The sequence below is a fragment of the Dasypus novemcinctus genome, chromosome X, assembly GCF_030445035.2.
Source record: "Dasypus novemcinctus isolate mDasNov1 chromosome X, mDasNov1.1.hap2, whole genome shotgun sequence".
Classification (NCBI taxonomy): Eukaryota; Metazoa; Chordata; class Mammalia; order Cingulata; family Dasypodidae; genus Dasypus; species Dasypus novemcinctus.
In genome coordinates, this window is record NC_080704.1 from 71,700,602 (window position 1) to 71,772,690 (window position 72,089).

Genomic DNA, 72,089 nt, shown 5'->3' on the forward strand with positions numbered 1-72,089 from the left:
AAACAAAATAGTGCGGAATATATAGACTGAATTAAAATGCCGGAATGATGACAAAAGAGGAAAAAGAAGAGAAAAGAAAAACAAAAAAATAAAAGTGAAAAAGAAAGAAAACTGGAAAAGGAGAGAGAAAAAAGAAAACAAAAGAAATTGAAGTCCAAACAAAAGGAGATGGAATGAAATAAAAACAGCAGAAAACAGAAAATAAGGAAATGAAGGAAAGAAAAGAAATAACATGGGTTAAAATTAATAAAGAGGGAAAGAAGGGAAACAAAGAAAAGGGAAATACAATGAACAGGAAACAACTAAAAATAAAAACATGGTAAAACAGCCTTCTCTCTTACAAGCCTTCTCTCTTACAGCCCTAAGGAGCTTCTCAGTCTGCCCCACTCTTTCCAGTGTTCCTCAATCAATTACCTTGCAGACTGCTTGCTACAGATATTGCACCAGATTTTTGAAAGTAAGACGGAGGAAAAAAAGGGACCTTTACATTAAAAAATATGTGAGAGTCCCATATACTCCACACCCCACCATCTCCACTCCTCTCACATCAACAATCTCTTTCATCATTGTGGCACATTCATTGCAATTGGTGAATACATTTTGGAGCACTACTACTCAGCATGAATTATTGGTTACATTGTAGTTTACACTTTCCCCCATTCCATTCAGTGGGTTATGGCAGGATATATAATGTCCTGCATCTGAACCAGCAATATTATTCAGGACAACTCCAAGTCCTAAAAATGCCCCCATATCACATCTATTCTTCCCTCTCCCTGTCCTCAGCAACACCTGGGGCCACTGTTTCCAAATCAATGATAAAGTTTCTTCCATTGCTAGAGTCACAATAGTTCTATAGTAGAACACCTGTAAATCCAGTTTAATCCATATTATATTCCTCCATCCTGTGGACCCCGGGATGGTGATATCCATTCCACTTCTCCCTTGGGAGGGGGCTTAGATCCCACATGGCTGATGGATGTGATTCTCCTGCTTGTAGTTGTAGACACTCTCAGTTCCCTGGTGTGGTGGTTGATCATCCTCACCTCCCTGTTAGCTGGCCTGGGTAGGTCCAGTCAACCAGAGAGTAGGTGGTACAACTGTGCTTAGCCTCAGGTCCTAGCTGGCACATGGACAGTAGAGAGATTCATGTCTCCTGAGCATACACCAACCCCAGCTCCAACCACAGGTTCAGTAATAGTGACAGAAGAGGCATGCATAGAGAGGTCACATCTGAGTCCTACTCCATCACTCTCAGGAGCACAAATTGCAAAGTAGGGTCCACTGGAAAGGCACTGAACTCCAGAGCCATCTGCCCTAATCGTAGAACCTATGTGTCTCCATAGCCCTCAGGAACACCAGTACCTGGGGTTATATCTATTTTGGCTGTCTCTGGGATCCTGCTGAGATATGCATAAGTGCAACCCTTCTGATGACCTCCCAACTCATTTTGAAGTCTCTTAGCCATATAAACTCATTTGTCTTTACCGTTTACCCCTTTTATTCAAGGTATTTTAACAGTTGAGTCATGAGCTGGTGATTGGTAGCAATCCCTTGGTGCCGAGAGATCATCCCCAGGAGTCATGTTTCCTGCTGGGGTGAAGTTAATGTATTTTCCTGCACATTTTTTAATGATTTATGCATCTTTAAAAAAAGACAATTATAGAAAAAATGCTATAAAAAAAGAAAACAATTGTATAAAAGTAGTGCAACAAAAGGAAATTGTGATTAAAAAATGTTTATTTGAGGGACGCGCCGGCTCCTCCCCGCGCGCGCGCACGGGTCTCTCCTGCCCGGAGCGGCCCCGGGAGGCCCTGCCCGCGCCCCCGTCGTCCTGTCCGTCCCCTGTACGGGCCGGGGGCCTCGGCAGGCGGAAATGTCTCATCCTCCTGCACACATGTGGGATATTTTAGGACTCAGTGACCTTTGAGGATGTGGCTGTGAATTTCACCCTGGAAGAGTGGGCTTTGCTGGATTCATCTCAGAGGAACCTCTACAGAGAGGTGATGCTTGAAACCTTCAGGAACCTTTCCTCAGTAGATGGTGAGACTCACTTTAAAGACAATGAATCATTTTCCCAGGAGAGTAATTTTGGGCAAAACATGTCCAAGGAACAGATAACAGCAAAGTTCTCAAGAAATGATTTCTGGGTATGCACTTTAGGAAGAAGTTGGAACGACAGTAACAATGGATATCAGCACAAAAACCAAGGGAAACACCTAAGAAATCAGATGGTGCAGAGAGTCCTTGAAAGCAATAAAAGTAATAAGTGTAGAGAAACCTTCAGCCAGATTCCAAACCTTAATCTGTACAAGAAAACCCCTGGAGTATATCTGTATGAATGCAGTGAGTGTGGAAAAGTCTTCATGCATCATGCATTACTTAAGTGGCATATCAGATCTCATACCGGACACAGATCACATGAATACCAGAAATGTGGGCAGACTTGCACTTCACCTTCCTACCTGAGAATGCGTATGAAAACTCACAGCAGAAAGAAATCCCATTTCTGTAAATTTTGTGGAAAAATCTTTACTCATTGCTATTGGTTCACTTGACCTATAAGGACTCACACTGTATATAAAACCTATGAATGCAAGCAGTATGCAAAAATCTTCAATGAGTTCTCCTGTCTTACATGATGTGGGAGAAACCACAGTGGAGAGAAGCCATATAAATGTAAGAAATGTGGTAAAGACTGTATTTATCCCTCATCCTTAGGAAGACACATGATGACACACACTGGAGAGAAACCATATGAATGTAAACAATGTACTAAAGCCTTTATTTGTTCCACTTCCTTTCGAAGACATGAAAGGATTCACACTGGTGCGAAACGATATGAATGTAAGCAACGTGGGAAAGCCTTCAGCTATTCCCATTCCTTTCGACGACATGAAAGAACCCACACTGGAGAGAAACCTTATGAATGTAAGTATTGTGGGAAAGCCTTCCGTTGGCTCGAATCTTTTCAAGGACATGTGAGAATGCACAGTGGAGAGAAACGCTATGAATGTAAGTACTATGGGGAAGCCTTCAGTTGTCCCACTTCCATTCAAAGGCATGAAAGGACTCACACTGCAGAGAAACCCCATGAATGTAAAAAATGTGGGAAAGCCTTCAGTCGTCCCAGTTTATTACAAAGACATGAAAGGACTCACACAGGAGAGAAACCCTATGAATGTAAGTGTTGTGGGAAGACTTTCAGTTGGCTTGAATCTTTTCAAGGACATGTGAGAATGCACAATGGAGAGAAACCCTATGAATGTAAACAGTGTGGTAAAGCCTTCAGTTGTCCCACCTCCATTCGAAGGCATGAGAGGACTCACACTGGAGAGAAACTTCACACATGTGAAAAATGTGGGAAAGCCTTCCTTTATCCTAGTTCATTACAAACACATGAGAGGACTCACACAGGAGAGAAACCCTATGAATGTAAGTGTTGTGGGAAAACTTTTAGTTGCCTTAAATCTTTTCAAGGACATGTGAGAATGCACAGTGGAGAGAAACCCTATGAATGTAAACAGTGTGGTAAAGCCTTCAGTTGTCCCTCTTCCATTCGAAGGCATGAAAGGACTCACACTGGAGAGAAACCTTATGAATGTAAAAAATGTGGGAAAGCCTTCAGTTATCCTCAGTCCTTTCGAATACATGAGAGAATTCACACTGGAGAAAAACCATATGAATGTAAGCAATGTGGGAAAGCCTTCAGCTATTCCCAGTCCTTTCGGCAACATGAAAGAACCCACACTGGAGAGAAACGCTATGAATGTAAGTACTGTGGTAAAGCCTTCAGTTGTCCCACTTCCATTCAAAGGCATGAAAGGACTCACACTGGAGAGAAACCCTATGAATGTAAGTGTTGTGGGAAAACTTTTAGTTGGTTTAAATCTTTTCAAGGACATATGAGAATGCACAATGGAGAGAAACCCTATGAATGTAAACAGTGTGGTAAAGCCTTCAGTTGTCTCACTTATATTCGAAGGCATGAAAGGACTCACACTGGAGAGAAACCCTATGAATGTAAAAAATGTGGGAAAGCCTTCAGTTGTCTCAGTTCATTACAAAGACATGAAAGGACTCACACAGGAGAGAAACCCTATGAATGTAAGTCTTGTGGGAAAACTTTTAGTTGGCTTGAATCTTTTCAAGGACATGTGAGAATGCACAATGGAGAGAAACCCTATGAATGTAAACAGTGTGGTAAAGTCTTCAGTTGTCCCACTTCCCTTCGAAGGCATGAAAGGACTCACACTGGAGAGAAACTTCACATATGTAAAAAATGTGGGAAAACCTTCCTTTATCCCAGTTCATTACAGAGACATGAGAGGACTCACACAGGAGAGAAACCCTATGAATGTAACTGTTGTAGGAAAACTTTTAGTTGCCTTGAGTCTTTTCAGGGACATGTGAGAATGCACAATGGAGAGAAACCCTATGAATGTAAACAGTGTGGTAAAGCCTTCAGTTGTCCCTCTTCCATTCGAAGGCATGAAAGGACTCACACTGGAGAGAAACCCTATGAATGTAAAAAATGTGGGAAGGCCTTCATTTATCCTCAGTCCTTTCGAAGACATGAGAGAATTCACAATGGAGAAAAACCATATAAATGTAAGCAATGTGGGAAAGCCTTCAGCTATTCCCAGTCCTTTCAGCAACATGAAAGAAACCACACTGGAGAGAAACACTATGAATGTAAGTACTGTGGGGAAGCCTTCAGTTGTTCCACTTCCATTCAAAGGCATGAAAGGACTCACACTGCAGAGAAACCCCATGAATGTAAAAAATGTGGGAAAGCCTTCAGTCGTCCCAGTTTATTACAAAGACATGAAAGGACTCACACAGGAGAGAAACCCTATGAATGTAAGTGTTGTGGGAAGACTTTCAGTTGGCTTGAATCTTTTCAAGGACATGTGAGAATGCACAATGGAGAGAAACCTTATGAATGTAAACAGTGTGGTAAAGCCTTCAGTTGTCCCACCTCCATTCGAAGGCATGAGAGGACTCACACTGGAGAGAAACTTCACGAATGTAAAAAATGTGGGAAAGCCTTCCTTTGTCCCAGTTCATTACAAAGACATGAAAGAACTCACACAGGAGAGAAACCCTATGAATGTAAGTGTTGAGGGAAAACTTTTAGTTGCCTTGAATCTTTTCAGGGACATGTGAGAATGCACAGTGGAGAGAAACCCTATGTATGTAAACAGTGTGGGAAGGCCTTCAGTTATCCTTAGTCTTTTCAAATACATGAGAGAATTCACACTGGAGAAAAACCCTATGAATGTAAGGAATGTGGGAAATACTTTATTTGCCTGTCAGCCTTTAGGAGACACATGATAACGCACACTGGAGAAAAACCCTATAATTGTAAACAATGTGGTAAAGCCTTCAGTTGTCCCAGTTCTGTTTGAAGACATGAAAGGACTCACAGTGGAGAGAAGCCTTAAGAATGTAAGTACTGTGGGAAGGCTTTCCGTTGGCTTGCATACTTTCAAGGACACTTGAGAATGCACACTGGAGAGAAACCTTAAGAATGTAAACAATGTGGGAAAGCCTTAAGTTGTCCTAGTTCATTTAGAAATCATGAAAGGACTCACACGGGAGAGAAACCATATGTATGTAAGTATTGTGGGAAAGCCTTTTGTTGGCTTGCATCCTTTCGGGGACATGTGAGAATACACACTGGAGAGAAACTGTATAAATGTGAAAAATGTGGGAAAGCCTTCAGTTGGTCCTCATCCTTGTTAAAACATGTGAGAACACACAGTGGAGAGAAACCCTATGAATGCAACCAATGTGGGAAAACCTTCAAGTGGCCTTCATCTTTACAGAAGCATCTGAGGATGCATTCCTGATAGAAACTCTATAAATGTTCAAAAGGAAGAAAACCTTTAATTCTCATTCTGAGAACATCAAGGAACTCCCTCCAAGGAAAGCTCTGTAAATAAAAGTGATGTGGGAGTACTTGATGGTGATGAATTAGTATTGGTTCAGAAAGTTCAAACCATGACAGAAATCTTATGAAATTCATAAATGACATTGTCTTGACATAGTATCTCATTTTTAAAATGGATTCCTGGGCTAGGAATTTCCAGTTCTTAGTTTTGGACATAGAACGTTGAGGTGACAAATAATTTTCTAAGTAATCTTTTACCAATGCCAGAAATGTTTTAATGGGTAGAGTTTATTTTTATAACTTAAGTAATCAAAAATTGAAATTAAGAAATGTTATAATTTAAGTAATCTATTGGGTCCATTGGTAAATTTGAAGTGTATTTTTAATATGCAAAATAGATTTAATTTCTAAATCGTTTTTAACTGCTCTGTAAATAAGGGGCCATTGGAAAATTTACATTAATTTGTTGAGATTTTCTTACCAGCCTCGTGTGGCAGGTACTAGATATCATTTACCAATTGTATAGTCCATTCTTCTTCTTTACTTGATTAAAGCAATTTTTTTCCTTTTTTTTCCCTAGAAGAGCCTTATTCTACTTTCCGTGCTAATAAATAATCAACATGGAAGTGTTAAGTGTGAAAAGTTTATCCAAGTATAATCTCATGTGAATTGTTTCCACCTTTTGCCCTTTTGCCTTTGTCCTTGCTTCTGGGTGGGATTTGAATGATACTGTTTGATTAAGTGAGAACTGTGATATGACAATAAAATCTATAGAGTTGAAAAAAAAAATGTTTATTTGAAAAGAAATCCAATATTATATTCCTACTTAGAACCTCTTATATTTTTAATGTAACTTTTTTTGATCTATGTATCTTTTTTAAAAAGCAATTAAGTAAAGAATTTTTTAAGAAGTAAAAGAATGAAAACATTTCCCCATAACAAAAGTAAATTAGGGTTTTACTGAAGATAAAGGGGGACCTTTTAAAAAATTCAAGGAAACCTAAAAGAAAATGAATATCTATATATTTTCTGTAATAATGTATCAGCTGCATGCCTGATAACCTGGTGAATCAGTTCTCCAGTTCTCTAAAGAGAATGGGTAATGAAAACTGGTGCCTTTTATATGCAAGGCAGGGATTTCTCCACTTGTCTAAACTGTCTCCTTAGTTTAATCAGCCTTCAGAAAGTTATCTGCTTTCTTTCCTCCAGGTGTTTTAGACTACAGTTTGCTAGAGTCCTGCTTATTAGGCACCTGTCCTGATCCCTCTCTTAGCTAGTTCCCTTCTTTCCATGGGCTGCTGGACATAGCCTGCCTGAGCAGATACCCCTCCCCTCTCTCCCTTGGCTTGGGGTACCTTCCGAGATTCAAAGGGCCTTCAGCTGGCCAAACTCACTGCAAATAAACCACTGTCCACCCATTGTTAGACCTCTCTTCCTCCCAGGGAATGCCCCTTCTTGGTCCACGGGCAGCAACCAGCCAGGTACTCCTTTGAGGCTTCTTGCCCTGAGGGCAGCATATATTTGCCATTTCCAGCCTCAGGTGTGAGCAACTCATGGTTTTCCTTTGGCTTCTTTATCTTTCCATTACCCTCCTAGATGACTCAGAGCACCTTCCCATTCTATATATATATTCAAAGCAGCTCCTTTTGATAGGGCCATGCCTTCTCTCTCTCTCTCTCTCTCTCTCTCTCTCTCTCTCTCTCTCTCTCTCTCTCTCTCTCTGTGAGAGTGTTAAACTCTGACTACCTACTTCAGTGTTATTTTCCCAGAAGTCCTCTCTAACCTCTTTAAGACAATTGATTCTGCAATATCCCTGGGGGTCAATAGCTCTCTGGAATGGGAGTCTCTGGATTTGGGGCTCATTTAATCAATGTAAATGAAACTAAGCTTCCCTCTCCAACATCAGGAGTTCCTTCTTAGGGTGGTTGGAAGAGTTAATGGCTATTTTCACAAGTTTTGGTGTTTGAACACAGAGTTGTTCATGGAGGAAGCTGACGTTTTCACTGAGTCTGGGTTCTGTTTTATAGAAATGTAAGCACAGTGGGGAAGATGAAGTTGCCCTTTTCCTCTGGGTCTGAGGAAATTGCTGCAGTTTTGAGCATGGACTTGATATATTGGGTGGTATTGAAGTGAAGGTCTCCTCCCTGTTCTTTTTCATGCACTATTTTTTTTTCGGTATGCAGCTGTTGATTTATTTATTTTTATTTATTTGTTTACTTATTTATTTATACTTTTGTCTTTATTTTTTTAATATTACATTCAAAAAATATGAGGTCTTCATATACCCCCCACCCCCCTCACCCCAATCCTCCCCCATAACAACAATCTCCTCCATCGTCATGAGACACCCATTGCATTTGGTGAATAAATCTCTGAGCACTGCTGCATGCTCTGATTTGACTCCTGTAATCATCACAAAAAGGATCATTTCCTGGTGAAACCTGAATTGATATTTTGGCAAATTTGGCACCAGAAATGGCTACATGGAGCTTCCATGAAGAGTGAGCAAGTTGGTTTGGAATGAATTATGTAGAAGGAAAGAAAGAGTATATACCTGTCCTAGAATAAGTCCTCACTAAGGAGATTGATTTAAAGGTACACACACACATACTTGCACACACACACTCCCAGGCCCCATTTTTACTTCAGGAGAAAGATTTTTTTGCTCTGCCTCTCACTTCACATGGTCAGAAGAGTAGAGAACTAGAGAAGAGGACCTATGAAGAATGTTACCACCCCAAAGATTTTAGGGTTCCAGGAGGTGAACATCCTTGGGGGTGATACATCCATACTTTGGGAAGAAGGGAAGCCCTCTATCTCTGTACCTGAATTTCCCTGAGACAAAGAAGGGCTCCTTTTTCAAGCCTCCAATCAACCTGGGAAGCACCATTGGGATGGAGCTGGCAGAGTAATGGGGAATGGAATGGAAGCCAATAGAGTACTGTTTGACCAAAGAGTCATTGTGTTCCAGCTGGGCTGATTTGTGTAGTGAGGTAGGGCGTGTCATGGGTAGGGAGAGAAAGATGAAAAAAAAGTGTAATCTATACACGGGGTCCCCAACCAACTCAGGTAGCATCACTTCAAACCCTCTTTGAAGGAACTACTCTACCTTGAGAGAAGACCAACACAACTGAAGTTGCTATCATGATTAGATATTTATTGGCACCAAAAGAATACCAGGGCACTAGATCCACAGTACAAGAGCAGAAATGACTTCTGGCCTGTGACCTGACAATTTCAATTAATAGGTGTTTGACCCTGGAGAAAGGGAAGTGTTCCTGGATACAGTGGATCCACTGATTTAGCAGAGCTGAGCCTCCCTCCGGTCTTTGGGTGTCAATATGCCAAAGTTGAGTGTTGGCTGGAGCATGATGACTATGTCCTAGTGATACAGGAATTACCCTCTGCTACCTTGAGAAAAGCCATGGGAAGGAGGAGAATAACAAGCCATGGAGCCTCCAGGCAAGGGGTATTTGAAGAACCCAAGGCCAGATCCAGCAGCTAGCTTGCTGGAGGTGTATATGGAAACTTCTTGGGCAAAGCCAGTCACTTATAAGGGTCTTCATATTGGCAGGGTAGAGGCTTTGGGCTAGCCAGGAAAGGAGGTAAAGGGGAAGGGTATAATGTAGAAGACAGGGACTTGACAGGCAATTATGTCAGTAGATCCTGGCCTAGTGGAGCATTTTTAGCAGGCATTTTCCCCTCAGTGGCCAGAAGTTCATAATCTGGGGACATTGTGTGCAGAAGTCGGGCATAGTCACCATTGATCTGAGTGATGATCTGGTACTCCTAGCCCAGGAAAGGCTCGTTGAATTAGTCGTTGCTCAGAGCCTGGGCAGCTGTCTCTTCACTGGAGCAGCCACTTCTGAAGATGGCCACTCTCATGGTTTCTCCACAGTTGCTGACCTCCCCGGTATGTGCCCTGTGGTCCAAAAATCAATCTCCCATGAGAAAGGGCTTGTGGCCAGGGCCCTGGTTTCCTTCCTATCTGCCACAATACTTGTCAGCTGACCCTCTCTTGCCATGTCGGAATTTTGGCTGCTTGGGGACTTGTGGGCTGAGTTATCATGTTGTTCACTGAGCCAAGACAGAACTTCAGGAGGTGTCTCAGAGAGGGAAGAAAGCTATTCCCTCACCCTGAAAGACTGTGACCCAGGATTGGTTCTTCTCCACACCCCCTTCCTCCATGTTTCCTACTTGTCATCAACAGAATTGAAGTTAAAAAAAGAATCAGAATATGGAATAAGAAAGGCATCTTACCTGGCCACTTCATAGACACGCTCTAGAAAAGAAGGAGAAATCAGGTCAGAAGTCTCCATGGGGAGTGGACAGGGCTAAGTATGAACCATTGTGTAGGAAAGGAAGTTGGCAAGAGGGGACTTAAGATGTCTCAATTTTCCAAAAGCTGGGAGGTATTGTAGGGCGATTGAAACACAGGGATGCAGTTTTCTCCAGGGAAGCGCTCTTGATCACTATCATCTTTGGCACACTCTGACTCAGGACACTGGGCTGGAGAGGTGGCATGTTGGGTATTTGGGAGTGTAATCACAGGAAATGGAACCACTCCCCACCCAGGAATCTCACCAAAGATCCCTAGGGAGCTATTTTTGGGAACTTGTCATTCAGGGAACTTCGTAGGTATGGAACGTGACAGAACCCAAGCAGAAGAGCTGGGTTAGTCCAATGTTGGTGCTAATGGCCCAAGCCATTCCCAAATACACTCACCTCTACCCTGCATCCAGGAAAAGACATGGGAGAGGTCACCATTACCCCTTAGTGTGTATTAAGGAGAAATACTTGACATTCTATCAGGTCCGAAGGCTTAGCCTGGCGCAGAGATTAGAGGCTTACAGTATTTGAAGGATGTAACTGGGAATGCATGCACTAAGTCAGAATAAATAAATATGGAATGCCTTGGGCTTTCTGCTGCGTGGTAGAGCCTTTTGTTTCTGTCTTACCACCCCAACTAGCCTGGAGGCTCTTATTCTGCAGAGGCCATGTCTTTTTCATCTTTATATGCCTAGCGTCTGCCACACAGTAAGTGCTCAGTAAATATATGTTAAATTGAATTTATGCCTTGAAGATGTACCCTTCACACAGTGTTAGAAAGCAACAGGAATTCTGGAAAAGAGAAAACATAGAGGTGAGATGTAAAGTCTGTTTGACTCAATTGACTGGAGATGAGAATATGAATAAAGTAATGGTGAGTTTGAGAAGATAAGCTAGAGTCCCTTCACAGTGCCTTGAATGGAATGCTACATTTTAACTTTTATCCCCTGGGACATGAGGATCCATTGAAGGTTTTTGAAAGTGAAATGATCTGATATGATTACTGATTTTTGTTATACACAGCTTCATTACCCCTATACTCAAAGCTTTCCTGTTGGTATCCCCAGATATTTGTTGCCACTTGAGGTATCTCCAGCCCTAAGAATAGCCACAATGGACTCAACCATGCTAAATGGCCAATCCAAGAGTTTAGACTTGAGAACCTGGGGAAAAAGATATTCAAGGCTTTCCTCTCGTCTTTGGTTGGAGATACCCAAGGTGAAAACCAGATTATGTGGGAGTAAGGGGTGCCACAGGGAAAGAGATGAAGTAATACTAGGCTAAATTGCTAATGCAAGGGGGCATTGAGTTGTGGCTGGATTTTTCTTTAAAAAATAAAGAACCTAAAGAACCTAATTCCATTTTTTCTCCTTTGAGATCTCAGTTGTTAAATGGCTGACAACTGTGCCTTCATCTTCTTACTCCCCTGTTCAAAGGTTTTTCTGTGATTTCAGTGCCTTTGTAAGGACTAGAGAAGAAATTTCAAATTCCTTAGTTTGGCATTCATGGCTTTCTATGAGCAAGAATGAACTTTCCTTTTCTCCTGTATTTCCCCATTTCTCAACTGCCTGAATTTTCTTTATAACTCCACTCACAGACATCTTTTAGGTCTTTACATCTTTACTCATGAAGTTCCTCCTCCTGGAACATTGTCCTCTTCCAAAATGCTCTTATCTTTTAAGGTCTGTTTTAAGTCCCACCTCCTTCCAAAAGCCTTTTTATTTTTAACTCAAACCTTAACTGACTCTCCTTCCCTCTGTAACCCTTAGCATTAATTTTCTTCTCTAGGCCTTGAGTCCATAGACTTCAGTTTTCATTTCTATGCATTGTTACCAATAAAGTCCATGCTTCTATCTTGAATCCCCTAAATAATTTATCAATTTGAGGGCAGGGATTGTGTCTTCTCCTTCTCTTGCATCCTTATAAGACAATCCATTATAAGGATGGCCATACTAGGTTGGGTACCAAGGACTTGTAAATTAGCTTCCATTAGTTGTATTGTCATTGTTAGCTTGCATTTCTGATTCCATGCATCCCCATTTTCACTCCCAAACTAGGCTGGGAAAACTTCAAGTACCTAATCCAGTTTCTGATACAGAGAATATACTCAAATATGCAGTTAGAATGAGTGAACAAGAGCCATCCAGTTTTATTCATTACTCACCCTGTTGGGGCATCTTCCGGCAGAGCATGATATAAGCCATGGTGAAAACCACCATACAGCACAGGGAGATGATGAGGATGATGGCAAAAATAGGCAGGCCATTTCCTAAAAGGCAAAATAAGACCAGGTGGTATGTGGTTGAAAATGAGGTCAGAAACAGAGCCTCAAGAAACAGGCCAGCCCAAACCAGGCCTCTTTCTTCTCCATCTTTCATCTTCTCCTAAACTCAGCCACCAGAGAGACAAAACCCCAGGTCCAGAAGAAAGACTTGAGATAGGTAAAGAGGCCATGCCTAACCAATTCTTCCAGAACCACTGGCTACTGCTAGGCATTTGAGCTAGTCCTTTGTTCTCTCAATGGGGCCAAGACAGGGGATCTTTACCTTCCTTTTAGAGGGGAGAAAGTAGCACCCTGACCTCCCAGACTTACCAAAATGTTTTCTTATTGAATTTTGACCAGTTACTTCTAGTTGCAAAGATTCTTTCCTGCACAACCTCTGGCCAAATCCCCAGATTCTTTCTTACTTATCAAGTATTTTCCCTGGTAATCCTGGGCTGCTTAGTGCTTACCCAAACAGCCATGTCTACCAGCTGAAGGAACCTACTGGACTGGACTTCCAGGCCTGGGCCTTTTATTTATTTGCTGTGTGACTATGATAGGCAGAATAATGGTCCTCCAAAGATGTCTACATCCTAATCCCCAGAATGAGTATGTTAGTATGCAAGGAAAGGAAGAATTAATATGCAAATAAAATTAATGTTGCTAATTGGTTAACGTTGAGAGGGATATTATCCTGAATTATTCAGGTGGGCACAATCTAGTCCCAAAGGTCTTTAAAGTAGAAGGAGGCAACAGAAAAAGTCAGAGTTAGACATTTGAAGATTTTATGTTGTTGACTTTGAAGATGGAGAAAAGGTCCATGAGCCAAGGTATATAGGCAGCCTGTAGAAGCTGGAAAGGGTGGGGAAATAGATTTTTCACCAGAGCCTCCAAAAGGAATGCAGCTCTGACAATGCTATGAGTTTAGCCTAGCAATATCTGTATTGGATTTCTGACATCCAGGAATGTTAAGATAATAAATTTGTATTCTTTTGTATTGAATTTTGTGGTAATTTGGTGCAGCAATCAAATCCTTAACTACTACTAGGTCTCTGTTTCTCCATCATTCAATGAAAAAGTTTGGGGGAACTCTAAGGCACTTTTAAATGTAATATTCTAAATCTAGAGGGCTGGGTCAAGAGGTAGAGAGGGACCAGAGGTGGGGCAAGATGGCGTCTGAGTGAGTGCACCTTATAATCTCTCCTGCAAAGAAGCAGCTGAGTTTTAGGGTTGGAATCCTGCTGGACCGGGCTATTTCGGGTGTTTGCAGGGCAGGAGGTGTCTGCACGTCGATTTAGTGGGACGGTGATAGAGAAGATTCTTGTAAGAGGTAGAATTTTGGGTCTATTTCACGGAGATTGGGGCTGCATGTGGGACGCTTTCCCCTGGGGCTGGCGGCCCAGTGGTGGCAATTCCTGGAGGCTTTACTGCACCGGGGAGTTGCCAAGCCCTGAGCGGGCTATTTGGGGGCTTGCAGGGTGGGAGGTGTCTGGAAGTCGATTTGGTGAGACAGCGATGGAGGAGATGCTTGTGAGATGTGGAATTTCGGGTTTCTGACATGGAGATCAGAGCTTCCAGCTAGAGCCCCTCCCCCTAGGGCTGGTGGCACATCTGCGGCAGTCTCTGAACTGCTTGTAGTACAGTGGCACCCCCAGCAGGCTCTTTCAGGGGGCTTGCAGGGTGGGAGGTATCTGGTAGTTGATTTGGTGAGACAGTGATGGAGGAGATTCTTGCGAGATGTGGAATTTTGGGTTTCTGAAATGGAGGTCAGAGCTTCTGGCTAGAACCCTTCCCCCTAGGGCTGATAGCCCAGCTGTGGTGGTCCATGAATTGTTTGTAGTACAGTGGCACCCCAGCAGGCTGTTTTGGGTCTATTTCACGGAGGTTGGGGCTGCATGCGGGACGCTTCCCCCTGGGGCTGGTGGCCCAGCAGTGGCAATTCCTGGAGGCTTTGCTGCACTGGGGAGTTCCCAAGCCCTGAGCGGGTTGAATGGGACCTCATATTTTTTGAATGTAATTTAAAAAAAAAAAAGAATAAAAAAATAAAAATAAAAGTGTTAAAAAGTTAAAAAAAAAATGATACAAAACAAAAAAAACCTCCCAAGTAAGAAGAGGCCAGGGCCAGAAGCCTTCACGGGTGAATTCTACAAAACATTCCGGAAATAACTAAAACCAATCCTGCTGAAAATCTTCCAAAAATTGAAACAGAAGGAACATTACCGAGCTCATTCTATGATGCCAAAATTACCCTAGTACCAAAGCCTAATAAAGACACCCCAAGAAAGGAAAATTACAGACGAATTTCTCTAATGAACCTAGACATAAAAATCCTCAACAACATACTTGCTAACTATATTCAACAACACATTAAATGAATTATACACCATGACCAGGTCAGATTCATTCCAGGTATGCAAGGATGGTTCACCATAAGAAAATCAATCAATGTAATACACCATTTAAACGGAATGAAGAAAAAAAATCACATGATTATATCTATAGATGCAGAAAAAGCATTTGACAAAATACAACACCCTTTTTTTGATAAAAACACTCCAAAATATTGGAATACAAGGAAATTTATTGAACATAATAAAGAGTATATATGAAAAACCCACAGGTAACATCGTTTACAATGGTGAAATCCTAAAATTCTTCCCTCTAAGATCAGGAACAAGACGAAGATGCCTGCTCTCTCCCCTTATATTTAACATTGTCTTAGAAGTACTTGCTCGGGAACTGAGGCAAATAACATATACAAAAGGCATTCAAATTGGAAAGGAAGAAGTCAGAATTTCATTATTTGCAGATGACATGATCCTATACATAGAAAACCCTGAGAGGTCTACCACAAAGCTGCCTGAACTCATAAATGAGTTTAGTAAAGTTGCAGGTTATAAGATCAATGTGCAAAATTCAATAGCATTTCTGTATACCAATAATGAGGAAGCTCAGGAGGAAATCAAGAAACAAATACCATTTACAATAGTCAATAAAAAAATCAAATACCTAGGAATAAATTTAACTAAAGATGTAAAAAACTTATACACAGAGAACTACACAATATTGTTCAAGGAAATCAAAGAAGACCTAAATAAATGGAAGAATATTTCCTGTTCATGGATAGGAAGACTAAATATTATTAAGATGTCTATCCTACAATAACTGATCTACACATTCGATGAAATCACGATAAAAATGAACACAGCATTCTTTAAGGAAGTAGAAAAACTATGATATTTATTTGGAAAGGAAAGAGGCCCTGAATAGCCAAAGACATATTGAAAAAGAAAAATGAAATTGGAGGAATCACAATTCATGACTTCAAAACATACTACAAAGCTCCAGTAGTGAAAACAGCATGGTATTGGCATAAGGAGAGGCACACAGACCAATGGAAACGAATTGAGAGTTCTGTTATAGATCCTCATATATATAGCCATATAATATTCAATAAAGCCACCAAACCCTCTCAACTGAGAGAGAATGGTGTATTCAACAAATGGTGCCTGGAGAACTGGATATCCATATGTAAAAGAATGGAAGAGGATTACCATTTCACACCTTGTACAAAAATCAACTCAAGATGGATCAAAGACCTAAATATAAGAGCCAAGACCATAAAGACTTTGGAAAGCAGAGTAGTGCAGCATCTATAGGACCTTGTAATAGGATATGTCTTCATGAACTTCACACTAAAAGCACGAGCAGCTAAAGAACAAATAGATAAATGGGACTTCCTCAAAATTAAAGCCTTCTGCACCGCAGAGGAGTTTGTGAAGAAAGTGAAAAGAGAGCCTACACAATGGGAGAAAATATTTGGTAAAAATATATCGGATAGGAGACTTATAACTTGCATTTAAAAAAACTCCTATATCTTGAAAATAAAAAGATAAACAACCCATTTAACAAATAGAAAAAAAGATTAAAAAGGACACTTCTCCAAAGAAGAAATACAAATGGCTAAAAAGCACCTGAAAAATTAGTCCAAATCTCTAGCTATCAGGGTAGTGCAAATCAAAACTACAATGAGATACCATCTTACTCCCATAAGATTGGCAGCTATGAAAAAACAGAAGATTACAAATTCTGGAGAGGATGTGGAGGAATGGGAACACTCATCCACTGCTGGTGGAAATGCAGAAGGATCCAACCATTCTGGAGGACAGTGGCAGTTTCTCAAAAAACTAGCTATAGATTTGCCATATGATTCAGCAATTCCACTGCTGGGTATATAACCACCAGAACTGAAAACAAGGACACAAACCGATATATGCACACCAATGTTCATAGCAGCATTGTTCACTATTGCCAAAAGTTGGAATCAACCCCATTGCCCATCATCAGATGAATGGATAAATAAAATGTGGTACATTCATACAATGGAATACTACTCGGCTTTAAGAATCAATACACTACAAACACATGTGATAACATGGATGAATCTTGATAACCTTATTTTGAGTGAAGCAACCCAGGCATTGAAGGACAAACACTACATGACCTCAATGATATGAAATAAGTAAACCAAGTTGCCTCAGAGAGCTAGAGACTGGAAGATAGGCTTAAAGGAAATCGGGGGGTAGAGGAAGGATGTAAGGTGACATCTACATGGGTGAAATCTATGATAAGGTGGAGGTAAGTATGTGTACAAGGAAGGGATAAAATGGGGGCATAGGGTTACCTTTGGGTGGGGCTTTGTGGGCTTGAGGGGGGCTAGGGATGGTCAGATGGGTAATATTGCCCAAGAAGATGGGGGGAGGGTGGGGCAACATACGAACATAGGAGATTGTCAGGTGTTTGTTGAGAGTATAATGCTGAGAAAACCTTTCCAAAATATAATAAGGAAAGTGACCTGTTTAAGATACTTAAAGGGGACAATCTGATGTAGGACACACTCCTAGGGAATATGTGAATGCTCACTTTGCCAGAGTGGGTTATATCATTGGGTAGAGACCCATATAATGAGAGAGAAGGTATACCCACATCCTGGGGAGGAATCATGTCATCAAATAGAGGGACCTGCATCTCTCAAGAGAAATGGTGGCTCCCAGGGCATTAGGGCAGTTGAGCATGTCAAGCCTTCAACACTTGCAAGAATCTCTGAACATTGTTCTTCAAGAAATGAAGATTGACTGTCACTGTGGCCCCTGAGGGGAGGGGGAAATAGATATTGAATAGATGAAACCAATGTAACTGTGAGGGTAATAGAAGTGTTTCACAAGAGTACTCAAGGATGGATATAAAACATGTAATATTACACCAAAAACATATAGGGGCCAATAGAATAATAATGTAAATCATAATGTAAAGCATAGGATAACTAAAAATTTAGAAAATTGTGTAGCCTAAGGTATAAACCACAATGTAAACACAAATGTTACCTTGTTTGAAAGCTTTTGTCTCAATATCTGTACATCAGTTGCAGTAAATATGGTATGACTATGTTAAAAGATTATTGCTGAGGAAGGGAAAAGTTTTATGTTGGATATGTGGGAGTACTGTGTATTATATATATGAATTACTGTGCTCTAAAACTCTTGTGAAGACAAGCTTAATAATTAGAAAAAAGAAAAGAAAAAGATAGGATGTAGATTTTCTCCAAATTAATATGTATTCTATATCTAACCTTTAAACTCATCACTATATTCCATTTTACTATTAAGGGAACCTGACATTATATTGGACTTCACTTTTCAGGAAGTTTTGGGTCACAGAGTGCTACAACAATGGCAGCAGAGGAATACTGGTATGGGATGTTATTGACAAGGGACATATGGTTGACAGGGAGTTATACAGGGCATGTGTCCGGGGTGCATGGAAATATTTAGATATATTCATAGTGGAAACAATTAAAAACAACAGCTGGGGGGGGGTGTTTGGCTTCCTGGCTGGGGGTGCTCTGTCACAGTCCCTAGGGATGCAGTGGCAGTCCCCTGGGTGCAATGACAAGGACCAGGAAGTAAAAGGGTCCAACAGTGAGCCCCTGATACTAATGACTATGCTTGTGAGGCTGTGTACTCGAAATAAGAACAATGCCTAGAGCAGCAGTGTGCCTAAGACTTCCCTCCTGATAGCATCCGTGTTACTTAAATGTGGCAATCTTGAAGCCAAACTCAGCATGTAAATGCACTGCCTTCCCTTCCAGCATGGGACATGACTCCCGGGAATGAGCCTCCCTGGTGCCAAGGGATCACTACCAAGTACCAGCTGATGATGTAACTAGAAAATGACCTTGAATTAAAGGTTCAACTCAGACCAGCAGAATATCCGTGTCTACATATAATAACAGTAGTTAAAAATGCTTTTTGACATAAATCAAGAGGGAAATGGAAAGGACAAATGAGTTTATATGGCTATGAGTCTCTAAAAAGAGTCTGGAGGTTTTCAGAGTTGTTGCCCTTATGCACACCTGAGCAGAGTCTCAGAGACAGATAAAGTAGATACAACCCCAGATATTGATTCTTCTGAGGTCTAAAGAGACCCACAGGTTTTATGGTCATGACAGATGGAGTTCACTGCCATGTCAATTGGTCCTTCTTTGGAGTTGGTGTTTCTGCATGATGGAGTTGGACTCAGATGTGATCTCTTTTCACAAGCCTTTTCTGTTAGTTTACCAGAATTGTAGTTGGTGCTGGGGTTTAATATATACCCAGGGGACCTGAATCTCTGGACTGACCATGTGATAGCCAGGCCCTGAGCCTCAACAGACTTCAGCTCCTACACTCTCGTTTATTGGATTTACCACACTCAGCTAACATGGAGTTGAAGAAGGTCAACCAACACACCACGGAGCCAAGAGTGCCTACAACTGAAAGCAGGAGGATTGCATCCAGCATCAATGTGGAATCTAAGCCCCCTCTTGACATAGTTATGGAATGGAAAACACCAATCCAAGGTCCACAGGATGGAGGAGTACAGTAAGGATTAGAGTGGACTTACTGATATTCTACTCATGAACTATTGTGGTTATTAATCGAAAAAATGTGGCATTGGTGTGGAAAAAGTGGCCATGGTGGCTGCTGGGTGCGGGGAATGGGAGGAAGAGATGAGATGTGGAGCATTTTCGGGACTTGGAGTTGTCCTGGGTGGTGCTGCAGTGACAATTACCGGACATTGTATATCCTCCCATGGCCCACTGGATGGAACGTGGGAGAGTGTGAGCTATGATGTGGACCATTGACCATGAGGTGCAGCAATGCCGGAGATGTATTCACCAAATGCAATGGATGTGTCATGATGAGGGGGGAGAGTGTTGCTTTGGGGGGAGTGGTGGAGTGGGGGGGGTGGGGGTATATGGGGACTTCATATTTTTTGAATGTACTATTTTTAATAAATGAATTAAAAAATAAAAATAAAAATAAAAAATTATCCTAGAATATCAAAAAATATATATAATAAGGAAAGTTACCTGTTTAAGATACTTAAAGGGATATTCTGACAGAGGACAAACTCCTAGGGAATATGTGAATGCTCATTTTGCCAGAGTGTGTTATATCATTGGGTAGAGATCCCTATAATGAGAGTGAAGGTATACCCACATCCTGGGGAGGAATCATGTCATCAAATAGAGGGAACTGCATCTCTCAAGAGAAATGGTTGCTCCCAGGTCATTAGGGCAGTTGAGCATGTCAAGCCCTCAACACTTTTACAAGTATCTCTGAACATGGTTCTTCAAGAAATGAAGATTGACTGTCACTGTGGGCCCTAAGGGAAGGGGGAAATAGGTATTGAATAGATGGAACCAATGTAACTGTGTCGGCAATAGAAGTGTTTCACAAGAGTATGCAAGGATGGATATAAGACATGTAAAATTACACCAAAAATATACAGGGGCTTATAGGCTAAAATGTAAATCACAATGTAAAACATAAGATAACTAAAAATTTAGAAAATTGTGTAGCTTAAAGTATAAACCACAACGTAAACAATAATGTTACCTTGTTTGAAAGCTTTTGTCTCAACATCTGTACATCAGTTTCAGTAAATATGGTATGAATATGTTAAAAGATTATTGCTGTGGAAGGGTAAAGTTTTATGTTGGATATGTGGGAGTACTGTGTATTGTATATATGAATTACTGTGTTCTAAACCTCTTGTGAGGATAAGCTTAATAATTAGAAAAAAGAAAAGAAAAAGATAGGATGCAGAATTTTTCCAAATTAATATGTATTCTATATCTAACCTTTAAACTCATCGCTATATTCCATTTTACTATTAAGGGGACCTGGCAATATATTGGGCTTCACTTTTCAGGAAGTTTTGGATCACAGAGTGGTTCAACAATGGCAGCGGAGGAATACTGGTGTAGGATGTTATTGACAGGGGACACAGGGTTGGCAGGGAGTTCTCCATGGCATATATCCAGGATACATAAAAATGTTTGGATATTTTCATAGTGAAAATTAAAAACAACAACTGAGGGAGTGCTGAGTTCCTAGCGAGGGGAGCTCTATCACAGTCCCTAAAGGAACAGCAACAATCCCCCAAGTGCAACGGCAGAGACCAAAAATGAATGAATGTCCAACAATGAGCCCTTGATGCTAATGACTATGCTTGTGAGCCTGTGCACCTGAAATAAGAACAAGGCCTAGAGCAGCAGTGTGCCTAAGAGTTACCTTCTGAAAGCCTCCGTGTTGGTCAAATGTGGCCAGTCTTGACGCCAAACTCAGCATGTAAATTCGTTGCCTTCCCCCCAGCGTGGGACTTGACTCTCGGGGATGAGCCTCTCTGGTGCCAAGGGATCACTAGGGGTAACTAGAAAATGACCTTGAATAAAAGGTTCAACTCGAACCAGCAGAATATCTCTGTCTACATATATTAACAAAAGTTAAAGATGGTTTTTGACCTAAATCAAGAGGGAAATGGAAAGGACAAATGAGTTTATATTGCTATGAGTATCTAAAAAAGAGCCGGGAATTTATCAGAGGGGTTGCCCTTATGCACACCTCAGCAGACTTGCAGAGACAGATAAAGTAGATACAACCCCAGGTCTTAATTCTTCTGAGGGCTACAGAGACCCACAGGTTTTATGGTCATGGCAGATGGAGTTCAGTGCCATGTCAATTGGCCCTTCTTTGGAGTTGGTGTTTCTGTGTGATGGAGCTGGACTCAGATGTGATCTCTTTTTACATGCCTTTCTTGTTACTTTACCAGTTTGTAGTTGGTGCTGGGGTTTAATATATACCCAGGGGACCTGAATCTCTGGACTGACCATGTGATAGCCAGGCCCTGAGCCTCAACAGACTTCAGCTCCTACACTCTCATTTATTGGACTTACCACACTCAGCTAACATGGAGTTGAAGAAGGTCAACCACCACACCACGGAGCCAAGAGTGCCTACACCTGAAAGCAGGAGGATTACATCCAGCAGCCATGTGGAATCTAAGCCCCCTCTTGACATAGATGTGGAATGGACACAACCACTCCAAGGTCCACAGGATGGAGGAATAGAATATGCATTTGAGTGGACTTACTGATATTCTATTCATGAACTATTGTGGTTAGTAATCAAAGAAAATGTGGCATTGGTGTGGAGAAAGTGGCCATGGTGGCTACTGGGTATGTGGAATGGGAGGAAGACATGAGATATGGTGGCGTTTTTGGGACTTGGAATTGTCCTGGGTGGTTCTGCAGGGACAATTACCAGACAGTGTATGTCCTCCCATGTCCACTGGATGGAACGTGGGAGAGTGTGAGCTATGATGTGGACCATTGACCATGAGGTGCAGCAGTGCTCAGAGAGGTATTCACCAAATGCAATGAATGTCTAATGATGATGGGGGAGAATGTTGCCATAGGGGGAGTAGTGGTGTGAGGGGGTGGGGGGTATATGGGGACCTCATATTTTTTGAATATAATATTAAAAAATTAATAAAGACAAAAAATTAAACAGTAAAACATTTATATATAAAAAACAAGAGGTAGAGAGGAGTAGGGAATGAAATCCCAGTGTCCTTAATATTTGATGTCTCAATTGGCTCTACAGTTCTGAGATTACACAATTTTTGTTTTAGTAGAGAGTTGTGATCCTTAGAGCTCCTGTAGGAGGTGGGGAACTCAAGTTAATAACTGATACAGTTTCCGGACATCGTATGTCCTCCCATGGCCCACTGGATTGAATGTAGTAGGAGAGTGTGGGCTATGATGTGGATTATTGAGAATGAGGTGCAGCGGTGCTCAGAGATGTAGTCACCAAATGCAATGAATGTCTCAGATGATGGAAGAGATTTTGTTTTGGGGGTAGGAGTGGGGTGAGGGGCGTGGGGGGTATATAGGGACCTCATATTTTTTTTAATCTAATATTAAAAAAATAAATAAAGACAAAAAAAGCTGATACAGATCAAAGGAGAAAAAGTCTCCCTTGGAGGGGATCCAGTAGTGAGAAACTTGATAAAGGAAGTGAGTGCAGCCCTGGTATCTTAAAACATATACTTCCTCCAAGATTTTCTTCTTATCTCCCCAAACCAATTCTCCAAGATGCATCTTCTAGCTTCATTTCTCTCAGTGTTTTCCTGGGAAAGACATGGAGCTATGAACTCCAAGCCAGTGCTTCCAAGCCAAAAGTGGCAGTGCAATGTTTGTACACAGGATAAGCTTGGGCTGCACCCAGAGATAACCAAGAAGCTCTTCAAATCTGGAGGTAAGAGATCCAAGGGCATTTAGAAGTTCATCCTTAATGGTATACAACTAGAGGATGGGACTTGTCAAAATATCTAGCACCAACCAATAAAAAGAGATTCCAACAGTAGACCTGGAGCAGGGACTTGGAGAGGCCCTACTGTCTGAGGAATTAGCATTTTTGTTGTGGGACAATGGGGTAATCTGGAGAGTCTTGGTGGATGGGCCAGAGCAGGTCAAATGAAAATGAGGATCACAGGGAGTTGAGGTAAGCAGCTAATTTATCAATGTGTATGAAAGTATTTAATTGTTTTAGCAATTAATTTAGTCATGCTAGTGCATACCTGCTGACCACCAGGTTCAGATGAAACACAGACAGAGCTTCTTTTTAGGATTTGGATGTCTGAGACACACTGCTTTGAGGATCCCTAGACATTTTAGAGGCCTCAGGAATCACTTTTAAACTGTTTGGAGAGCTTTAGTTAAGAGCCCATTAATAAAGGTCTCACATTATCCTTTATGACCTAATGTTGATCTCTCTCAGAGAGTTGGCTGAGGTCAAGAACCTACCCCTATTCTTGTTCAGTGTATTTGGAAAAAGTATATTACTATATTACTCTGGCAAAGGAAAACAACCAGTTTTGTCAGTGACTTTGACCCTCTTCAGAAGGAGTTGGACTTGCTGGGACTCACATTAAGGGCAGCAAGAATTTTCTCCAGACAAAATATCACTTGATTCTCTTTTTATTTGTGCCCCTAGACTGAGCTCCGTATCTTCAAACCATCTATGAAGACCTTGCACAAACTCTTTTTGTACAAACAGTGGAATAAATGTTGGATAAGGTAAGAACACATCTACCCTTCCACTTTCTCCCACCCTGATTTCCTTATCTCTGTATCTGGATCTCTCCTTCTTCACCTTGGTCCACCCCCACCTAACTCCTGGGCCTTTGACCATTGCTTGGTACACAGAAGATAATCTTTTAGAGATCTGAGTTCCAAAGAACAGTGTTTACTGTAGAAGATTCTCTCACAAAGCTCAGAGACAAAAAGGAAATGAAGAAATTTGGCATTGTCCTTACCTGGCCCAGCATTTGTCTCCCCAAGGTAGCCATCCACTTTAATGGTCCAGCTCCAAGATGGGTTTATTGTGGATGTTGCTATGACAAAAGAGAATTAAGGTCAGAGTTCTCTCTTCCATCCAGGAGTTATGGGAGGGGGAGAGGGTGGCTGCAAAGTTTGGGGCCTTTTTCTGGGCATCTGTGCTGGGCTTTCCAGAGTGCCTAGAAATGTGAATGATATCTAGCACTATGAAGTGAAGCATCTTAGTTTCTTACTGTTGGGAGTGAGAAGGGAGAAGGCCTATAAAGGAGAGGAAATAGACTTAAAGTCACATAGCAAGCCACACTAAAGGCAAGACAGAAGTCTCAGCTTTTCCTCTTCTGACCTAATCATGTGAACATTCTCTCTCCTTTTGCCTCATCAGTTTTCAAGTTTTCATAATAATAAAGAGTATTCATGATTCTACATTTTTACTACCCTTAACTCCCTCCTTTCTACTCCTTTACTGCCATGTTCACCTTGAGGACTCCAATGACTTCTTTGTTCCCTATCAAATGACATTGTGGAAGATTGTGGGGAAATGGTGATAGACAGGCAGAGCTGAATGATCTCACAAAAACAATAGAGAAAAAGCCAAAAGCTGTCTGCGGGACCTGCTTTGGGAGTCAGCAAACCATGACTGTGCTACACAGCTCTCAGAATGGCAAGGAACAGAGAGACTAAGAATCCAAAAAAACAAATTTGAGTTACCATTCTGCTGTGGCAGCCAGGAAAGCCTCCTCTTCCCCACCCCCAAGATTTTAAGCTGAGGTAAAACTCCTGTCTCACTGCAGCCAACTAAGAGGGGAACAAACATCTTCCTCCATGTCAGCTGTTTCAAGAGAAAAGGGAGGGAAGGCCAGGGTGTTTATCTTTAGTGAATTCAGCTAGCAGAGCCTACTTTGAATCTCCAGTCTGGAGATTCAACACAAGAACATGGGGAAACCCAGACTGAAATACCTCCATGGAAAGGTGTGCTGACTAGTGGCTTCTTCTGGTCAATCTGGAAACTGCATGGGCAAACAAGCCTTGTAATCTGTGTATCCAAACCCTGGGAGAAAATCTGCACCCACTAGTGAGTCCCTGGCCTGACTTTGAAAACTTAAGCTGGGCATTTTTAAAGACTGGGAACAAGTTGAACCAAATATTAAAGAAGAGCTATGGGGAAAAAAATAGGTGAGAGGAATTAGCCATCAGAGTAAATACATGAACATATTCAGATGCCTAGATATGAGTAAAAATTACAAGCTATACTAGGAAACAGGAAGAGATGGCCCAGCCAAAAGAACAAACCAAATATCCTAAAGAGATACAGGATTTAATAAAATTAATCAGTGATAACCACACAATTCTCCTAAATCACTTCAAAGATTTTAAAGAAAATATAAGTAAAGAAGTAAAGGATATTAAGAAGAAACTGGGATAGAAGAAGGAAACGGAGAGGGGGCAAGATGGCCGCGGCGGCGGGAGGTGGACTCGGGAGCCGGCTGGGCTGCTGTAGCGAGCGGAGCCGGGCGGAGCCAGGCCAGGCCGCGGCGGCGTAAGGAGCCGGGCAGAGCCGGTCCAGGCCTCCGCGGCGGGCAGCGGCGGGCGGAGCCGGGCCTGCAGAGGGGTTTCTGTTCTTTGTTTTTTTTTTTTGGAGCATCTGCAGTACTGGGGAGTTCGTGGGCCCTGGGTGGCCTATTGGGGGTTTGTGGGAAGGGAGGTGCTTGCAGACCCATTTGGGCAGACAGACGGGGGGTTTTAGGGCAAAGCGGGGGGAAGTTGTTGTTTTAGATAGTGTTGCAATTGTGACACGTGTATACCTGTATCTCTCTTCCCCCTATCCGTTCCCCACCGTTTGCCCATCCTCTTTTTCTTTCTTCCTTTCTTCTTGTCTTTCTTTTTTTCTTTATTATAATTAGTTTTTTTGTTTTTCGGTTTTCTCTTTCCCTCTTGTCCCTCATCTTCCACTTATTTTATTTTAATTCAAGTATACAATAGGTGCTACAGGGAACACCTCACATTTCCTGGGGTTTTCCCATCCTCCACTGTCTCATTTCTGTGTGAACTGATTTAGGCTACCTACACTATCCCCCTTCCCCTGCATCTTGATATCCACTATCATCTACTGTCTCTCCTATATTCCACCCCCCACCTCCCGTTCTTTGATCCACAAAGTGTCTAACTCTTAATTTCTAATACCTTTGTTCTGTTTTCTGTCTGTTATCCACTCTTGAAACTATTACCTTTCTTTTCTTTTTCCCTCTCTCATGAAAACAATAGCTTTGCAGTTCATACCATATTCCTCCCATATTCAGTCATCTACTTCATAAAAGGTACTCTACCTACAGCTATAACTCTATACAATCTACACGAATCTAACCTCCATCCTCCGAGATCTCATATTCTTGCTTTGTTAACATACATCACCAATACTACTTTACATTTTTCCCTTGCTTACACAATTGCCTTTCCCCAACACTAATACTTTCCTCTAAAGTGAGCTTAACCAACAACAAGTAACTAGAATAAGAAGAAAAAAGTGACAGAAGATATAACACCTATGCAAAAATAACAACTAATTAACCTCCAAGAGCAGACAAAGAAGCTAAGGAACTGATTAAATTCATCAAAATAAAGAGATGACCAGAAAGCAACAAAAATCTACAAACCAAACCAATAATCAGGAAAACATGGCTGAATCCAATCAACAAACCAATAATCACGAAGGGGAGCAAAACTTGGCACAAGCAATGAAAGATCTCAGAACATTTATCACTGACAAATTTGATGCAGTAATGAAAGAGGTTAACAACATGAAGACATCACTTGGAGGGGAAATTGCAGACATACGCAAAAACATAACAGACATGATGGGAATGAACACCACAGTTCAAGAAATCAAAAATACACTTGCAGCAAATATCAGCAGACTAGAATAGACAGAGCAGAGAATTAGTGATGTGGAAGACAGTACATCAGAAATCAAACAGATAGTAGAAGGGGTTAATAAGAAGATCGAAAAAATCCAATTAGGATTTAGGGACCTGAATGACAATGCAAAATGCTCAAACATATGTATTATAGGCATTCCAGAAGGTGAAGAGAAGGGAAAGGGGTCAGAAGGAGTGTTGCAGGAAATAATGGCTGAAAACTTCCGAAATATACTGAAAGAGACAGATGTACATATCCAAGAAGCACAGCGCACTCCACAAGTCATAAACCCCAACAGGCCCACCCCAAGACATATTCTTGTCAAATTATCCAAGGCTCAAGACAAAGAGAAAATCCTAAAAGCAGCAAGAGAAAAGAAAACCATCACATACAAGGGAAGCTCAATTAGATTAAGTGCTGATTTCTCTTCTGAAACCATGGAGGCAAGAAGACAGTGGTATGATATAGTCAAGGTACTAAAGGAAAAAAATTTCCAACCAAGAATACTCTATCCAGCTAAACTAGCATTCAAACATGATGGAGAGTTCAAAATATTCGCAGACAAACAGAAACTGAAAGAGTATACCAACAAGAAACCTCCCCTTCAAGAAATTCTAAAGGGAGTGCTGCAGGAAGAAAGGAAAAAACAGGAAAGGCAAAGTTGGAGGAGAGTATAAGACCAACAACAACAACAAAAAAGACAAAAAAAATATACAAACAAAATATGACAAACACAAATCCAATCAAAATATGGCTAACACAAATAATTCCTTGATAGTAATAACACTGAATGTCAACGGATTAAACTCACCTATCAAAAGATTCAGACTGGGACATTGGATAAGGAAATATGACCCATCCATATGCTGTCTACAAGAGACACATCTTAGACCCAGAGACGCATGGAGATTGAAAGTGAATGGCTGGAAAACTATCATACAAGCTAACAATAACCAAAAAAAGGCAGGAGTAGCTATATTAATATCAGACAAAATAGACTTTAAATGTGAAACAATTGTGAGAGACAAAGAAGGATACTACATTTTAGTGAAAGGGAAAATCTGTCAAGAAGATCGAACAATCATAAATATTTATGCCCCTAACAAGGGTGCCTCTAAATACGTCAGGCAAACACTGGAAAAACTAAGTGAAAGAATAGATACATCTACAATTATAGTGGGGGATTTTAATACACCACTATCAACTCTGGACAGAACATCTCAAAAGAGAATCACCAAAGAAACAAAACATCTGAATAGTATATTAGAGGAGCTCGATCTAATAGACATATATAGATCGAAACACCCAAACACAGCAGGATATACATTTTTCTCAAGCGCACATGGATCATTCTCCAAGATAGATCATATGCTAGGGCACAAAGAAAGGCTGAACGAATTCAGAAAGATTGAAATCATACAAAACATTATCTCTGACCACAGTGGAGTCAAGCTGGAGATTTGCAAGGGACAGAAGCCCAGACTTCACACCACAATTTGGAAATTAAACAGCACACTCTTAGAAAAACAGTGGGTCAAAGAGGAAATCTCAAAAGAAATCAATGACTATCTTGAAACAAATGATAATGATAACACAACATACCAAAATTTATGGGATGCAGCAAAAGCAGTACTGAGAGAGAAGTTTATAGCCATAAATTCATATATCAAAAAAGAAGAAAGAGCAAAAATTGAAGAACTAACTGCACATTTGAAGGAATTAGAAAAACAACAACAAAGTAACCCAACAGGAAGAAGAAGGAAGGAAATAACAAAGATAAGAGCAGAACTAAATGAAATAGAAAATAAGAAAGCACTTGAACAGATAAACAAGACCAAGAGCTGGTTTTTTGAGAAGATTAACAAAATTGACAAACCTTTAGCAACACTAACAAAGAAAAAAAGAGAGAAGATGCAAATACACAAAATAAGAAATGAGAAAGGCGATATCACCACTGACCCCACAGAAATAAAGACTATCATAAGAGGATATTTTGAAAAACTATATTCCAACAAAAATGACAATCTAGAGGAAATGGACAAATTCCTAGAAACACATAAGCAGCCCATATTGACAAAAGAAGAAATTGATGATCTTAACAAACCAATCACAAGCAGAGAGATAGAATCAGTTATCAAAAATCTCCCAACTAAGAAGAGCCCAGGGCCAGATGGCTTCACAGTTGAATTCTACAAAACATTCCGGAAAGAACTGACACCAATCCTGCTGAAACTATTCCAAAACAACGAAACAGAAAGAACATTACCCAACTCCTTCTATGATGCCAACATTACCCTAGTACCAAAGCCAAACAAAGACATCACAAGAAAGGAAAACTACAGACCAATTTCTCTAATGAACCTAGACGCAAAAATACTTAACAAAATACTTGCTAATCGTATTCAACAACACATTAAACGTATTATACACCACGACCAAGTGGGATTCATCCCAGGTATGCAAGGATGGTTTAACATAAGAAAATCAATCAATGTAATACACCATATAAACAGATTGAAGGAAAAAAATCACATGATTATATCTATTGATGCAGAAAAAGCATTTGACAATATACAGCACCCTTTCTTGATAAAAACACTCCAAAAGATTGGAATACAAGGGAATTTTTTGAACATGATAAAGAGTATATATGAAAAACCTAAAGCCAATATTGCTTACAATGGAGAAATCCTAGACTCCTTCCCTGTAAACTCAGGAACAAGACAAGGATGCCCACTGTCTCCACTCCTATTTAACATTGTCTTAGAAGTACTTGCTCGAGCACTGAGGCAAGAACCAGAAATAAAAGGCATTCAAATTGGAAAGGAAGAAGTCAAAATTTCATTATTTGCAGATGACATGATCCTATACATAGAAAACCCTGAGAGATCGACAACGAAGATTCTAGAACTCATAAATGAGTTTAGTAAAGTCGCAGGTTATAAGATCAATGCGCAAAAATCAGTAGCATTTCTGTACACCAATAAGGAGCAAGATCAGGATGAAATCAAGAAACAAATACCATTCACAATAGTAAATAAAAAAATCAAATACTTAGGAATAAATTTAACTAAAGAGGTAAAGAACTTATACACCGAGAACTATACAAGATTGTTCAAGGAAATCAAAGAAGACCTAAATAAATGGAAGACTATTCCTTGTTCATGGATAGGAAGACTGAACATTATTAAGATGTCTATCCTACCAAAACTGATCTACACATTCAATGCAATCCCAATAAAAATCAACGCAGCCTTCTTTAAGGAACTAGAAAAACTAACTATGAAATTTATTTGGAAAGGAAAGAGACCCCGAATAGCCAAAGACATACTGAAAAAGAAAAACGAAATTGGAGGAATCACACTACCTGACTTCAAAACATACTATAAAGCTACGGTGGTGAAAACAGCATGGTATTGGCATAAGGAGAGACACATAGACCAATGGAATCGAATTGAAAGCTCTGATATAGAACCTCACATATACAACCACATAATATTCGATAAAGCCACCAAACCCTCTCAACTGGGAGAGAGTGGCCTATTCAACAAATGGTGTCTGGAGAACTGGATAGCCATATGTAGAAGAATGAAAGAGGATTACCATCTCACATCTTATACAAAGATCAACTCAAGATGGATCAAAGACCTAAATATAAGAGCCAAGACCATAAAAACCTTAGAAAGCAGTGTAGGGAAACATCTACAGGACCTTGTAATAGGAAATGGATTTATGAATATCTCACCAAAAGCACGAGCAGCAAAAGAACTAATAGATAAATGGGACTTCCTCAAAATTAAAGCCTTCTGCACCTCAAAGGAGTTTGTCAAGAAAGTAAAAAGGGAGCCCACACAGTGGGAGAAAATATTTGGCAATCATATATCTGATAAGAAACTTATAACTTGCATATATAAAGAACTCCTATATCTTGAAAATAAAAAGATAAACAACCCATTTAAAAAATGGGAAAAAGACTTAAACAGACACTTCTCCGAAGAAGAAATACAAATGGCAAGAAAGCACATGAAAAAATGTTCCAAATCTCTAGCTATCAGGGAAATGCAAATCAAAACTACTATGAGATATCATCTTACACCCATAAGATTGGCAGCTATGAAAAAAACAGAAGAATACAAGTGCTGGAGAGGATGTGAAGGAAGGGGAACACTCATCCACTGCTGGTGGGAATGCAGAAGGATCCAACCATTCTGGAGGACAGTATGGCGGTTTCTCAAAAAACTAGTCATAGATTTGCCATATGACCCAGCAATACCACTGCTGGGTATATACCCAGCAGAACTGAAAACAAGGACACAAACCGATATATGTACACCAATGTTCATAGCAGCATTGTTCACTATTGCCAAAAGTTGGAATCAACCCAAATGCCCATCAACAGACGAGTGGATCAATAAAATGTGGTATATACACACAATGGAATACTACTCGGCTGTAAGAACAAACACACTACAAACACATGTGATAACATGGATGAATCTTGAGAACCTTATGTTGAGTGAAGCAACCTAGACATTGAAGGACAAATACTACATGACCTCAATGATATGAAATAAACAAGCTGCCCTAGATAGCAAGAGACTGAACGATAGGCTTACAGGAAATCGGAGGGTGGAGGAAGGATATGAGCCGATGTCTGCAGGGGTGGAATTTAAGACGAGATGGTGGTAAGTATGAACACAAAGAAGAGATAAAAGGGGGGCAAGGGGATGCCTTTGGTTGGGGCTTTGCGGGTTTGAGGGTGGCTGGGGAGGGACGGATGTGTAACATTGCCCAAAAGTGGGGGGAGGGAGGGGTAGCATACGAACACAGGAGAGGGTCAGGTGTTGGTGGAGAGTAAAATGCCGAGAAAATCATATCAAAATATAATAAAGAGGGTTACGTGTTTAGAATGCTCGGAGGGGAGGGTCTGATGCAGGACGGGCTCCTGGGGAATGTCTAAATGCTCATTCTGACAGAGTGGGTGACACCATGGGGTAGAAACCCAAGTAGTGAGAGTGGGGGTGGACCCACATCCTGGGGAGGACTAATGCCATCAAATAGAGGGAACGGTATCCCTCGAGAGAAAGGGTGGCTCCCAGGGCATTGGGGCAGTTGAGCAAGTTAGGCCCTGAACACTATACCATCTATCTCTGGAAGTGGCTCCTCAGGAAACGGAGGTTGGCTGTCACTGTGGGCACCAAGGTGGAAGGGAAAATGGACGTTAAATGTGTGGAACCAAAGTAAATGGGGGGTAAGAGAGGAGTTTCTTGAGAGTACACAAGGATGGATATAAAACATGCAATATTACACCATAACATATAGGAGATGACAGACTGATAATGTAAACCATAATGTAAAACATAGGATAACTAAAAATGTAAAGAACTGTGTATCCTAAAGTATGCACCATAATGTAAGCACAGATGTCACCTTGTTAGAAAGCTAATGTCTCAGACTCTGTACATCACTTTAAGTAAATATGATATGAATAGGGCGTAAGAGTATCACTGTGGAAGGGAAAAGGTTTTCTGGTGGATGTGTGGGAGTGCTGTATATTATATATATACATTGCTGTGGTCTAGGACTCCTGTGAAGAAAAGCTGAATAATTAGGGGGGGGGGGGAAAGAAAAAGATAGGATGTGGAATTTTTTCAAGTCAACATTCTTTATCTAAGCTCTTTATCTAACTTTATCCAAGTTCTTTATCTATCCTTTAAACCCATCGCTATATGCCATTCCCTAGTAAGGGACCATGACATTATATTGGGCTTCAAATTTCGGGGAGTTCTGGGTCACAGAGTGTTTCAATAATGGCAATGGAGGGATACTGGTATGGGATACCAATGACAGGTGATATATGGCTGACAGGGAGCTGTACAGAACATATGTCCAGGGTGCATGGTAATGTTTGGATATACTCATAGTGGCAACAATTAAAAACCACAGCGGGGGGGTACTGGGTTCCTGGCCAGTGGTGCTCTGTCGTGGTCCCTAGGGGAGCAGCGACAGTCTCCCAGGTACAGTGGCGGGGACCTGGAGGGAGTGAGGGTTCAACAGTGAGCCCCTGATGCTAATGACTATGCTTGTAAGCTGATAAACCTAAAATAAGAACAAGGCCTAGAGCAGCATTGTGCCTGGGAATTTCCTCCTGTCAGCCTTCATGTTACTCAAATGTGGCCAGTCTCGAAGCCAAACTCAGCATGTAAATGCAATGCCTTCCCTCCAGCGTGGGACATGACACCCAGGGATGAGCCTCCCTGGCAACGAGGGACCACTATCAAATACCAACTTATGATGCAACTGGAAAAGGACCTTATATGGAAGGTTCATTGAGGATCAGCAGAATATCCATGTCTATATAAAACAACATGACTTTAAAATGCTGTTTGACCTAAAGTAAGGGGGAAATGGAAAGGAGAAATGAGTTTATATGGCTACGAGTTTCTAAAAAAGAGTCTGGAGGCTGGCAGAAGGATTGCCCTCATGCACAACTGAGCAGAGTCAGAGAGACAGATAAAGCAGACACAACCCCCAGATATTGGTTCCTATGAAGGCTAAAGAGACCCATGAGAGTTATGGTCATGGCCGATGGGGTTTACTACCAGGGCAGATGGCCCCTCTCTGGAAATGGTGTTTATGTGTGATGAATCTGGACTCAGATGGGATCTCCCTTCATAAGACTTTCATACTAATCTGCTGGAGGTGCAGTTAACGTTGGGGTTTAAGATATAGTTAGGGGATTTGAATCTCTGGACTGATAATGTGATAGCCAGGTCCTGAGCCTCAACAGACTCCAGCACCTACAATCTGATTTATTGGACTTACCACACTCAGCTAAGATGGAGTTGAAGAAGGACAATCACCACACCATGGAGCCTAGAGTGATTACAACTGAAAATGGGAGGATGGCAGCCAGCATCCATGTGGAATCTGAGCCTCCTCTTGACATAGAGGTGCAATGGACACAACCAATCCAATGTCCACATAGAAGAGGTGGCATTGGATTGGGAAAAGTGGACATGGTGGACGATGGGTATGGGGAAGGGCAGGAAGAGATGAGAGGTGGGGGCGTATTTGGGACGTGGAGCTGCCCTGGATGGCACCTCGGGGGTGATCACCGGACATCGTGGATCCTCACAGGGCCCACTGGATGGAATGGAGGAGAGTATGGGCCATGATGTGGACCATTGTCTATGAGGTGCAGAGGTGCCCAAAGATGTACTTACCAAATCCAATGGATGTGTCATGATGATGGGAACGAGTGTTGTTGGGGGGGGAGAAGGGGGGTGGGGGGGTGGGGTTGAATGGGACCTCACATATATATTTTTAATGTAATATTATTACAAAGTCAATAAAAAAAAAAGAAGAAGAAACTGGGAAAGCATAAAGATCCATTTGAAAGCCTACAAATAAGAAGTAATAGACTTTATGGGAATGATAGACAAGATGGATGAGATTAAAAATACATTAGAAAACTCCTCTTGTTGTAGAGGGGGACTGGACATAGTCATCCCAGGTCCATAAGATGTAGGAATAGAGTATGGATTAGAGTGGACTTACTGGTGTTCTGCTGGGGAAATATTGTGATTAGTAAGGGAAGAAATTGTAGTAGTGATGTGGAGAGGGTGGCCACAGTGGCTGTTGATGGTCGGGAGAGGGAAGAAGAGATATGGTGTCGGGGCATTCTCAGGATTTGTAGTTGTCCTAGGTGGTGCTGTAGGGACAGATGCTGATGTTATGTGTCCTGTTGTGGCACACTGGCTGGACTGGGGGAGAGTGTGGACTGCAATGTGGACCACTGTCTATGTGCTGCAGCGGTTCTCCAGAATGTATTCGCCTGGTGCAGTGGACGTGCCACAATGATGGAAGAGTTTGTTGATGTGGGAGGGGTGGTGTGGGTGGGGTATATGGGGACCTCATATTTTTTGAATGTAACATTTAAAAGAAAATAAAGAAAAAATGCATTAGAGGCACCTAATAGCAGATTTGAATTGCTCAAAAATAGAATTAGGGATTTTGAAGACAGAACATCTGAAATGGAAAAGACAGGGGAAAAGAAAGAGAAGAGAATCGAGAAACGGAATGGAGTCTCAAGGAACTGAATGGCAATGCAAAACACACAAGCATTTGCATTATTGATGTCCCAGAAGGAGAAGAGAATGGAAAAGGAGCAGAAAGAATATTTGAAAAATAATGATCACTTCCTAACCCTTATGAAAGACATAAGTATCAATACACAAGAAAGACAAGGTGCCCCAAATAATAAATTGGAATAGACCTACCTCAAGAAAACTACTATTCAGAATAACCCATATCAGAGATAGAGAGGATTTTGAAAGTAGCAAGAGAAAAGGAAAGCATCACATACAAGGGGAACTCTGTAAGTTTAAGTGCTGACCTCTCATCAGAAACCATGGAGGAGAGAAGAAAGTGGTATGATATATTTAAGGTACTGAAAGAGAAAAACTGCCAGCTAAGAATTCTGCATCTGGCAGAACTGTCCTTCCAAAATGAGAGTGAGTTTAAAGTCTTTACAGACAAACAAAAGCTAATAGAATATGTGACCAAAATACAAGGTTTGCAAGAGGTACTAAAGGAGGTGCTCCAGCCTGAAAGGAAAAAAATCAAGGGTGAGATTTGGAAAAGAGTTTAGAAATGAATATTATTAGGAAGTGTAAACTAAAGAATAAGAAGACAGAAAATAGAAAAATATGACAACAGAGCGCCAAAGGTCAAAATGGATAAAACAATTTAAAGTTTTCAAGTAGCCCTTCTCATCTATCCAATGAATCCTGAAATGTGGAAAGATGACCATTCTTGGGCAAGAACACTCCAGGAGCAAGGAAAGTGACACAGAGGCTTCAAAAGAGTGAATCATCAGCAGAAGTAACAGATTTCTCACCTAAGTCAATACCTGACTATGACTTTGAAAGCGATGAGATTGTTGCTGTTTGTGTAGCTATTGCTGAGAAACAAATAAAGTGATGTTTATTGTGCCTTCTTCTGGGACTGTAGAGACTGTAACTGAGAAGGCATATGGTACTCCAACACCAGATGGCTCCCTTTTTATCAAAGTCCAATGAAGGAAAATGTACAGCATGAATTATTTGAAACTGTCTTTTTTGATTATAATTCAAAGTTTTAAAAATAGAGACATTTATTCTGGAGAAACAGGGCAAAACTTCTGTTTGTAAGATAAGTTTTTCAGATAAGCATATAAATCTAAATAGTAGCATTATTGTATATTATTTGGACTGTGCTTTGATAAGCAATGGTTTATACTTAAGATTAGAATTCTGAGCAAAATGTTTCTGATGTATAAACTTAATTTAATCCAAATACATGGAGGGATGTATTCTAAAGATGTAACTTGAAAAATAAATTCTTGAATAATAAATAACTTGGTTAGTTTTATTAAAATGTTGACTCACTGACTATTGTTTTATGATCAAGGAAATAATTGATTGCTTTTGCTCCTAGAAATATACCACTGTTACTATTAACTTTGTTTTCCTTGCTTCTATAAAGTATGTTTGTCACAAAGCTTAAATGTTTTTTTTTTTATTTTTTTTTTATTTTTTTTTATTTTTTATTTTTATTTTTTTTAATTTTTTTTATTTTTTATTGACTTTGTAATAATGTTTTTAATATTCATTTTGACTCAAAGTTGTCATTTTGTTATATATGGAATCTTTGAAAGTTCAGCCAAAAATGCATGTAAATATGAACATTCTGAAGTTTCTCTTAATTCTGATTTTTGTTTAAGTTTGCTTTAAAGAAGTTATAACAATGGTAGTTTCCTCCTTCAATATCTGTTAGATGTGTGAAGTACTAATAAATATCACAATAATGGTTTTATTCTTTAGATTATTAATGTAGGTAGGCTAGTCCTTACCATAAGTGAGCCATTTTTAAAAATATACATGTTTTAATGAGTGGATTTTACAGATACATCATAATAAATTGTACTGCTACATTTAAAGAAAATAGGGGATGATGTGGGAGAGCAAGTGTGGTACATGGGTATCCCTCACACTTTTGATGCAACTTTCCTGTAATCTAAAGCCTCTTTAAAAATAAAGTTTGTTATATTAAAATGTATAGGGGATTCCCATATAACCCACCCACATTTCCCTCTATTAATAATATCTTACATTTGTGTGGTGTATTTGTTACAATTGATGAGCCAATACTGAAGCAATGTTATTAACCAAGGTATATAGTTTACATTATGAACTACAATTTATGCTGTACAGTTATATGGGTTTTCACAAATGTATAATGTCATGTATATATCATTACAGTATAATAGAGAACCAATCCCATACCCTAAATTTGCCTTTGTTCCACTTATTCTTCCCTGATCCTCACTTCAGAACTTCTGACAACCACTATCTTTATATCAGAATTAAAAGTTTTTATGTTACCACATACTAATAATTAAAATAACAATAAATCTACTTTTGTCCATGGTTGCACTCCCCCCTTATGTTTATTCATTCCTCAATTTTGAGAATTTGGGATGATGTCTGTTCTGATACAGATTGATAAGGGGCATAGATATTATGGGGCAGATGGAAAGAACTGTTTAGATTGCAGTTGTAGGTATTCTTTGTTTCATGGGATGGCTCTTATCTATCATTATTATTTTGTTAGTTGCCCTTGGCAAATCTGAAGAACTGAATATTAAGTGTTGGCTGCAACTCAGCTGAGATTCAGAGATCAGCTGGCATATGAACAGACCAAACATTTAACACTCATAGACATTATTTAATAGATTTAGTGATAATTATAAATTCAAGTAAAAGGGGCAGAAGATTCAAGAGTAGGGAAATTATAAACAAGTACGAAGTCTGCTATACTGGGGAACCATATTATCATATATTCCAAAATAAGGCCTGCCAACAGGATATTGATTTCATGGGGATGTATGACTTGCTGATAGTGTTTGGACATCCTGAGACCCTTTCCACTTGTGTTTGAGGCTGTGTTCACTGTGAGACGTTCTTTAGACTAGCATAAGCATAACTTCTGGAACGACGTCCTGACTCACTTTGAAATCTATTAGCCATAAAAACTCTTTTTTTAATTGAATGTTTCCATCTTTTTTTCAAGGCCTTTTTCCAAATTTGCAAATTTGGTGACATTGTTAAAAATCTGCATATATGTTATTTCTAATAATTTTCTTAAATTTCCATTATTTATTTGTTAATAAATTACTTATTATAGCTATGTTTAAAAAAATGGCATTGGGGTTTTTCCCATGGTTTTCATGTCACGAATCTAGACCTCTACTACTCCCCCAGATCCCAGTAAAACTCACCTTCCAAGGCTGTTTGCATGAATGTAGGTGCCTCAGTCTTTGTGCAAAGTGTCTTTGAAGAGTCTGCAAGGAAAAGGGAGTCCAGTCAAGGGCCTTGGCACCCTTGGGTGAAGAGTTGAATGCTGTAAGGAAATTGGGAAGTCAGTAAAGGCCAGTCATGCTGTCTCAGCACTTTCCTCAAGAGGCTGGCAAGGCCTGCATTGCCTGTCCATCCTTCACATATGAGTCTAAGGTAGGGTTCTTAACCCAGGGTCCATAGAATCACCAAGTAGTTTGTCCAGAGGATCCACAAACTTGGAAGAGAAAAAATATAATTTTATTTTTACTATCTTCTGACTGAAATTTAGTGATTGATTCTCTTGAGAGGAACTTGGGAATTATCCACAAAGAAGATGATATCAGCCAAAATGGAAGAGTAATATAATCTCTGAAAATTCACCACTTCATAAAAGTGAAAGTAGAAACTTGATAAAATTTGTCAGAATCAACTTTGCAGAACTCTGGAAATTGACCAAAGTCTAACTACCAGAATTTATGAAAGAACAAAACAACTGAATCTCAGTAAAAACAGAAATATTTGTGTTTTAACTTACCTTACATCAATCCTTCTTTCACAGATCAGCAGTAGCCTTGAAAATAAAACCCTATTTTCAGATACCAGAGGGCGCATAGCAGGTCTTTATCCCAAACAAAGTTCAGTATGTGACCTGTCTGAAAAACCTGACTTGAAAGGTTTGTCTTTATGGGTCATCTACTGCAAAAAGCCTGTCTCTAAGGAAGGAGAAAACTGTTTGCCATAAAGCTGCCTGTAGGAACAGATAATAGTTGGAGAAAATTAACAAAAAACCTTCAAATAAAAAGCTGAGGAATGAGATGCTCAAAGAGTCTTTGAAAAACTTTGACATATTCCTAGGTATTTAGAAGGCCACACACACGTAAAAGGCTGACTGTTCCAGAAAGACCTGAGAAAGCCCTAAGTACTTGTCTCTAGCTATTTCTTGAGGCCCACATAAGCAGGAAATGAAGGCTATTGAAAAGTTGTAAAGTGTCTGGTGGAGGGTTGAAGGCATGCCTCAATTTTCACAGATTCTCTTGGTAAAAACTAGGAAATTTGTTGGTTCCAGACATTTAAGGAAACCTCTATCCAACATAGTTGACTACTAAGTTAACTGAGTAGAGACTTCAGGGCCACACATGGCAATGAATCAGAAAATTCACTAAGCAAACAAAGAACTACTTCAAGTAACAGCAAAAACAAATTGGTGAAGAATATTAATCTACAAATACAAGAAGCTCAATGAATTTAAAGGAAGATAAACTAAAAAATATCCATACCTAGGCACATCAAAATCAAACTGTCAAAATCCAAAGAAAAAGAGAAAATATTGAAAGTTGCAAGGGATAAGCATCTCATTATGAACAAGGGATCCCTGACAAGATTAACAGCTAATTTTTCATCAAGTCACTAGAGTCCAAAAGGTAGTTGGATGGCATATTCAAAGTGCTGTAAGAAACTATCAAACAAGAATCCTGTCTGGCAAAACTATCCTTCAAAAAAGAAGGAGAAACTGAGATATTCTAATATAACAACAGAAAGAGTTCATTGCTAGCAGACATGCCCATCAAGAAATATTAAGAGAGATCTGGCTGAAATGAAAGGTCACTAAGCAGACTATGGAGAAACAATGAGCACTGGTAAAGGTAATTATAGGTAAATATAAAAACAGTATGAATGTAGTTTTTGTTCACAACTTCTTTTTATTTTCTCTCTGATTTAAAAAACAACTGAATACAATAATACTTATAAATCTGTAGATAGTATTTTAACTGATGAAGATGCAATTTGTTCCAATAATAGCATAAGAAAAGGATAATTGGAGCTATATAGGAGTACAGCTTTTATACATGATTGAAATTAAGTTGAACTTAATCCAAAATAGAATTTTATAAATTAATAATTAATGGTAATTAGTCCCCCAGGCAATCACCAAGAAAATAATTCAAAATATCTAATCAAAAAATGAAGAGAATTAAAAATTACACTAAAAATATCTATTTAACATAAAAGAAGATAGTAATGGAGTAATAGAAGAACAAAACACTTAAGATATATAGAAAACAAATAGCAAAATGTCAGACCTAAATCATCAGGAATTACATTAAATATAAATGGATTAAACATCCAGTTAAAAGGCATATATTGGCAGAATGGATAAACATAATCCAACTATATGCTTTGAACAAGAGACATTCACATGATTAAAAAACACAAATGGGTTGAAAGTAAGATGATGGTAAAAGATATCCCTGTAAACAGTAACAAAAATAGAGCTAGATTGGCTATACTAGTGTCAGACAAATAGACTTTAAGACAAAAATAGCTGCTAAAAACAAAAAAGGTCCCTTTATAATTATAAATCCATCCAGACGACATTGCAATTATAAACATATGTGTTTTTAACACAGCCCAAAAATACATTTAAAAAACCTGACAAAACTGAGGGGAGAAATAGACAATTCAGCAATGCTTTAGAGACTTCAACAAGTTACTTTCACTAATGGATAGAGCAACCACATAGAAAATCACCAAGGAAACAGAAGACTTGAACAACACTATTAACCAGCTAAACCTAGCACACATCTATAGAACACTCCACACAACAACAGCAGGATACACATTTTTTCTCAAGTGCACAAGGAATATACTCCAGGCTAGCTCATATATTAGGCAACAAAACAAGTCTCAATAAATTTAAAAGAATTGAAATCACATAAAGTATATTCTTTGTCCCTGATATAACTAAATAAGAAATAAATAAAAGGAGGAATTTAGGGAAAAGAGTAGATCTCAAATCAACATATAAATTTTCACCTTAAAAATCTAGAAAAAGAAGAGAAAACAAAATCCAGTGCTATAAGAAGGAAGAAAGTAATAAAGATTTAGTGGAGGTTAATGAAATAGAATATTAATTAAATAATAGAGAAAATCAATGAAACAGACTATTCAGTCTGTTCCAACCAATTGTACATGCATTTGCTTGGAGAGACTGGTGCAGGACCTGCCAGCAGCAAAAAATTATAATCCATACCAAGAAACAGAAATATATGGCACAGTTAAAGGAACAAGATAAGCTTATAGATGACATAAAGGAGTTGAGACAACTCATAGATGTTCAAACAAATCTCCTTAATAAATTCAATGTGATGGCTAAAGAGACTAAGGATATTAAGATGACATTGGATGAGCACAAAGAATTTGAAAGCATACACAGAAAAATAGCAGATCTTATGGGAATGAAAGGCACAATGAATGACATAAAAATACACTGAAATCATATAATAGCAAATTTGAGGAGGCAGAAGAAAGGATTGATGAGCATCAAGAAATGGCCTCTGAGAGTGAACATGCAAAAGAACAGATGAAGAAAAGAATGAAAACAAATTGAACAAGTTCTCAAGAAACTAAACAGCAAGAGATGTGCAAACATACATGCCATGGGTGTTCCAAAAGGATAAGAGAAAGGAAAAGGGTCAAAAGGAATATTTGAAGAAATAATAGTAGAAAATTTCACAGCCCTATTAAAGGACATGGCTATCCATGTCCAAGAAGCACAATATACTCCCATCTGAATAAATCCAAACAGACTAACTCTGAGACACATAGTAATCAGAATGCCAAATTCCAAGACAAAGGAAGAATTTTGAGACCAGTAAGAAAAAAGCAATGCATAACATATAAGGGATACCCAATATGATTAAGTGCCAATTTCTCATAAGAAATCATGGAGGCAAGAAGAAAGAGGAATGATAGGTTTAAGATACTGAAATAAAAAATCTTCCAGTCAAGAATGTTATATCTGGCAAAACTGTCTTTAAAAATGAAAGGGAGTTTAGAATATTCATAGATAAACAGAAACTGAGAGAGTTTGTAAACAAGAGACTGACTTTCCAGGAAATACTAAAGGGTGTCCTACAGTCTGAAAAGAAAAGACAGGATATAGAAACTTGGGAGAGAGTCTAAAAATGAAGATTATTTCAGTAAAAGTAACGAAAAATGTCAAAAGAGTGGTGAAAATAAAATATGACAGATTAAACTCAAATATGTAAGAATAAACCTAACCCATGATATAAAGCAATTGTATTCAGAAAACTACAACTCATTGCTAAAAGAAATATAAAAAGACCTAAATAATTGGAAGAACAATTCAAGCTCATGGATTAAAAGACTAAATATTAAGATGTCAATTCTATTTAAATTGATGTACAGATTCAATACAGTCTTGATAAAAATTCCACCAGCAGTTTTTAAGTAAATGGAAAACATGATTATCAAATTTATTTGGAAGGGTAAAGGGTCCTGAATAGCCAGACACATCTTAAAAAGAAAAAGAAAAGTTGGAGGACTCTCATATCCAGACTCCAAATCATATTACCTAGCCACAGTGGTAAAAACAGCATATTATTGGCATAAAGGCAGACACATAGACCAATGGAACCAAATTGATGGTTCAGAAACAGGCCCTCATATCTATGGTCAAGTGATTTTTGACAATCCTTTCAAATCCATCCAGCTCAGGCAGAAGAGTCCATTGAACAAATGGTTGTGAGAGGATTGGATATCCATAGTCAGAAGAAAGAACGAAGACCCCTACCTCACACTTTATACAAACATTAACTCACAGTGGATCAAAACCTAAATATAAAATAAGAACCATAAAGCTCTCAGAAGAAAATGTAGGAGCATATCTTCAAGACCTGGTGATAGTTGGTGCTTTCTTAAAGGACATAAGAGGAGGGCTGAGATGGATTATTGATGTTTAATGTATGTAGAAGTTTCAAATAACTTTACTGTAAAAGTGTGGAAATGTGTAGAGTTGATAGTAAGACATTATGTGTAACAGCTGGTTTATAAATGGGAATGTGGTGGGAAAGGGTAATCTATGGATGTAAATATCAGTTGAGAGAAAGCTAGAGAATAACCTAGGGACTGAAAAAAATGATAAATACAGAGGTTGATATAAGAATTGTGGTTACTGGTACAGATGCAAGAGTGTCCTTTGTGAGCTAGAGCAGATGTCCATCATTATTGTGGGGTGGCGGGAATGTTGAGAAGCATGGGAGAAATACAAAAGGAGCTACCTATTTGCTTAATGGTAACATAATATGCGTGCATCTATGCCAAAGATGTACTATGTTGATAATAGGAGGAATAGCAAAAGTATGCCAAATACATGCTATGTACCTGGTAATAGTCTGATGATATTATCTCATAATCCATAACAAATGTTCCAACATGGTATGGTGTGTTGCTAGAGCAATGCTGTATGGGAATCCTGTACATATGCATGGTTGTTTTCTAAGTTTACAACTTCTCCCATAAAAATATATTAAAAATAATAATATGGTAGTTTGGGGGAAAATACACCAAATGTAAGATAAAAACTATCGTTAGTAGTAATATTTTGACATATTCTTTCATAATTTGTAACAAATATTTCACAGCAATACAAGGTGTTGGTGGTGGGTTAATTAATGGGATGCTGTATGATATTATGCACGTTTGCTTTGTAAGTTCACAAATTTCACTCTATAGTTATTGTTTACGTATGTTCATGAATAAATGATATAAAAATAATAACAATAATAGGGTGAGTAGGGGGGGAAATAGAACACGTGTAATACACCAAAAAATAATGAGGAAGCACTTTCTAACTCATTATATAAGGCCAGTAATAACATAACAGACAAAGACATTCCCAGAAAATAAACCTGCAGGCAAATACAAAATTCCTCAGCAAAATACTCAGGTGAAATTCAGCAAAAGATAAAAAGGATTTTAGTCCTTGACCAAGCATAGTTTATTCCAGGAATCTTTCAGGACTTGGAGTTGTCCTAAATGATATTGCAGGGAGAGACACTGGACATTATATATCCTGCATAACCCACTGAATGTACTGGGGGAGAGTGTAAACTAGAATGTAAACTATTATCCATGTGGTACAGCAGTGGTCCAAAATGTATTCACCAAATGCAATCAATGTGCCACAATGATGAAAGAGGTTGTTGATCTGGGAGGAGTGGGGTAAATGGGGGTGCGGGTATATGAGAACCTCTTATATTTTTTTAATGTGACTTTTTTTGTGATTTTTTTTCCTTTTTTAAAAATTGATTTTGTAAAAATATTACATTAAAAAACAATATGAGGTCCCGTTCAATCCCAGCACTCCCCCCCCAGCAACCCTCACTCCCATCATCATGACACATCCATTGCATTTGGTAAGCTCATCTCTGGGCATCTCTGCACCTCATGGTCAATGGTCCACATCATAGCCCATACTCTCCCCCATTCCATCCAGTGGGCCCTGGGAGGATTTACAATGTCTGGTGATTGCCCCTGAAGCACCATCCAGGGCAACTCCAAGTCCCAAAGGCGCCTCCACCTCTCATCTCTTCCTGCCATTCCCCATACCCATCAGCCACCATGTCCACTTTTCCCACTCCAATGCCACCTTTTCTCTGTGGACCTTGGATTTGTTGTGTCCGTTGCACCTCTATGTCAAGAGGAGGCTCAGATTCCACATGGTTACTGGAAGCAATCCTCCTGCTTTCAGTTGTAGGCACTCTAGGCTCCCTGGTGTGGTGGTTGTCCTTCTTCAACTCCATCTTAGCTGAGTGAGGTGAGTCCAATAAATCAGACTGTAGGAGCTGGAGTCTGTTGAGGCTCAGGGCCTGGCTATCATATTGTCAGTCCAGAGATTCAAATCCCCTAAATATATCTTAAACCCCAACACCAACTACAATTCCAGTAAAGTAGCATGAAAGTCTTATGAAAAGAGGTCCCATCTGAGTCCAGTTTCATCACGCAGAAACACCAGCTCCAAAGAAGGGCCACCTGACATGGCAGTGAACCCCATCTACCATGACCATAGAACCCGTGGGTCTTTTCAGCCCTCAAAGGAACCAATATCTGGGGATTGTATCTACTTTCTCTGTCTCATTAGACTCTGTTCAGTTGTGCATAAGGGCAATCCTTCTGACAGCCTTCAGACTCTTTTTTAGAGACTCGTAGCCATATAAACTCATTTCTCCTTTCCATTTCCCCCTTACATTAGGTCAAACAGCATTTTAAAGTCATGTTATTATATGTAGACAGGGATATTCTGCTGATCCGCATCGAACCTTCAATTCAAGGTCATTTCCCAGTTGCATCATTAGTTGGTAGTTGATAGTGATCCCTCGGTGCCAGGGAGGCTCATCCCCGGGTGTCATGTCCCACGCTAGGGGGAAGGCATTGCATTTACATGCTGAGTTTGGCTTTGAGACTGGCCACATTTGAGTAACATGAAGGCTGTCAGGAGGAAATTCCCAGGCACAGTGCTGCTCTAGACCTTGTTCTTATTTCAGACATATAGGCTCACAAGCATAGTCATTAGTATCAGGGGCTCCCTGTTGGACCCTCATTCCTTCCTGGTCCTTGCCGCTGCACCTGGGGGACTGCCACTGCTCCCCTAGGGACCATGACAGAGCACCCCTGGCCAGTAACCCAGTACCCCCCCAGCTGTTGTTTTTAATTGTTTCCACTATGAGTATATCCAAACATTACCATGCACCCTGGACATATGCCCTGTATAGCTCCCTGTCAGCCATATATCACCTGTCAATAGTATCCTATACCAGTATTCCTCCGCTGCCATTGTTGAACCACTCTGTGATCCAAAACTTCCTGAAAATTGAAGCCCAATATAATGGAATGTGACTTTTTTTTTTTGTGATCTATGTATCTTCAAACAATACAATAAAAATAAATGGTCAAAAAAATCAATGGAATTCACCGTATTAATTAACAGGATCATGGAACTGAAATTTACAGGATCACCTCAACAGATGCAGGAAAAACACTTGACAAAATATAACACTCTTTCATGGTGATAACATTCAAGAAGCTGGGAATAGAAGAGAACTTCCTCAACCTCATAAAAGGCATCTATGGAACACCCACAGCTAACATCATGCTTAATAGTGAAAGATTTATTTTTTCCAATGACAAGGGAACAAGACAAAATATCCACTAGTGACACTGCTATTCAAAATAGTACTGGAAGTTCTAATCAAGGAAATTAGCCAAGAAAAAGAAATAAAAGGCATGCAATTGGAACAGAAGAAGTGAAAACATCCCTAAATGCAGATAGATAGAAGAATCCACAAGAAAACTACCAGAGCTAATATCCACATTCAGAAAAATTGCAGATTAAAAGATTAATACACACAAATTAGTTGTATTTCTATATACAAACAATGAACAGTCCATAAATGAAATAGTCAGTGGGCCTTACTTTGGAATATAGGCTCCCCAATATATCAGAGTTAGACCCATTTATAATTTCCTTACACATGGCTCTCTTTCCCCTCTTATTTGAACCTATAATTAGCATTTGTTAATTATATGTCCCAGAGACTTAAATATTCATTCTGTTCATATGCTGATTGAGCCCTGAATCTCAGCAGAAGTGCAACACCTACTCTCCAGTTCATTGGACTCATTCCATACAATTTAAAAAATAGGATGATGATGGACAACACCCATCCCCCCCAAAAAAGAGAGTATCCATAACTGCAAGCAAGAAAGTTACAGTCATCTGCCCAATGGGATCTAAGCCCCTTCTCAAGCAGCAACAGAGTGGGCATCGCCATCCTAAAATCCTCAAGATTGGGAATGAACGATGGACTACTAAAGACTTACCGATCTATTATTATTCTTTTATAGACTTATTGTCATTCTAGCAGTGGAAGAACTTCTGCAATTGATATAAAAGCAGTGGCCATCAGAAGTTTTGAGGGGAAGGAGAGGGAAGAATAGGTGTAACAAGGGGCATTTGGGGACATTGGAATTGTCCTGCATAATATAGCAATGATGCATACAGGCCTTTATATATTTTGTCAAAACCTATAAAATTGTGTGGGGCAAAGTGTAAACTTAATTGTAAACTCTAGTCCGTGGTTAGTAACAATGCTTCAATATGTGTTCATCAATTGTAAGTAATGTACCACAATAATGATAGGTGTTAATGTGGGAAAGTATATGGGAATCCCATATATTTTTGATGTAACATTTATGTAATCTAAAATTTCTTTCAAAATAAAGAATAAATAAAAAAGAAAGCATTTCCATTTAAAATAACATAAAAATAATAAAATTCTTAGGAATAAATTTGTCCAAAGAAATTTGAAAGACTTTATCAGTGAAAGCTACAAAAAATTGTTGAAAGAAATTAAATATGACAAAACAAATTAAAAGACATATCAGGTTCACGAAATGCAAGACAAAATTTTTAAAGAAAGATGGTAATACTCCCCAAATTAACATAGATCTAGAAATTACATGCAATATCTCTAAAAATTACAATAACCTTTTTTTTTCATAAATGGAGAGGTGATTCTAAAATTCACATGGAAAATCAGCAAACGTAAAAGTCTTGACAAAGAAGAACAATTTCTGGAGGATGCACACTTCCTGACTTCAAAATGTACCATAAAACTATATTATCAAAAGAGTGTGGTAGTTGCACAAGGATACATTTGTATATTTACAAATTTAGAGTCTATGAATACATCCATGATCATTTGACTTTTGACAAGGGTGTTAAGACCATTCAATGAAGAAGGAATAAGTCTTCTCAACAAATAGTCCTGGAACAAGATTATATCCACATGCAAAAGGATGAATCTGGAGTCCCTATATCACACCATATATAAAATTTAATTCTAATGAACCATAGACTTAAATGAAAGAATGTAAGAGCTAAAACTCTAAAAGTCTTAGAAGAAAATACAGGTGTAAGTTTAAGACTTTTGGATTTGGCAATGGATTCTTAGGTATGATACTGAAAACACAAGCAGGTAACAAAAATAAACAGATAAATGGAGCAATATCAAAATTAAAATTTTGTGCATAAAAGCAATTGTGGAGACTGTAGCCACAAGTGTTTGTTGTGGGAAACTGGCTTACTTGTTTCTTATTGTAAATGTTACACCTGTTAAATGTAGCAGTTGTTAGATTTGCAGTTGTTCCCTGTTATTGTAAATGATGTTTCAGTTTGGATAGCAAACAGCTGCTTGGTAGTTTCCCAATAAATGCAATGGGAAAAATAGGATTGAGGCTCTCAATTAAAGAAGCTGTGAGTCCCCTGGTCCCAGATTTGTCTCCCTTCTTGTGTTTCTACATTTATTTCTGCGTTGCCTTCCCTTCGAGCCAACCTATTGTGAGCTGATTACAGCAGGTGTTGCTGAGGGCAGGGAGAGTGAAAAAGAGGTGTGATATTATGGCATTTATCGTACTTGGAGTTATCCTGAATGGTATTTCAGAAACAGATGCAGGACACTATCCCATCATACACACTGAATGGACTGGGAGAGAGTGTAAACCGAAACTTAAGCTATAGTACATACTGTGTAACAATGCTCCAAAATGTACTCATCAAATACAATGAATGTACCACATTAATGAAAGAAGTTGTTGATGTGGGAGGAGTGGGGATTGTAGGGAGTGGGGTATATGGGAACCTCTTTTATTTTTTAATGTAACATTTTGTGTGATCCACGTATCTTTTTAAAAGGATAATAAAAAATTTGAAAAAAGCGAATGTAACAAATGCACTACACTAATGAAGGATGTTAATGTGGGAAAATGTGGGAGGGGTAGGAAGTAGTGCATATGGGAATCCCCTATATTTTGTGTGTAATATTTGTTGTCTAAGTATCTTTTTAATAAGAAGAAAATGAAAAGGCAACTTCACTAAGGAAGGAAAAGATTTTCAAGTTACATATCTAATAAGGTTTTAATATCCAGAATATATAATGAATTCTTAGAATTCAACAACAAAAAGAACAAAGCAATCTGATTAAATAATAGACAAATAATTTGAATAGAGAGTTCTACAAAGGTTTACCAAGACCAAAAAGCACATGTAAAGATGCTCAAAATCATTAATCATTAGGGAATTGCAACTCATAATCATAATGAAATAGCACTTCACTCCTACCATTCTGTACATGTACTTAAATCAAACCCAAAACACCACAAGTATTCATTATGAGGTTACATATAAATTTTATCAAGTAGATAGATTCATAAAAACAGTATCTGTGAATAATGAGGCTTGACTGTACAGTACATGAGTCTGGACAGATAGGCTGGGGACAGACTAAATGAGTTTGGGCATTGTTCTTGTGGTAGAGAGGTTGATGAGGAGTCACATAAATTTTTGAGAAAGGAAGTAAACATAGCTCGATGTAAGTTTTAGGGAAATAATTTTAAATAGTGTGGTGGGATTTTTGAAGGTGAGGAAGTAGCATATTTGGTCCATTCATTTAATAAATATTCATTTTGTGACTCCTATATGCCAGGTACTTTGTTAAACACTGAAGATACAGCCAAAAGCAAGATAGATATGATTCTGCATGTGTGGATTTAAAAAGCTAGTAGATTAAAATAAGCATTCAGTAAATGTTGAAAAATGGGTGAAAAAAAATTGGTGAGGATGAAGACACATGGGGAGAGCATATAGAGGTTTTTGAAATTGTTGATGTGAAAAGATGATGAGACTCCAAACTAAAGCAGAGGATATAGGAAGAGAAAGGAGAAACATTATAAAAGAGCTAATTCAGTAGTTGAATTCACATGATCTGGTGATCTTGCTGATTATTTGGCTATGTGAGGTGAAGGAGAATGAGGAGTCAAAGAAAATGTTTTGACTTTTAATCTGAGTGATTAGTAAGTTATAGAAATTTGGAGGAACCAGTTCGTTAAGGCAATCATAAGTTCACTTTTGAATAAGCCAACATTAGAAGTGAAGCTGTCCATAAAGTAACTAGGCATTGGGATCTAGCTCTCAGGAGAGAAATTAGGGGTAAAATTACTAATTTTGAGAGTCATCAGCCTATAGGTGATATGAAAATGGATAAGAAAGAAAGAAGAGCATAGAGATAAAGAAGAGAATAAGAAGAACCAAGTCTTTGAGAATACCTGCAATTAAAGGGTGAATGAAAGAAGAGCCAGCAAAGACTAAAAGGTGTCAAAGAGGTGTCAGGAGAACCAGAAGAGAGTGATGTTATTAATACCAGTGGTTAAAAATCTTTGAGGAGGAAGGAATGGCCAACAGAGTCAGCTGCTTCAAAGATGTTTAGGAGGGTGTGAATAGAGAGGTCTTGGACTTTGGTGGTTCAGAGGTCAATAATTACCTGACGTAATTATTGCAAGGACGTGTTATGGTGAAATTGGAAGGGGCAGCTAGTGGAAAAGACCTTCAGAAGGTGGGTAGTGACCATAGGAGAGAAATGATGTGGCAGGTGGAGAGAAAGATACAATAAAATTATACACACACACACACACATACACATTGGGCTCAAGAAGGGGATAATTGGTGGAGCATGGCATTGGAGCTGCTGATATGGGAGGAGTGGGGTGAGGGGGGTGGGGGCTACATGGGGACCTCATATTTTTTTAATATAACATTAAAAAAATAAAGATGAAAAAAGAGCTCTGATGGAAGAATTTGCTGTAGAAAGGGGCAAGACACATTTTGCTCTAAGCCAAGAAAGAATAGGTAGAGAAATGTGAAGGCAGGGTGGAATGGAGTTGATGTAATTCACATTTGAGGAGGGTGTGGATAAATATCTTCCCTTCAAAGGAGACCTCTTAGAAGGCAAGAAGATTCATCTGCGCATATCACTGCTGGGCTGTTCATTTAAAATCCAGCCTGCAGTCTCTACATATATATAGGTTGTAGTGCTCCCATGACAGTGCTGTAAGGAAAAGAGTAATCATCTATTTATTAATAATCAGACTTGGATCATTCAGAGCCCACCTCTATGGAGACTTCAACCATATCTCTCATTTGGCATTGGGAAAAAGGTGCAAAATGAAAAGAAAATATGTAGAGATTGAGGCTTTATTTTGTTAAACAAAAACCAAAAAGCTAATCAAGCAAAGCAACAACAAAATCCCACCAACCAAAACAAAACAAGACCAACCCAAAATAATAAAACAAAAAGAATAAATAAAAATGGCTTTTAAGGGAATGGCTATGGCCCAAGTGGTAATGCACAGCCCACCTCCCACATGGGAAGTCCTGGGTTTGGTTCCTAGTATCTCCTGAAGAAAACAAACAACAAACAACAAGCAAAACAAACAAAAACACCCAACTCAGGGAAGCCAATGTGGCTCAGTGGTTGAGTGCTGCCTTCCCACATATGAAGTCCCAGGTTCAATCCCTAGTTTTCAGTATCTCAAAAAATAGCTTATATTAGATAAAACATCTGATATAGGATTCAACCATGAGAGCACAAGATCTGAGTGCCAATTTCAACGTCCACTTCCTTACTGTGAGCCTCTGGCAAGTCATTCCCTCTCAGTCTCAGTTTTCTCTCTTGTAAAATAGGGCTAATGATCACTATCTTATGGGACAGTGGTGGGAATTTAATGAGAAAATGTATGCATTGTATTAGACAAATACAAGGCATTAAGTAAATGTCACTTTTACCTTTGCCATCTTTATGAGTAAACTATGACAAGACAGACATTGTCCTCAGTCATATTGTCCCCAATCCCCAAAATTTTATTTGCGTTTGTGATTGTACAGCCATTTCCTATCAGGGACTTCCCCACACTCCTATTCTCTAGGTTGAGGGCACTATCATGATATTTATCTGGTATCTGGTGCAAGCTGGCCCATTGAGGTGTTCCCCAGGAGAGAGGGCTGCTCACCTTTGACCACAAACTTCACAAGTTCACTACGCTGTTCAGAGCCAACCCGACCCTTGGCAGTACAAAAATAGGAGCCCGAGTCAGCCACCACTGCAGGCTTGAAGAATAAGGTACCCAAGGCTGTCACTTTGATGGGTTCCTGGTTGGCAGTCCGTTCCTTGTACCAAACATAACTGATGGGAGGAGAACCCTGAGCCTGGCATTGAAGGCTAATCCTCATTCCCTGGGGCACCGTGAAACCATAGCCATTTCCAGTTGTCACTGTGGGCTTGGAGACAGAGACTGTAAAGGGCAGATAAGAGAATAGGGTTTAGGAAGTCACAACGATAAAGGAACACAAAGGTGAGTCATTCATGCTGGACATCGGGGTCTGCATATATCTGCAAAGGGAACTAATAGAGACTCCTGACTTGGGAGGGAGGAAAGAAACTGAGCAATGCAATTAAAAACAGCTATCTTTGGAGGATTAAATGCTTCTCTCTAAGCATCCCTCTGTTCTCTAAAACCCTGATCAGTTACAGTCATTTTTATGAGGTTTCGGGTCTGACCCAAGTAGGGCAAACAGGCTATAGATGCTGGAATCTCTGCCACATGGAGATGTAGAGATTTGAAAGCTTGGGACCCTTCCATTCCCACCACATCTTAAATCCTCCTAGGGGTGTGATGACCCAAGGATTCTCTGACTGCCCACTTGCTCTGATTAGCACATATAACTGAGAGGAGCTTATGTAAAATTAAACAAAAGGCTAAGGAGTCCTCAGGTGCTTTCAGGATTACAACCTTCTGTTGCGTCTTTGTATATCAGTGCTCTCCTAAACCCACTTTGACTCACGTTTCTGGACACGGAGCTCAATATTTTTATCTCTCACCACTGAGTTGCCATCAGGGGTCTGCCAGGTGACTTCACAGATGTAGTGGCTCCAATCATCTATCTCCAGGGTATTCAATTGGAGGGACACATCACCTGGAACTTCATGGTTCACGTGCAGGCGGCCCCGGAACTTTGCCTGCTGGATATGGTCACCAGAGGAGTCACGCAAGAAGATGGTGACTGGGTGTGAGCCACGTTGCACCAGCCACTTCATCAAGACTTGATTGTAGCCTTGCAGGGGACCATAAGTGCAAGGAATGTTCACATCCCCTTTCCAGGGCCCTGTCACACTCTCTGGAGCTTCAAGGACGGGAAAGCCTGAAGAGGAGGAGAGAGAAGGAAGCAGACATAAATGGCATACCCACCTGTGAGCTTGGATGGCAGTGGCAGGCCTCTAGAGGTTTCTGAGAAACACCCCTTAATTACCTTCACTTCACTTTTTTTGGATTCCCTATGGCCTTTTGCTCTATGCCAGCCTTCACATCAATCAGAACCAGTTCATGGAAGTAAAGACTTTAATATTTTTTTATCTCTTGTGAGTTTCATGTCCCTTCCCTGTCACTGCCTTTTTGTGAGGTGAACTTAATAAGTCACTTACCACCACGGTCATCCCATTTTATTCATCTGTAATGTGAAATGTTTAGATGAAATGATCACTTGGATTCTGCTATCAGTGACATTCTACAGGTCCATGAGAAAATTTTGTTTAAACTTTTTCACAGTGAGGAGGGGAAGCAAAAAGGGATCTGAGTCTGGTCTATTTCATTATACATAAATATGCACCTGGAAAAATGTGGAGGTCGCAGGGCTCAATAAGAACTAGATATTTGCCTTGCTTATCCTCCACTGCTCCCTCAGAATGATTCAGTGATTGGGGTTCCAACTCCAAGCTCTGTTCTGAAAGAGAGGAAGGGGGACAGGCAAAGGGCGAGTTTGAGAGTGGGACCCTGTGTGAGGAGTAGGCCATAAACAATATGTTTGTTTAATAAAAACATTAACTATTGTTATAATTGAAACACACTTTGTAAGCCTGACTTTTTTCTGGTTTCTCTCTTTCCTTTGTTTATTTTCTCTTTGTTTCCTCTTAGTTTTCAGCAAAGATCTATTATTGGAAAGTTCTAGCCTAAAAGGGAAAAGAGAGGTTTTGGTTTTTAGTATTCTTGTTCTTGAAACAAAAGGAGTCTGAGTAAAATCCCAGAAAAGGATGTGGCAGAGATTGTGGTAGGACCAAATGGTGATGGCTCCTTGGCATGTTGGGGAAGAAAATCTAGGGGTGGAAATTTGGGGTGTTGAGACAACATTCCCTCCCATCAGAATTTTCCATCTATAAGCTCATATTTTGAAGATTTTGTATTTTATTTAACTGGGCCTTGGAGAGAGAAGACATATTTTGATAAGGTCTTGATGTCTTTCTTAGGAGAAACATAAGTCTACATTGCTAGGCCCACTACGTACTTCCTGGAGAGTTTCAGAATAGTGAGGAGCAAAACTTAGAAACATGAATGGGCAAAATCTTGGTTCAACATAAAAATAAACTTTGTATTTAATCAGAGCTCTCTGTGCATGGACTGATCTGTCTGGGGAAGTTGCAAGCTTTGCTTGGGGACAGACAGTATTATTCTTCAAGAACACTTCCAATCCTAGAGGTTTCTGTGCTAATAGCTAATAGAAACAGATGTTAAATAACTGCATGTTCTCTCTGGTGGTAAGATTTCACCAAGTGGTGGGTTCCACTGTGCTATATGACACTTCATGTGTCCAATGTGAATGCAGATACAGCTTATCATCATTGTAGACACACACACCCCTACATATTTGGCCAATGCAAGCACAAACATACCAACCTTAAGTCTCATGAAGACCATCTGAGCCTCTCAGTTTAATGGGTCCTTTTGCATTAATATCTGTCCAAACATTTCCAAACTCCTTCCCATTTACTGGAAAGCATACTTACATTCTGCTTCTGGGCAACAAAGCAGCGTTCTGCTGTGATGACACTGGAGCAGCTGTAAATGCCTTTATGGGTATGCATGTCTCCCCTCTAACCTCAGAGGACCTGCAAGGCCTAGCTCACATTCCCTTCTCTGTGAACTTGCTGAGGGTTCTTACTCTTGTCTGTCAAGAACATGACCAGCCAGTCCCAATTTCCCAACTTTGAAAGTCACTTCTGGAAGCAGACCAGGTTTGACTTTGTACATAGTGATATAACTTCCAAGAATGGCATAGTTTCTTCTGTCTTTTTTCTTTCCTTCGTCCTTCCTTCCTCCTTTTCTTCAATCCATCCGTCCTTCTTGCTCCTTCTTCTCCTCCCTCTCTTCCCTCTTCTGCTCCTCTTCCCTTTCCTCCCCTCCCCTCCCCACTCCTTCTTTTTCTTCACCTTCTCCTTCTCTTTATCCTCTTTCTTCATTAGTATCATAGATATTGAGTTGATGGCAGGCATGGGACACCACAGGAAAAGGACACTGTACCATTCTTCATGTTCCCTGATCTCCAAAATAAGGTAATCACAACAGTATTGACTTACATCTCCATTTATCCCTATGGTGTTCAGAGAGCCTTGAGAAATACCGAGTAGGAACACCCAGTGAGATAAAGATGGCAGTAAAGGAATAAATGGTGTAGTAGGAAGAATAAAACCAGTCTAGGCGCATCATATATCTTGCTGTGTGAATTTGAATAAATTAAAAAATCTTTCCGAGCTTCAGGTCATTATCAATAAGAGTCAATGATAACTTCTATAAAGGGTTGTTGTGCCAATCCAATGTCCACAGAGAAAAGGTGGCATTGGAGTGGGAAAAGTGGACATGGTGGCTAATGGGTATGGGGAATGGCAGGAAGAGACGAGATGTGGAGGCGTCTTTGGGACTTGGAGCTGCCCTGGATGGTGCTTCAGGGGCAATCACCAGACATTGTAAATCCTCACAGGGCCCACTGGATGAAATGGGGGAGAGTATGGGCCATGATGTGGACCATTGACCATGAGGTGCAGAGGTGCCCATAGATGTACTTACCAAATGCAATGGACGTGTCATGATGATGGGAATGAGTGTTGCTGGGGGGGGGGAGTGGTGGGGTGGGGGTGGTGGGGTTGAATGGGTCCTCATATATTTTTTTAATGTAATATTTTTACAAGATCAATTTTTTAAAAAAAAGGGTTGTTGTGTAGCTCAAATGATCTCATAGATGTGAAAGAACCTAGCATAGAGTTTGGCATTCAGTAGGTGTTAGATAAATGACAGTCCTGTACTATGCCTCAAGTGAACCATCCTATATATGTCTTGATTCTTTCTATCTTAAGAAGTGCTCAATCTGTCTTTACATGGGCAGGCAGATTCATTTGGTTGTAACATTATTAACTTTAATAATGTCTTGAAAGACAAATTGGCATATAATAAGTCAAGAAGCCACTGTCCCCAGCCTAATAAAACCTATTTAATTTATGGGCAGGTGTTTTAGTTTCCTTGACTATTCAAGCAAATACTATGTAATAGGTTGGCTTAAGCAATGGGAATTTATTGACTCATGCTTTTGAGGCTAGGAAAAAGCCCACATCAAGGCATCATAAAAGCAATGCTTTCTTCCTAAAGACTGGAATTCTGGTGCTGACTGCCCCAGTGATCCTTGGCCCTGGGCTTCTTGTCACATGACACTACACATGGTGGCCTCTTCTGGCCTCTCCTTTCTGTTCTGGATTCCCTGACCCTCAGCTTCTTGCTTCTCATGGCTTTCTCTCTGAATTTCATTCTGCTTATAAAGGACTCCAGCAATAGTATTAAGAACCATCCTGATTAAGTTGTGCCATGCCTTAACCGAAATAACCTCATCAATATGTTCTACTGAAAATGGGGTCACATCCACAGAAATAGATTAAGTTTACGTGCATGTTTTTCTGAGATATATAGCTCCAAACCACATCAGCAGAAGACAAAGCAACCTGGGCTTCAGTTATAGAGCTGGTTTGGCAGCCAATGTGATATATTGGCCAAATTATGCAAGACTCCTGACTCTCCTGGAAGACTGTGTATGAAAAATCCTTTTCAGAAAAGCCCCAGCTCCTGGGGGGATGTTCTACCTTCCATGGATGCTTCAAAATTACCAAATGTAAAGGTACTTGGCAAAACAGGGGGTGAGATACAAGGCAGGATGGGATTTGGAGATGTCTGGAATGGCAGAATGGGAAGAGCTTTTATAAACTGCTTATTCACATTACTTCATGGTATACATGGAAAAATTGAGGCCCAGAGGGGGAAAGGTTTTCACCTGAAGTCACACAGATAAAGGCGTAGAACTGAGACTAAAGGTCTAGAATACAGGCCTTCTGATGCAGGTTTGTTTTACCTTATTAACTTATTAGACCACCAGCCACAACTGAAAACAGTATCATCTCACCTGGGCCTACTTAAGACTGTTTAAGGGATATTTTCCTATGGCTGGAAATTATCCCCAGACTGCCTGAAAAAGAATGTCCCATCTGTTAGATGTCTTCTCAATAGCCTTTCCCAGATCCTCAGAGCCTCCTCAGGGAAGAATAAGGTTTTTCTCAAATATCAACACCCTCAGGAGAAAGACCAGTGCTGGGTATTGATTCCAGGGACTATGCTGAAAGAGGGTTTGGCTTGAGAAAGAAGTGTTAGTACTAGAGCCCAATCTGTTCCTGGGACCTGAATTTAGAAAACCAAAGGTGTGAGCCTGTGTGATGTCACTGAAGAAAGGAAAGACCTACTTTTCTGGTTGGGTATCCCTTATACGACCCATTCTGGGTCCTGTTTTGAATTTTCCTCCTCTCACCACTGTGCCTGACCTCTTCCCACCTACCCTCACCCCCACTGCCCAGGCTGCCTCCTGGATATAGGATTAACTTAGATGACAATTTTTTATAAAATGTTGTAATTTTTATAAAATATTGAAAATATTTATTAATGTAAATGTTTTGATTTCTTTTTATTATGATATTTTCAGCATGTTTGTCAGCCCCACAAAAAGAGACTAACAGCTGATTTTGGCGCCTAGGTGTTATTTAACAGTAAACTCACAGTCCTAAAGAGTTGTACAGCTAACAGAGCCCTTTAAGGCCAACCAACTGCTTCACTGTACAGATGGGCTGGGGAGCTGAGGTCCAAGGATAAGGAAGATATTATTGGCCATTCACTATATTCTGATCCACAGGACCATAGTTTAAGTCCCTCCCCACAAATTAAGGCCTATTTCCAGGGCTAGAGTAGCTCACAGGCTCTGGAGGGAGCAAGGCACATGTGAGCATATGCAGGCACACACTCATACACACATGTACACTCATACATGATTTAAATTTTGTATTTACAAAATGTTCCCCAATGCCCTAACCCTGCCTCTACAAGACTCAGTTCACACCATCATATTTGGAGAAGGCAGAGAGGTGCACTCCTGAATCCTGTTAGAGGATGAAAATATTGTAGTTGTATAAAGAATACTGTTTTTTAGGAGCGTTGACTCTGCCACTAACACAATGTTGCCTGGAAAAAATCCTTTTCCCTCTCAGATGACTTTCAGGGTCTCTTCTGGGATCGGAGATTCTTGAATTCATTTGGCCACAGAGCGCCAGGACAGAATGGTTTAATCTGAGCCAGCTATGGAAGACTTCTGACCCCACAAAGGCAAGAAAATAAGACACACCCAGCTGTTTCTTCTAAAGAGATGATACAAGTAGAGGTGCAGCAGAAGTCCATTTGACCTATCTTAAATCTTACTTAGCTATTACTCAGGTTTAGTTTCCTGAAAGGTCATCTCACTTCTCAGGGTTGTAAATGAGGATCAGGGAGGATCTAAGGAAATACTACTACTACTGGTATAGTCAGGCCTCTTTTGAGATATGTGTCCAGCATGGGATTCACAAAAATATCCCTGTTAAACTGGGTTGTATTGACAAGAAAGTGAATTAGCCCAAAAGGAGGCAAGGAACCAACAGTTGTGAAGACCAGTTGAAGGAGTTTTGGCTCTTTAGGTTGGGGAGGAGAAGAATCAAAGAGACATGGTATCTGTCCTCAAACCTTTGAAGAACTGTCACTGGTCAGTGGGAGAAGATATCTTCTATGTGACTCCAACAAGTAGAGCTGGGGCCTTTGGATGGAAGCCACAGGAAGCCAGATTAAGTTCAACCCAAAGAAGAATTTTCTAACCCTTGGATAGACTAGATGGTCTGGGGATACAGTGACCTACTCATCACTGGAAGCGTGTGAACATATATTGCTGAGAGCTTGTTTAATAAAATTGAAGAGTGGATAAAGGTTACTTCTAAAGTTCCATCTAGTTCTCAGATAGCATTCCTTCTTTGCAGGCTGTATATCATAACAGGGACAAAAGCCTGGAAGCAGAAGGTGTAAGGCCTAATGGTAGAATTTGGCGTGATATGTAGGAAATGGAAGAGGGATTTGGGTAGCATTTGAAGCCTTTTATTCCCAATAAGCTTTTTATTAAAAAAAAAAAGAATTCTAATGCCTGACAGATTGATTCTGGATTTCTATTATTCTTTTGAAGCCTTCTTGGTGTCCCTGAAATACCATAAACACTAGAGAATCATGTCTATATTTTCCAACAGAGGATCCTTTTCAATTCCCTTTCAAGTTGCCCCTGGATCCTTCAGCCACCTTCAGAACTATTTCCTCCCTTCCACCCAAAGCTGAGAGCATCCAGCATTGATTAAGAACATCCACTTTCTCAGCAGGAAAAGGTTTTCCTCAGTAAGTATTCAAACCCAAATCTCCAGCCCTCTGCTCATGCCACATACTGCCTTACCATAGGTGAACACCGTTAGGTGGCCCAGGAGCAGCAGGCCAAGTAAGAGCCCCATCACAGCCAATGTCACTTCTGTTCCTCCTTCCAGTCTCCTGCTGTCAAAGAGGCTTGAACTTCGGGTGGCTGCCAGAGTCTGAGATGGCTCACTTCTCTTTCTTCCCTATATCTCTCACTTGGACTCCCAGTCCCATACCACATTCCCCTTCCTTCCCTATTTTAGCACAAGTCACATGGGGGTTGTCCCCTTCCCCCACTGACTAGGGTTGAAGTTTGAGAGTGAATAAAGCAATTGTTCACCCTGTTAGGGTATTGACTTGACTTTTCCTGGAGTCAGTGGTGTTCTCTGGTCTTTGATCTCTCAGGATTTGTTTATTTTGAGTTCCCTCTTCAAGACTCAGAGGTCAGGGAGTGATCATTGTGATGAAACTTCTCATCTCTGTCTAAGGGTATTTTTCTTTCAAGTGGGCACAGGGAGTCGATATCAACATTGCTGGCCTATTCAATATCCAGCAGTCGTACTATTAATCCTTCCTGCTCAGGCAGTGCAAAGGGACAGGGTGTTAGGGGTGGGGTGCCTGTGGGATTCAGAGTAAAAAAGCTAAACTATGTGAAAGGGCTTTGTACACATTAAGGCTTAAACTATTGGGCAAGCCCATGGAGAGGAAGGCTATAGGGGTACACATTCTTATGTTTCCTGCTGGGAAAGCTCACTGAATTACTTTCTCCAAAAGTGCCACCTCTCTGGAGATAAGGGAGTAGTCAACACTCTTAATGCTCCCCATGCTTTTTCATAAGAGCTCTATTATTTATTTCTTTTAAGGGAAAGTTAAGCTTAGCTTCCAGTGTAACAACCCATTGATCTAATAGTGCTGTGCTCCATTCAGTTGAGCTTATGGATCAATGACTTTTAATTGGTATATATCACAACCTAAAAGAGAATGACATTAAGTCCCATCAGAAAACTCAACTGCTCTATAACTCACTCCTTTGTACAGACTCAGAGTGACTGTAATTCCTTCAGCAGTCTAATTCTAAGTGAAGCACTGTCAGCACTCTAAGTTTTGAAAACATATGCTTTCCAAAAAGAAAAATATATATTCAGCAAATTCATTTTGCAATGTAACTGATGTTAGACTGAGAGGCCCTGGTCATAGGGGATTTATACAGTGAGAGAGAATGTAACCCCAAAAAGAAACATCACTATTTTCACATGCTTGGTGTGGTGATTTGGAGTTAAGCACCCCAGAGAAACGTGCTTTATCTTAATCTGTTCCTGTAGGTATGAACCCATTGTTCATAGGACATTTTAAAAAGATACTTCAGGTAAGTTGTGACCCAACTGAAACAGGATATGTCTTAATCCTGTTACTGGAAGCTTTTATAGAGAAGGCCATGGAGGGAGAAATTCATGGGAGAAGTAATAAGATGAAAGTCAACAGACTATGAAAGAAAAAGGAGAAAATACCACAATGCACACTGCCATTTGATGGAAAACCAAGGAACTTCAAAGATTGCCAGCTAGCCAGAAGATACTGACCCTGGAAAGAAGCAAGCCTTCTAGCTTCTGAAATCTTTTGTAAAAATTATTTATTGTATTTTTAAAATTTTAATTTTAATTTGAAAAGAAGCTTTACATTAAATAAATGTTACATAAAAAATATAGGGGATACCCATATACCCCTCCTCCTCTCACACTTTACTCCATTAACAAAATCTTTCATTTGTGTGGTATATTTGTTACAATTGATGAACACATATTGAGGCATTGCTACTAACCATGGACTGTAGTTTACATTATAGTTTACACTTTGCACTGTACAATTTTATAGGTTTTGACAAAATGTATAATGTCCTCTGTCATTACAATGCCATGGAAAACAATTCCAATATCATTATAGTACCCTATGTAACACCTATCATTCCCTCTCCCTCCCCTCAGAACCGTAGGTGGCCACTGTTTTTATATTAATGATACAGGTTCTTCCATTGCTAAAATAACCATAAGTCTACAGAAGCTTATAGGTGCACCCCCTCCCCCCCATATTTGTTCATTCCTCAATCTTGAGGATTTGGGGATGATGATTCCCTGTCTGTTTCTGATTTGAGAGGGGGCTTATATCCCATGAGGCAGATGGATAGAACTGTCTTGTTTGTAGTTATGGATACTCTGATTTTTGGGATGGCATTGTCCATAATTATTGCTTTGTTAATTGTACTGGGTGAATCCAATTAACTGGACAGTAAGTGTTGCAACTCTCCTGAGCTTCAGGGCTCAGCCAACATCTGAACAGACTGAAGACATATATTTAATGAGTATAGTGCTAATTATAGGTTCAAATAAAAGGGGCAAGAGAACCATGTGTAGGGAAATTGTAAATTAGTCTAACTCTGTTACATTGGGGAGCATATATTGCAAAGTAAATTCCACTGACAGGGTGCCGAATTCTTGAGATTGTCTGCCCTGCCTGTAGTGTCTAGATGTCTCTAGAGCTCTCAGGTCCCCCTTTTTAAGGCATTGTTTATTTTGTCGATCAATGAAATCCTGCTGAGACCTACGTAAGTGTAACTCTGGAATGACCTCCAGACTCACTTTGAAATCTCTTAGCTATAAAAAATCATTTATATTTAATGTTTTCTCCTTTGGTCAAGGTCTTTTTCCAAATGCATCTCTAGTTGGTGCTTGGTAATAATTACTCGGTGTCAGGGAGGCTCATCTTCGGGGGTCATGTACTACACCAGAAGGAAGGTACATTTACATAGTGTGTTTGGCTTAGAAAGCACCTAAATTTGAGCAACAAGGAAGCTTTTAGGAGGTAGCTTTTAAGCAATATATAATACTAGGATAAGATTAAATTTCACAAGAACAAGGTTCATAAGTACAACCATCAATATCGAGGGCCTTGATACTGAGTAGTTGTCTGTCCTCCTTCACTAAGCACTGCTCATGTATTCAGAGGATTCTTGCCACTTTATTAGAGAATGTAGCAGGACTTTCTGGGATGGGAATTCAATATTCTTTTGGTTATTGTGTGGGTCTGCACCCACTGACACAATGCGCCATGACCTCTTAAACATATTCATATGCCATAGAGGAATGCCCCAGGGCACCACTTCCCACACATCCACCCGTCACCAACATCTCACACCAGTGATCTTCCCTTGCCCCATTTGTGACCATTCTTCAATCCAAAACTTCCAAAAATCAAGCCAAAAAATAAACAAACAAAAATAAGAAAAAAGAAAAAATGAAAAATAAATAAAATACCAAAATAGGAATAAAAAAATAAAATAATTTTTCATTGTGTCATTCATCACTGTAAGAACTGTTGTGTTTTTTTATATACAGTGACAATTTCTTCTGTATGTTTCCTCAGGCCCCATTGTATTATTTTTTTCATTTTATTTTCAAAGAAGCTTTTTCTTACAGAAAAATCACATGGAAAACATAGGGGATTCCCTTATACCTAACCTCCACTGTCCATTATTAACAACATTTTACTTGTGTATGGTACATTTGTTACAATTGATGTACAAATACTGAAGCATTGTTACTAACCATGGACAATGGTTTGCATTATGGTTTACATTATGCACTGTACACTTTTATACGTCAATTAAAGAATATTTTATAATTAAAAAAATTAAAAAGTAGTAATAGTGTGAGGATTTTCTTTCATCATTAGTTAAAAAGGTTTAATAACAGTGCAAAGTATTGGTAGTAGGGTGAGGTATGGGAGCTCTTTACGATGTTATATATGTCTTTTTTGTAAGTTCACAATTATAACTATATACTTATTGACTTATTTTTTATGTATGTTTGTGTATGAGTGATGCTTCAATAAACTTTAAATAACATGAAAAAAGCCATCCATCATTGCAAGATCATCAGAACAATTCCAGTACCCTAAAAATGCCCTATGTTCCATTTATTCCATTCTTCCCTCACCCTCCCTTCAGAACATATGGTAATCACTAAGTATCCATTTTTGAAGAATAAGGCTCATAGTTACATGCAATAATATTGAGGGCTTGGCATATTGGTCTGTTGTCTTTTGTCAGACACTGCCTATGTTCTCAAGAGATTCTTACCCCTATAATTGAGAATATAGTAGGACTCCACAAAATGTGAGTTTAATATTTTCTTGTTTGTTGTGTAAGTCTTCAACTGAGATAACACACTATGACAGAAGGAAGACTTTCATATACCATAGAAGCATGCCCCAAGTGTGCCCTATCCTGCTATTCCCCACCCCAACACCCTGCCTCAGTAACTCTCTCCTGACATGTTTATCAAAAGAACATTCCCAACATTGTAGTTTCAACAAAAGGCTTATAAATCCCAAGTTCACCTACTCCTTCCTCCAGCTTTTCCCCAGTTCCATGGATAGTCCAACTCAACTCCCCAACCCTACCCCCCTTTACATTCCAGCATCATCTAACCTGAACACTTCAATGCGCCACTATAACCTATATCCACTGCCCAAGACCTCCTTCCACCTTATCATAGATTTTGCACATTTTTGAGCATAAGCTCACCACCCTATACTCCCTGTTTGACTCCCCACATCCTACTTTCCAGACTCTAGCTCTGTGAGCCTGCTCAATTTAAGCAACATAAGTGAGGTCACGTAATATTTGTCCTTCTGTGACTAGCTTACTTCACTCAACATAAGGTCTTCAAGATTCATCCATGTTGTCCCATGTGTTAATATTGCATTCCTCTTACAGCTGAGTAATATTCCGTGTGTGTGTGTGTGTGTGTGTGTGTGTGTGTGTATACCACAATTTCATCATTTGTTGATGAACACTTGAGTGACTTCCAACTTTTGGCAATAGTGAATACTACTGGTATGAATATTGGTGTGCCTATATCTGTTGGTATTCCTGCATTCAGTTCTTCTGGGGTTACTGGATCATATGGTAGTTCTATAGTTAGCTTCCTAAGGAACTGTTGAACTGTCCTCCACAATGGCTGCACCATTCTACATTCCCATCAGCAGTGGATGAGTACTCCCTTTCCTTCACATCATCTCCAACGCTTGTAGTTCACAGGGTTTTTTTTTTAAATAGCTTCCAGGCAAATAGGTGTAAGATGATGTCTCACTGAAGCTTTGATTTGCATTTCCCTAATACGTAATGATGGTGAGCATCTTTTCAATTGTTTTTAAGCCATTTTAATTTCTTCTTTGGACAAGTGTCTACTCAAAACTCTTAAAAATTTTTAAAAAATGGGTTGTTTGTTTTTGATTTTGAGATGAAGGCTTTCTTTATATATGCTGGATGTCAGGCAACTATCAGATAGATGGTAACCAAATATTTTCTTCCATTGAGTAGGCTGCCTTTTCACATTCTGGACAAACACCTTTGGAGCACAAAAGTTTTTATTTTTGGGGGAAGTCCCATTTGTCTATTTTTCTTCCATTTCTCGTGCTTTCAGTGTAAAGTTTATGAAACCATTTCCTACTAGAGGATCTCATAGGTGCTTCCCTACATTATCTTCCAGGTGCCTTAAGGGTTTGGCACTTATACTTAAACCTTTGATCCATCTTGAGTTAATTTTTGTATAAGACATGAGATGGTGATCTTCTGCCATTCTTTTGGATATGGATATCCAGTTCCCCAAGCACCATTTGTAGAAGAGGCCATTCTGTCCCATTTGAGTGGGCTTGATGGCCTCGTCAGATATAAGTTGACCATATATACAAGGATCTATATCAGAACTCTCATTATGTTCCATTGTTAAGTATGTTTATCCTTGTGCCAATACTATGCAGTTATGACCAGTGTAGCTTTGTAGTATGATTTAAAGATAGGTAGTGTGATTCTTCCAATTTTGTTTTTCTTTTTCAATGTGTTTTTGGCTATTCAGGGTCCATTACCCATCCAAATAACTTTCACAATTATCTTTTCCAATTTGATAAATAATTGTGTTGTAAATATTTACTAGGGCTGCATTAAATCTTAAATCAGTTTGGGTAAGACAGACATTTTAATGATGTTTTATTTGCCAATCCATGAACATGGAATATTTTTTCAATTACTTAGGTCTTCTTTCTTTTAACAATGTTGTATATTTTTCTGTGCACAAGTCCTTTACATCTTTATGGTTGTTCCTATTTTTTGATTTTTTAGTTTCTATTGAAAATGGATTTTTTCTTGATTTCCTCCTCAAATTTCTCATTATTGATGTACAGAAATGCTACTGATTTCTGCTTGTTGATTTTATATTCTGTCAGCTTACTGAACTCATTTATCAGCTCTAGAAGCTTTGTTGTAGATTTCTCAGGGCTTTTGAGGTATAAGAACATGTCTTTTGCAAATGGTGAAATGAAATTTTTGCTTCTTCCTTTCCGATTAGAATGCATTTATATCTTTTACTTGCCTAAGTGCTTGAGTAGGTACTCCTATCACATTGTTAAATAAGAGCAGTGGCAGTGGGCATCCTTGTCTTGTTTCAAATCTTAGAGGGAAAGCCCTTAGTATTCACCATTGAATATGATGCTAGCTGTGGGATTTTCATATATACCCTTTACCATGTTGAGGAAGTTTCCATTCCTATCTTTTGAAGTGTTTATATTTTTAATCAAGAAAGGATGCTGTATTTTGTCAAGTGCTTTTTCTGCATCAATAGAGATGATCATGTGATTTTTTAGTTCAATCTGTTAATGTGGTGGATTACATTGATTTCTTAGGTTGCAACATCCTTGCATACAGGGTTGAAACCCAATTGGTCATGGCGTATAATTCATTTGATGTATTGTGGAATGTGATTAGCAAGTATTTTGTTGAGGATTTTAGCATCTTGGTTGATTAGAGAGATTGATCTGTAGTTTTCTTTACTTGTGGCATCGGTACTAGGATAATGTTGGCATCATAGAATCAGTTAGGCAATGTTCCCTTCACTTAAAATTTTTGGAAGAATTTAAGCAGGACTGGGGCTAGGTTTTTCCAGAATGATTGGTGGAATTCACTCTTGAAACTATCTGGTGTTGGGGTCTTCTTATTTGGTAGGTTTTTTTGGTCTTTATTTATATTTTTAATATTACATTAAAAAACATGAGGTCCCCATATACCACGCCCCCCCTCACCCCACTCCTCCCCTCATAACAACAATCTCCTCCATCATCATGAGACATACATTGCATTTGGTGAATACATCTCTGAGCACTGCTGCACCTCATGGTATATGGTACACATCATAGTCCACACTCTCACACATTCCACCCAGTGGGCGATGGGAGGACATACAATGTCTGGTAACTGTCCCTGCAGCACCAAGCAGGACAAATCCAAGTCTCAAAAACACCCCCACATCTCATCTCTTCCTCTCATTCCCTACCCCCAGCAGCGATTGTGACCATTTTCTCCACACCAATGCCACATTTTCTTCGATTACTAATCACAATAGTACATGAATAGAATACCAGTAAGTCCACTCTAATCCATACTCTATTCCTCTATCCTGTGGACTTGGTAATGGTTGTGTTCACTCCACATCTATATCAAGAGGGGGCTTAGATTCCACATGGATCCTGGATGGAATCCTCCTGCTTTCAGTTGTAGGCGTTCTTGGCTCATTGATGTGGTGGTTGACCTTCTTCAACTCCATGTTAGCTGAGTGGGGTAGGTCCAATAAACCAGAGTGTAGGAGCTGAAGTCTGTTGAGGCTCAGGGCTTGGCTATCACATGGTCAGTCCAGAGATTCAGGTCCTCTGGGTATATATTAAACCCCAGCACCAACTGCAGTTCTGGTAAAAGTAATAGGAGTGGCTCGTGACCAGAGATCACATCTGAGTCCAGCTCCATCAGACAGAAACACAAATTCCAAAGTAGGGCCAAATGACATGGCACTGAACTCCATCTGCCATGACCATAGAACCTGTGGATCTCTGTAGCCCTCAGAAGAACCAATAACCTGGGGTTGTATCTACTTTATCTGTCACTGGGACTCTGCTGAGGTGTGCATAAGGGCAACGCCTCTGATAACTTCCCAGCTCTTTTTGGAGACTCATAGCCATATAAACTTATTTGTCCTTTCCATTTCCCTCTTTTATTCAGGTCAAAAGCATTTTAACTCCTGGTATTTTATGCAGATTGAGATATTCTGCTCGTCTGAGTTTACCTTTTTATTCAAGGTCATTTTCTAGTTACATCAACTGGTATTTGGAAGTAATCCCTTGCCACCAGGGAGGCTCATCCTCGGGAGTCATGTCCCATGCTGGGGGAAGGCAGTGCATTTACATGCTGAGTTTGGCTTTGAGACTGGCCACATTTAAGCAACATGGAGGCTCTCAGGAGGTAACTCTTAGGCACCCTGCATCTCTAGGCCTTGTTCTTATTTCAGATGCACAGGCTCACAAGCATAGTCATTGGTATCAAGGGATCATTGTTGGACCTTCCTTATTTTTTAGTCTTTGCCATAGTTCTTGGGGGATTGTTGCTGTTCCTTTAGGGACTGTGATAGAGTTCCCTGGCTCGGAACTCTACACTCCCTCAGTTGTTGGTTTTATTTTTATCCACTATGAAATTATCCAAACATTTTTATGTACCCTAGATATGTGCCCTGGAGAACTCCCTGCCAACCATGTGTGCCCTGTCAATAACATCCCACACCAGTATTCCTCCCCTGCCATTGTTGAACCTCTCTGTGACCCAAAACTTCTGCAAAAGTGAAGCCCAATATATTGCCAGGTTCATTAATAGAAAAATGGAATATGGCGATGAGTTTAAAGGTTAGATATAGAATACATTTTAATGTAGAAAAATTAAGATAAAAATAAATTAGGGTATCAAAACATTTAAAAATGCAAAAACTTTGTTTTTGATGTTTTGCCTTCCATCACTGCAATAACTGTTGTCCTGTATACAAATTGGCAAGGCAACTACTTCTGTCTTTTCTTCAGTGTCTATGTCCTTTCAATTTATTTTCTTTTTTTTCCTAATTATTAAACTTATCTTCAGAAAAGTTTCAGATTAAAGTAATTCATATACAGTACTCCCACATATCCAACATAAATCCTGTTCCCTTCCACAGCAATAATCTTTCTACGTATTCATACTATATTTACTGAAACTTATGTACAGATATTGAGTCAATAGCTTTCAAACTAGGTATCATATGGATTTACATTGTGATTTATATTTTAGACTATACAATTTTCTAAATTTTGAGCTTTCCTATGTTTTACATTATGATTTACATTTTAGCCAATCAGCCCCTATATATTTTTGGTGTAATTTTACATGTCTTATATCCATCCTTGTGTAATCTTGTGGAACACTTGTATTGCCCACACATTTACATTGATTCCATCTATTCAATACCTCTTTCCCCCTCCCCTCAGGGCCCAGAGTGACAGTCAATCTTCATTGCTTGAAGGGTCATGTTCAGAGATACTTGCAACAGTGTTGAGGGCTTGACATGCTCAACTGCCCTAATGCGTTGGGAACCACCATTTCTTTCGAGAGATACCAATCCCTCTATTTGAGAACCTCAGCCCTCCCTAGGATGTGGGTATACATTCACTCTCATTATATGGGTCTCTATCCAATGATATAACCCACTATGGCAAAATGAGCATGCACACAATCCCGAGAAGATTGTCCTGCATCAGTGTCCCCTTTAAGCATCTTACACAGGGAACCTTCCTTATTATATTTTTGAAAAATTTTCTCAGCATTATACTCTCAACCAAATACCTGGAAATCTCTTATGTTATAAGTTCCCCCACCCTCCCCCAAATTTCTTGGGCAATATTACCCATCGTCCCATCCCTAGGCCCCCTCAAGCCCACAAAGCCCCACACAAAGGTAACCCTATGCCCCCATTTTATTGCTTCCTTGTACAAACACTTACCTCCAGCTTATCATAGATTTCACCCATGAAGGTGTCAGCTTGCATCATTCTTCTACCCCACAATTTCCATCAAGCCTATCATCCAATCTCCAGCTCTCTGAGGCAGCTTGGTTTACTTATTTCATATCATTTTGGTCATGAAGCATTTGTCCTTCAATGCCTGGGTTGCTTCACTCAACATAAGGTTCTCAAGATTCATCCATGTTATCACATGTGTTTGTAGTGTATTCGTTCTTATAGCTGAGTAGTATTCCATTGTATATATATACCACATTTTATTTATCCATACATCTGTTGATGGGCATTTGGGTTGATTCCAAATTTTGGCAATAGTGAACAATGCTGCTATGAACATTGGTATGCATATATTGGTTTGTGTCCTTGTTTTCAGTTCTACTGTGTATATACCAGCAGTGGAATTGCTGGGTCATATGGAAAATCTATAGCTAGTTTTTTGAGAAACTGCCAAACTGTCCTCCAGAATGGCTGGATCCTTCTGCACTCCCACCAGCAGAGGATGAGTGTTCCCATTCCTCCACATCCTTTCCAGCATTTGTAGTCTTCTGTTTTTTCATAGCTGCCAATCTTATGGGAGTAAGATGGTATCTCATTGTAGTTTTGATTTGCATTTCCTTAATAGCTTGAGATTTGGAGCATTTTTTCATGTGTTTTTTTGGCGATTTGTATTTCTTCCTTATAGAAGTGTCTGTTTAAAACATAGGATAACTAAAAAATTTAGAAAACTGTACAACCTAAAGTATGGACCACACAGTAAGCACAAATGTTACCTTGTTCGAAAACTATAGTTTCGGAATCTGTACATCAGTTTCAGGAAATATGATATGAATAAGTTAAAAGATTATTGCTGAGGAAGGGAAAAGGTTTTATGGTGGATCTGGGGAAATACTGTATATTGTATATATGAATTTTGGTGATCTAAGACTCTTCTGAAGCTGACATTATGTTGGGATTCACTTTACGGGAAGTTTTGGATCACAGAGTGGTTCAACAATGGCAGCGGAGGAATACTGATATAGGATGTTATTGACAGGATATATATGGTTGACAGGGAGTTATACAGGGCATATGCCCAGGGTATATGGTAAGGTCTATATATACTCATAGTGGAAACAATTAAAACAACAGCTGGGGGGGTACTGGGCTCCTGGCCGGGGGGTCACTGTTGTGGGCCCTGGGAGAGAAGCGGCAATCCTCCAGGTGCAACGGCAAGAACCAGGAAGGAAGGAGGGCCCAACAGTGGGCTCTTGATACTAATGGCTACACTTTTGAGCCTATGCGCCTGCAATAAGAACAAGGCCTAGAGTAGCATTGTGCCTGGGGGTTTCCTCCTGACAGCCTTCATGTTACTCAAATGTGGCCACTCTCACAGCCAAACTCAGCGTGTAGATGTGATGCATTCCCCCCAGCGTGGGACACGACACCCGGGGATGAGCCTCCCTGGCACCGAGGGATCACTACCACATACCAGCTGAAGAAGCAACTAGAAAATGACCTTGAATTAAAGATTCAATGCGGAACAGCAGAATATACCTGTCTACATATAATAACATGACTTCGGGAAGTGGTTTGACCTAATGTAAGGGGGAAATGGAAAGGAGAAATGAGATTATAAGGCTGTGAGTCTCTAAAAAAGAGTCTGGAGGTTGTCAGAAGGAATACCCCTATGTACAACTGAACAGAGTCTAAGAGACAGATAAGGTAGATACAACCCCAGGTATTGGTTCTTTTGAGGGATAAAGAGACCCACGGGTTCTATGGTCATGGCAGAAGGGGTTCACTGCCATGACAGATGGCCCTTCTTTGGAGCTGGTGTTTCTGCGTGATGGAAATGGACTCAGAGGGGATCTCTTTTCACAAGACTTGCATGCTACTTTATTGGAATTGTAGTTGGTGCTGAGTTCAAGATATATGTAGGGGATTTGAATCTCTGGACTGATAATATGACACCCAGGCCCAGAGCCTCAACAGACTTCAGCTCCTACACTTTGACTTATTGGACTTACTCCACTCAGCTAACATGGAGTTGAAGAAGGTCAACCACCACAACATGGAGCCTAGAGTGTCTACAACTAGAAGCGGGAAGAGTGCATCCAGTACCCATGTGGAATCTAAGCCCTCACTTGACATAGGTGTGCAATGGACACAACCAATCCAATGTCCACAGAGGAAATGTGAAATGGGTGTGGGAACAGTAGCCATGGGGGCTGCTGGGTGTGGGGAACAGGAGGAAGAGATGAGATGTGGAGGCGTTTTCGGGACGTGGAGTTGTCCTGGATAGTGCTTCACGGACAATTACGGGACACTGTAGATCCCCCCAGGGCTCACTGGATGGAACGTGAGAGAGTCTAGGCTATGATGT

General features: G+C 39.7%; 1 protein-coding gene and 1 pseudogene across 1 annotated transcript; one reads left to right on the plus strand and one right to left on the minus strand.

Moving 5' to 3' along the window:
* Positions 1 to 1,776: 1,776 nt before the first annotated feature.
* On the plus strand, positions 1,777 to 6,685 carry LOC131277108 (zinc finger protein 709 pseudogene; annotated as a pseudogene).
* Positions 6,686 to 9,032: 2,347 nt separating this feature from the next.
* VSIG4 (V-set and immunoglobulin domain containing 4) lies at positions 9,033 to 60,005 on the minus strand. Its single transcript, XM_004470384.3, has 8 exons — positions 59,854 to 60,005; positions 53,044 to 53,400; positions 52,212 to 52,493; positions 38,450 to 38,512; positions 24,192 to 24,269; positions 12,390 to 12,494; positions 10,157 to 10,178; positions 9,033 to 9,818 (listed from the first exon to the last, which is right to left on the minus strand). Exons 1-8 carry the CDS (start codon positions 59,906 to 59,908, stop codon positions 9,710 to 9,712), a joined length of 1,071 nt encoding a protein of 356 aa, XP_004470441.2. The 5' UTR covers positions 59,909 to 60,005; the 3' UTR covers positions 9,033 to 9,709.
* Between the last annotated feature and the right edge of the window lie 12,084 nt (positions 60,006 to 72,089).

What these genes read in the sequence shown, in the direction of transcription:
- VSIG4 (XM_004470384.3), bottom strand. Translation starts at nt 59,908, where the DNA reads ATGGGGCTCTTACTTGGCCTGCTGCTCCTGGGCCACCTAACGGTGTTC. An exon ending in TGAGCTCCGTGTCCAGAAAC is followed by an intron (nt 52,494 to 53,043) that starts GTGAGTCAAAGT and finishes TGCCCTTTACAG; the next exon opens with TCTCTGTCTCCAAGCCCACA. An exon ending in TGTGAAGTTTGTGGTCAAAG is followed by an intron (nt 38,513 to 52,211) that starts GTGAGCAGCCCT and finishes TTTTCCTTGCAG; the next exon opens with ACTCTTCAAAGACACTTTGC.